Here is a 72,089-nt window from a genome sequence, read left to right as displayed (position 1 = left end):
TGAGTTTATTAATTCAGAAAAGACATGAGGAATAAGTAAAGAGATTTTACATGAGCATGTCCTATGGGGCCCAAGTGGTAGTTCCGTCTGTAAAGTAGTTTAGCCTGTTGAATTGCACAGGGGGAATCAGATTCTATCCCAGGTTCCCCATAAGGTCCCATAAGCCTCACTAGGATAGAGCAGCCCTCGGGTGGCCAGAGATGAAATCTCTAATACGAGTTATCAAGTTTCTCTTTCTTTCTTTGTTAGTTTTGCTAATGTTCTATCAATCTTGATTATTTTTTCAAAGAACCAACTTCTGCTTTCGTTTATCTTTCAGATTTTTTTGGGTTTCCACTTCGTTAATTTCTGCTCTAAGCTTTGTTATTTTCTTCTGTCTCCCTATTTTTGGTTCTTTTTGTTGAGCACTTTCTAATTCTATGAGCTGCGTCATTAAGCTATTCAGGTATGCCCCTTCTTCCTTCCTGATATGTGCTTGAAAAGCTATAAATTTTCCTCTCAGTACTGCTTTTGCTGTGTCCCACAGTTTCTGATAGTTTGTGTCTTTATTATTATTTGTTTCCAGGAAAGTTTTGATTTCCTCTTTGATTTCATCTCGGACTCACTGGTTATTTAGTATGAGGCTGTTTAACTTCCCGGTGTTAAAGTTTTTCTTCTGTGTCCCTTTGGAGTTCACATATAATTTCAGAGCCTGTAGTCAGTGAAGGTAGCCTGCAAAATTTCTATCCTCTTGATATTATGGAGGTATATTTTATGTGCCAGCATGTAGTCTATCCTGGAGAATGTCCCATGTACATTGGAGAAGAATGTGTATCCAGGTTTCTGGGGATGGAGTGTCCTATATATATATCTACTAGGCCTCTTCCATTTCTCTTTTCAGGTCCAGTATATCCTTGTTGGGTTTCAGTCTTGTTGACCTACCAAATGTTGACAAGGCCGTGTTGAGATCTCCCAAAATGCTGTGTTGTTATTGATATACTTTTTCAGATTTGTCAATAATTGTATTAAATATTTTGCTGGCCCCTCATTGGGTAATATATGTTTAGGAGAGTGATTTCTTCTTGTATATATCCCTTGATTAATACAAAATGTCCATCTTTGTCCCTTACAATTTTCCTGAGTATAAAGTTTGCATCATCTGATATTAGTATGGCCACTACAACTTTTTTTTTTCTTTTTTTGGTTTTTGGGCCACACCCTGTGACGCTCAGGGGTTACTCCTGGCTATGCGCTCAGAAGTTGCTCCTGGCTTCTTGGGGGACCATATGGGACGCTGGGGGATTGAACCGCGGTCCGTCCTAGGCTAGCGCAGGTAAGGCAGGCACCTTACCTCCAGCGCCACCGCCCAGCCCAGGCCACTACAACTTTTTTATGAGTGTTGTTTGCTTGGATGATTTTCCTCCAGCTTTTTATTTTGAGTCTATGTTTGTTCTGACTATTCAGGTGCATTTCTTGTAGGCAGCAGAAAGCTGGATTGAGTTTTTTGATCCATTTAGCCACTCTGTATTTCTTTTTTTATAGTTATCTTTATTTAAACAACGTGATTACAAATATGATTATAGTTGTATGATTACAGTCATGTAAAGAACACCCCCCCTTCACCAGTGCAACATTCCCACCACCAAATTCCAAGATCTCATTCCTCCCCACCCCCCACACCTGTACTCAAGACAGGCTCTCTACATCCCTCATTCATTCACATTGTTATGATAGTTTTTAGTGTAGTCATCTCTCCAACTGCACTCATCACTCTATATGATGAGCTTCATGTCATGAGCTGCACCTACCAGCCCTCATCTCTCTTGTCTCTGAGATACTGTTAAAAATTTTTTTCAGGGGCCTTGAGAGATGGTGCTAAAGGTAAGGTGTCTGCCTTGCAAGTGCTAGAAAAGAAGGACCGCGGTTCGATTTCCTGATGTCCCATATGATCCCCCCAAGCCAGGGGCCAGGAGTAACCTCTGAGCATCAAATGGGTGTGGCCCAAAAATACCAAAAAACAAAATCTTTCATTTTTCTTTTTCTTTTTTTTTTCTTTTTGGTTTTTGGGCCACACCCGGCGGTGCTCAGGGGTTACTCCTGGCTGTTTGCTCAGAAATAGCTCCTGGCAGGCACGGGGGACCATATGGGACACCGGGATTCGAACCAACCACCTTTGGTCCTGGATCGGCTGCTTGCAAGGCAAACGCCGCTGTGCTATCTCTCTGGGCCCTTTTTTTTTTAAATCTTTCATTTTTCTTAAAACCCATAGATGAGGGGCCGGAGAGATAGCATGGAGGTAATGCGTTTGCCTTTCATGCAGAAGGTCATCGGTTCGAATCCCGGCGTCCCATATGGTCCCCCGTGCCTGCCGGGAGCAATTTCTGAGCATGGAGCCAGGAGTGGCCCCTGAGCACTGCCGGGTGTGACCCAAAAACCACAAAAAAAAAAAAAAAAAAAAACCCATAGATGAGTGAAACCATTCTGCGTCTTTCTCTCTCCCTCTGACTTCACTCAGCATAATAGATTCCATGTACATCCATGTATAAGAAAATTTCATGTCTTCATCTCTCCTGATGGCTGCATAGTATTTCATTGTGTATATGTACCACAGTTTATTTAGCCACTCATCTGTTTAAGGGCATCTTGGTTGTTTCTAGAGTCTGGCTATTGTAAATAGTGCTGCAATGAATATAGGTGTAAGGAAGGGATTTTTGTATTGTATTTTTGTGTTCCTCAGGTATATTCCTAGGAGTGGTATAGCTGGATCGTATGGAAGCTCAATTTCCAGTTTGTAAAGGAATCTCCATATCACTTTCCATAAAGGTTGTACTAGACAGCATTCCCACCAGCAGTGAAAAAGAGGTCCTTTCTCTCCACATCCCCGCCAGCACTGCTTGTTTTCCTTTTTTGTGATGTGTGCCAATCTCAGTGGCATGAGGTGGTACCTCATGGTAGTTTTGATTTGCATCTCCCTGACAATAAGTGATGTTGAGCATCTTTTCATGTGCCTTTTGGCCATTTGCCTTTCTTCTTTTTCAAAGTGTCTGTTCATTTCTTCTCCCCATTTTGTTGATGGGGTTAGATGTTTTTTTCTTGTATAGTTCTGATGAGTATTGGGTGAATAATTTCTCCCACTCAGTGAGTGGCCTTTGTATTCTGGGCACTATCTCCTTTGAGATGCAGAAGCTTCTCAGTTTAATATAGTCCCATCTGTTTATCTCTGCTTCCACTTGTTTAGAGAGTGCTGTCTCCTCCTTAAAGATGCCTTTAGTTTCAATGTCCTGGAGTGTTTCACCTACATGTTGTTCTATATACCTTATAGTTTCAGATCTGATATCAAGGTCTACAATCCATTTGGATTTTACCTTTGTACATGGTGTTAGCTGAGGGTCTGAGTTCACTTTTTTGCAAGTGGCTAACCAGTTGTGTCAACACCACTTGTTGAAGAGGCTTTTCTTGCTCCATTTAGGATTTCTTTCTACTTTATCAAAAACTAGGTAGTTATATGTCTGAGGAACCTTCTCTGAGTACTCAAGCCTATTTCACTGATCTGAGGGTCTGTCTTTATTCCAATAACATGCTGCTTTGATAACTATTGCTTTGTAATACAGCTTAAAATTGGGGAAAGTAATGCCTCCCATATTTCTTTTCCCAAGGAGTGCTTTAGCTATTCGAGGTTGTTTATTGTTCCAAATGAATTTCAGAAGTGTTTAATTCACTTCTTTGAAGAATGTCATGGGTATCTTTAGAGGGATCACGTTAAATCTGTACAATGCTTTTGGAAGTATTGCCATTTTAATGATGTTGATCCTGCCAATCCATGAGGTATGTGTTTCCATTTCCTGGTGTCCTCTCTTATTTCTTGGAGCAGTGTTTTATAGTTTTCTTTGTATAGATCCTTCACATCTTTAGTCAGGTTGACTCCAAGATATTTGAGTTTGTGTGGCACTAATGCGAATGGGATTGTTCTCTTAATGTCCATTTATTCCCTATCATTATTAGTGTATAAAAAGGCCATTGATTTTTGTGTGTTAATTTTGTAGCCTGCCACTTTGCTATATAAATCTATTATTTCTAGAAGCTTTTCGGTTGTTTCTTTAAGGTTTTCTAAGTAGAGTATCATGTCATCTGCAAAAAGTGAGAGCTTGACTTCTTCCTTTCCTATCTGGATTCCCTTGATATCTTTTTCTTGCCTAATCACTATAGCAAGTACTTCCAGTACTATGTTGAATAGGAGTGGTGAGAGAGGACAGCCTTGTCTTGTGCCAGAATTTAGAGGAAAGACTTTTAGTTTTTCTCCATTGAGGATAATATTTGCCACTGCTTGTGGTGGATGGCCTTAACTATATTGAGAAAGGTTCCTTTTATTCCTATCTTGCTTAGAGTTTTCATCAAGAGTGGGTGTTGAACCTTATCAAATGCTTTTTCTGTGTCTATTGACATGGCCATGTGATTTTTACTTTTCTTGTTGTTTATGTTGTGTATTATGTTGATAGATTTCTGGATGTTAAACCAGCCTTGCATTCCTGGGATGAAACCTACTTGATCGAAGTGAATGATCTTCTTGATGAGGCACTGGATCCTGTTCGCCAGGATTTTGTTGAGGATCTTTGCATCTGTGTTCATCAGGGATATTAGTCTGTAATTTTCTTTTTTGGCAGCATCTCTATCTGGTTTTGGTATTAAAGTGATGTTGGCTTCAATAAAAGCAATTTGGAAGTGTTCCTGGTTGTTTTTTTTCTTTTTATTTCATAAAAGAGCCTGGCCAGGATTGGTAGTAGTTCCTCTTGAAAGGTTTGAAGAAATTCATTCGTGAATCCATCAGGGCCTGGACTTTTGATTTTGGGCAAATTTTTGATTATGGTTTTAATTTCCTCAATAGTGATGGGGGTGTTTAGATATGCTACATCTTCTTTATTCAACTGTGGAAGGTTATATGAGTTCAGAAATTAATCCATTTCATTCAGGTTCTCATATTTAATGGCATAAAGTTTCTCAAAGTATTCTCTGAATACCCTTTGAATTTCTGCAGTATCTGTAGTGATCTCCCCCTTTTCATTTCTTTCTCTTTTTTTTGTTTTGTTTTTTTTTCTTTGGGCCACACCTGGCGGTGCTCAGGGGTTACTCCTGGCTGTCTGCTCAGAAATAGTTCCTGGCAGGCACGGGGGACCATATGGAACACCAGGATTCGAACCAACCACCTTTGGTCCTGGATTGGCTGCTTGCAAGGCAAACGCCATTGTGCTATCTCTCCGGGGTCCCCCTTTCATTTTTAGTACGCATTATCAAGTTTCTCTCTCTCTCTTTTCCTTTGTGAGTTTTGCCAATGGTCTATCAATCTTGTTTATTTTTTCAAAGAACCAACTTCTGCTTTCATTGATCTTTCGGATTGTTTTTTGGGTTTCCATTTCATTGATTTCTGCTCTCAGCTTTGTTATTTCCTTCTGTCTCCCTATTTTTAGTTTCTTTTGTTGTTCATTTTCTAATTCTATAAGCTGCGTCATTAAGCTATTCATGTATGCTCCTTCTTCCTTCCTGATGCGTGCTTGCAAAGCTATAAATTTTCCTCTCAGTACCGTTTTTTCTGTATCCCATAGGTTCTGATAGTTTGTGTTTTCATTGTCATTTGTTTCCAGGAAATTTTTGATTTCTTCTTTGATTTCATCTCGGACCCACTGGTTTTCAGTAGTAGATTGTGTAATTTCTAGTCGTTAAATTTTTTCTTCTGTGTCCCTTTGTAGTTCACATCTAACTTCAGAGCCTTGTGGTCAGCAAAAGTAGCCTGCAAAATTTCTATCTTCTTGATTTTATGGAGGTATGTTTTATGTGCCAGCATGTGGTCTATCCTGGAGAATGACCCGTGTGTGTTGGAAAAGAATATGTATGCAGGTTTCTGAGGATGGAGTATCCTATATATATCTACTAGGCCTCTTTCTTCCATTTCTCTTTTCAGGTCTAGTATATTTTTTGTTGGGTTTCAATTTCATTGACCTATCAAGTGTTGACAAGCCTGTGTTGAGGTCTCACACAATTATTGTATTATTATTATTATAATTATTATTGATATCCTTTTTAGATTTGTCAACAATTGTATTAAATACTTTGCTGGTCCCTCATTGGGTGTGTATATGTTTAGGAGAGTGATTTCTTCCTGTTGTACATATCCCTTGATTAGTACATAATATCCATCTATGTCCCTTACAACTTCTCTGAGTATAAAATTTGTGTCATCTGATATTAGTATGGCCACCCTTGCTTTTTTAAGGGTGTTGTTTGCTTGAATGATTTTCCTCCAGCCTTTGATTTTGAGTCTATGTTTATTCTGTCTATTCAGGTGTATTTCTTGTAGGCAGCAGAAGGTTGGCTTTAGTGTTTTGATCCATTTCGCCACTCTGTGCCTCTTAATGGGTGCATTTAGTCCATTGACATTGAGAGAAATAATTGTCATGGGATTTAGTGCCATCTTTGTGTCAAAGTTTGGTGTGTCTGTTGGTCAGTCTTGTCTTAAAGTTGGTCTTTCAGTATTTATCTATTTGTTTATTTGGATTTTGGGTCACACCCGGAAGTACTCAGGGTTACTCCTGGCTGTCTGCTCAGAAATATCTCCTGGCAGGCACGGGGGACCATATGGGACACCAGGATTTGAACCAACCACCTTTGGTCCTGGATCAGCTGCTTGCAAGGGAAACGCCGCTGTGCTATCTCTCCGGGCCATTTCAGTTTTTATTTAAAGGTTGGTTTTGAGTCTGTAAAGTATCTGAGTTGTTGTTTATCTGTGAAGCCATGTATTCTTCCTTCAAACCTGAAAGTGAGTTTTTCTGGGTGCAGTCTTCTAGGCAGAGCATTTATTTCATTGATTTTTGTCACTATGTCCCATCACTGCCTTCTGGCCTTCAGTGTTTCTTGTGACAGGTCTGCTGTAAACTTCAAGGATGCTCCCTTGAATGTAATTTCCCTTTTTATCTTGTTGCTTTCAGAATTCTGTCTCTATCTGTGGGATTCGTCATTGTGACTAGGATGTGTCTTGGGGTGTTTTTCTGGGGTCTCTTTTAGTTGGTACTCTTTGGGCATGCAGGATTTGATCCTATGTATTCTTTAGCTCTGGTAATTTCTCATTAATGATGTTCTTGACCATTGATTCTTCCTGGAGATTTTTTTCCTGGGTCTCTGGGACTCCAATGATTCTTAAGTTGTTTTTCTTGAGCTTATCATAGACTTCTATTTTCATCTGTTCACATTCTTTGACTAATTTTTCCACTGTCTGATCATTTGCTTTAAGGCTTTTTTCCAATCTTTTCTGCTCTATGGAGTTGTTATGTATCTCATCTTCCATAGCACTAATTCTATCCTCAGCTTCTGTTACCCTGATGGAGAGCTTATCCATTCTGTCTGTCAATTTGTCTACTAAGTTTTTCAGACCTGTTATTTGGTCTGCTATTTCAGTTTGGAGTTTTCTGATTTCTGTCTTCATATTTTCTTGGTTCTTATTAGTGTTCTGTTCAACTCGATCTATGGTTTCTTTGAGTTCTGTGAGCATCCTCCATATTTCTTCTCAAAACTCCATGTCTGAGAGGCTGACTAGTTGGTTGGCTGTTTTCCAGTCATCTGAGTTGCCATCTTCATTCTCTATGTCTGGTGCTGGCCTGCGTTGTTTTGCCATTGTTTCACTTGTATTGTGGGTTTTTGTATGTGCTGTGGTGATATTCATTGGCTAAATGATGTACACGGTCACGCTTCTCTGACTACACCCGTTCTGGGTGGGTCGACCTGCCTCTAAGAAAGGGGAGCCCACCATGGATGAATCCACACAGAGGATCAAATCTTAGGCCCGAGCACGCAGCAAAGAGAACATTCCAGAGAGTTATGCTGGGTTTCAGAGATCCATTACAGTTCCTAGAGTGAGTTTTTTTCTGCGTGTTGCAATGGGGTTCATTCATTAGAAAGAGTGCTTGGCTGCAAAGGGAAGCTTGAGCCTCTAGGAGAGCAGTTTTGCTGGGCCCTTTTTGGTCCACTCCTGAGAGGTTCAGGACACAGGTCAGGAGAAAAACATGCACAGGCAAAACTTAGTCTCTCGCAGTTGGGAACCAGTCACCAGAGATGAAATCTTCCCTTCAGATTCCCTTGCATGCAGCTGATCTAGGACAAATGGTGGTTTGAATTCTTGCATCCCATATGATCCCTGATTCTGCCAGGAGTGATTTCTGAGTGCAGAGCAAGGAGTAACCCCTTCGCTCTGCCGAGTATGACCCAATAACAGAACATAAACAAATCAAACAAATGAAAAATATTTTTTAGCATCAAGTCAAGAGGTGAGAAAATTTGAGCCAGTTGCTGTTGTAGCTAAATTCTAGCAATTGCTGCTAGTGAGGATAAAGTTGGTTGTAAAAGCAAATTAGACTACAATGTACATATGTCTTTTTCTAAACTCATATGTTGGGAGTGACAGCCAGAGTGACAGCACAATGGTAGGGCATTTGCCTTGCACACTGCTGAACAGCAACAGACCCGGTTCAATCCCGGGATCCCATATGTTTCTGAAGCCCACCAGGAGTGATTGCTTTTCTTTTCTTTTCTTTTCTTCTTTTCTTTTCTTCCTTCCTTCCTTCCTTCCTTCCTTCCTTCCTTCCTTCCTTCCTTTCGTTCTTTTTTCTTTCTCTTTCTTTCTTCTTCCTTCTTTTTCTTTGTTCTTCCTTCCTTTCTTTTCTTCTTCCTTCTTTCTTTTTCTTTCTTTCTCCCTTTCTTCCTTCCTTCCTCTTTCCTTCCTTCCTTTCCTTCCTTCCTTTCCTTCCTTCCTTCCTTCCTTCTTTCTTCCTTCCTTCCTTCGCGTCCTTCTTTCTTTCTTTCTTTCTTTCTTTCTTTCTTTCTTTCTTTCTTTCTTTCTTTCTTTCTTTCTTTCTTTCTTTCTTTCTTTCTTTCTTTCTTTCTTTCTTTCTTTCTTTCTTTCTTTCTTTCTTTCTTTTACCCACACCAAGTGATGCTCAAGAGTTACTCATGGTTGGGCCCGGAGAGATAGCACAGCGGCATTTGCCTTGCAAGCAGCCGATCCAGGACCAAAGGTGGTTGGTTCGAATCCCGGTGTCCCATATGGTCCCCCGTGCCTGCCAGGAGCTATTTCTGAGCAGACAGCCAGGAGTAATCCCTGAGCAATGCCGGGTGTGACCCAAAAACAAAAACAAAAAAACAAACAAAAAAAAAACAAAAACAAAAAGAGTTACTCATGGCTATGAGCTCAGAAATTAATCCTGGCATGGGGAACCATATGGGACGCCAGGGGTCCTAGGCACTTTCCTAGGGAAGTGCCAGCAAGGCAGATGTGTTACCCTTTGGGGCACTGGAAAGCCATAGCCAGGAGCGATTTCTGAGAGCAGAGCCAGGAGTAGTGCCTGAGTACCACTTGGTGTGGCCCAGACACAAAAACAAAAAACAATCAGCATTTTCTATATCCTTATCATATACATATCACATTTCATTTTTTCGATCCTGCCCCAACAATCAAATAGAGGGAGTGTGTGTTCATCATTTTAAATGATGCTGATGAAGTCAGATCCAAAGAAATAGAAGTCACTGGTGAGGTCACTGGTAAGTAGAGTACTCACAAAAAAGCATACACAAGTCACTTCTAGAGAGTTACTAAGTTTATTGTAGGTGGGAAATGGATATTGATATTTGGAGAGAGTAGGCTGTGGACTCTGTCAGTCAATCAGGTAGAATGGGAGAGTGGTTTAAGGCACAGTATGTGCTTCTGTGACTAGGAATAACATGGTAAGGAGCTTAAGAAACTAGGGTGTGTTCTCTGGTGTTAAAAATAGTGAATGCTTAAGGTTATTAACTACATCTCTCACTTTTTTGTTTGTAAAACAAGAATTGAGTAGATTTGTTAAGCACAAAGAATAGAGACTGGATAGATAAGCTATGCTAGATCATCTTCCACTAGAGGCAGGAACCTCAGATCAGAGTTTATAGCAAAGTGTTAAGAGTTATTGTGCAGGGCCGGAGAGATAGCATGGAGGCGAGGCATTTGCCTTGCATGCAGAAGGTCGGTGGTTCGAAACTCAGCATCCCATATGGTCCCCCGAGCCTGCCAGGAGCGATTTTTGAGTGTAGAGCCTGAGCTCTGCCAGGTGTGACCCAAAACCAAGAAAAAAAAGAAAAAGAAAGAAAGAAAGAAAGAAAGAAAGAAAGAAAGAAAGAAAGAAAGAAAGAAAGAAAGAAAGAAAGAAAGAAAGAAAGAAAGAAAGAAAGAAAGAAAGAAAGAAAGAAAGAAAGAGAGAGAAAGAGAGAGAGAGAGAAAGAAAGAAAGAAAGAAAGAAAGAAAGAAAGAAAGAAAGAAAGAAAGAAAGAAAGAAAGAAAGAAAGAAAGAAAGAAAGAAAGAAAGAAAGAAAGAAAGAAAGAAAGAAAGAAAGAAAGAAAGAAAGAAAGAAAGGAAGAAAGAAAAGAAAGAAAGAAGAAAGAAAAGAAATTTCTTTCCATTACCCCACTTGAAAGCATGGGACTTTTTTCAGAAGGACTAATTTTGTAATTTCTTCAATTATCCAGTCCTCACCTGCTGCCCCGTTGTTTTAGATTGGTAGCTCATCAGCAGGACAGGACGGTATCTCTGGTTCTTCATTTAATACAACAGTGTACAGTTACAAGTCTGCTCAACAGGTGAAACTTGCCACCCTGATTTATTTGCTGCTCTCCTATATACAAGGACCATGTAACATTGTAAGTTGTTTGAGGCCAATTATGTTCTTGTTTGCTGTACTTGGCTTAAGGGCCACCAATGTGTTGAGAACTGGCTTCTGAATCAGTATTCTTGAGTCACCCCTGTAGCTCTCTGGTGTTTTGGAGTCCATAAAATATAGACAGGCAAGATTTTGCTAAGGAAATCCATGATTTCAGGATTTCTGTCCTAAAGAATCATTCCTTTCTCATCAGGGGGCAGCTCTATTACTGATTTGGAGTTCGTCACCACAGCCTATACGGAATTCTCATTCTCTTGGCTCTGCAAGGAGGTGTTCCTCCTATTCTGTGTAATGGATCCTATGGGGAGTCTGAGGTTCTCTCTGGACTAGCCAAGGACAAGGCAAGTGTCCTCCTGGCTGTTCTGTAGGTTCAGCACAAAGTTCTTCATTCATGTTTTGTTGCAGTCCTCAGATACCAGGCCAACACCAGGCACTTGTATTCTCACTATCTTCACTCAGGACGCTCAAGGGGGTTCTGACACACTTCCTGGGTTGCTAACTATTTAAACTCTGGGTGAAGAATTTTCTGCCTTATGGGAAAGAATTTTGCTGGGTTCTTTCCAGAATGTGGACTTTTCTGTGGAATTTTATTTTGATTTCTTTGGGCTCTGGAGCCTCAGATTTTTTGTTTTGTATATATTTCCCATGATGGAGGTACCTAGGGTTTATTCTTGTCTCTGTGCCAACTATCTACTCCTGGCAACATTGGCGACACAATAGGACCCTGGCTGGCCTATTCTGCAACCTGTTGGCTCTGTTTCTCTGACCCCTGTTGTTCATTCCATGCAGTTCAGATCTTTTTTCTTCACTTTGCAGAGTCTCACCCCGACTGTGCTCTCACATTTTTTTTTTTTTTGGTTTTTGGGCCACACCCTGTGACGCTCAGGGGTTACTCCTGGCTATGCGCTCAGAAGTTGCTCCTGGCTTCTTGGGGGACCATATGGGACGCCAGGGGATCGAACCGCGGTCTGTCCTAGGCTAGCGCAGGCAAGGCAGGCACCTTATCTCTAGCACCACCGCCCGGCCCCAGCTCCCACATTTTTTTACATAAGCAAATTGCACTTTCAAAGTTTATATGTTACAGTCCCATGGCTTGTGGATCTAAGAGGGAAATATGAGCAAAGTTTCATTTGAGAAATCATAGGGATTGGAGAATAGTCATTTTTATCTGCTCAAGGTGTGTGCTGTTTTGGAAAAACACAGTTAGACTCAATGATGTGATCCTTGAATTTTCCTTCTTTCTATCCCTCTATCAAGAGAAGTGATGATCTTTAGAGGCAAATATGGGCTGTTGTGTATGTAGCATTGTGGGAAACACCAGAGTGCTTTTTAGCTTCTTCTGCATCTATGTTGGGAGTTACTCCTGGCAATAGTCAGGGGACCTAGTGATACTGGGCATTAACCCAGGTATGTTGGTGTGCATGCCACTATTTCCAAGAACCTACTTGAAGAATGTTCACATATCATACTGACTGGTCCACAGGGATTTCTGGAGCCTGTCACCAGAGATGCCCATTGACATCTTGACTTTGAGACTGGGTTTTCCTGAGTGGAGACAGCACAGAAATTGCATCCAGGTGGCCTCTTCTTTATATTTAGATTCTTTTTATTCAGATATGGTGATGTGTTCTTGATGTGGCTGTGAGTTTCTCCCCAGATGAATGACCATTCCAAAGCCTGGGGTGATTTCTGAGTGCATAGCCAGGAGTAACCCGTGAGCGTCAAACGAGTGTGGCCCAAAAACCAAAAAAAAAAAATCAGCTCAGATGAATGACCATGTCTAGACACCTCTCAAAGGAAGCTCTATAGACATGTAATACTGGAGACCTACCAGCAACAGTGGGCCATAAGTAAGAGCAATCACTGCAATACACAGAGGGAGTTTTGAAAAGAACAGAAATTTGGAAATTACCACCTGTGTTTTTAATGCATCTGAAATACTTTGCTTTTTTTTAATTGTTATTTTGGCCACACCTGGTGATGCTCAGAGGTTACTCCTGGCTATGCACTCAGAAATCTCTCCTGGCTTGGGGGACCATATAGAACACCAAGGTATCAAGCCAAGGTTTGTCCTAGGTTTGTAAGTGTAAGGCAAGTGCTCTAACATTTGTGCAACTGCTCAGGCACACCACCTGTGTTTTTAGGACATTTGAAATTCTTTTCCTATGTTGGCAAATGGATGAAAAACTACAGACCTGTGTGAACTTTCCTCCTGAAGACTTCAATTTGTCACAGTTCAACACTAATTTACAAAACAAGTCTGAGAAGTACAATTATTATTACAATTTTTTTTTTGGTTTTGGGGCCAAACCCAGTGATGCTCAGGGTTTATTTACTCCATTTCTGGCTAGTTGCCTAAAGAACCAAACAGCAGCTAGTAACGCAATTCCAGGCCAGAAAAGGAAATTCCCATACTTCTGGACTTGGACCGGCTGTTCCCCATTGTAATATCCACCCCCCCCCACCATGTGGCATGGATACAACCCTGGGTGAACAAATTCAAATCAGGGTAGCACATGAAATAATCCAAACCAGGCTGAGGATGAAACACATATTGTTTGGCACACTTCTTCCTTGTATGGAGAGACAGTTGCCTGGCAAAACTGCTTTCATTAAGTACAGATCTCTCTCTCTCTCTCTCTCTCTCTCTCTCTCACACACACACACACACACACACACACACACACAAACACACACACACATAGTGGAAGTAAGGACAAAGTAAAGGTGGTTGTAGCAGGACAGCCCCTGAAGAGGTTGACTGATGGAGAGATGGAGAATGAGGCCCTTTTCTTCCAGCTCGGAGCACGCGTCTGCCACCCTGTCTAGCCCACGGTTCTGAGGTGAAACGGCGGGTAAACAGCTCGCAGACAATCAGGCTCGTGGAAATATTTGCTTTATTCGGATGGACAAAACTGAAGTCCAAAGACTCAGATTCAGTTCCAGCCAGCAAAAAGCCCCCCGCTTTCCACAGACCCTTGCTCTTATACTCCAGAGTCAGGTCCCACCCAATGGTGGGATCAGATACCAACCAATGGTGAAAGCAGAATCAGGTCCTACCCTAGGGTGGGGGCAGAATGCCAGGTCACACCCTAGGGTAGGGCACAATCACCTAATCAGTTTAGGGTGAGCAACATAGTAATCCCCCAAAATATTTACATACACAACAGGTGGTCAATTCTGTTCCATCCAAGTTTACAGATAAGACTTTCTCTGTTTGGGGTAAAACCAAGTAGTCAACAAACAAATACAATGGAACCGACTACAATTTTCGTTTTGGATTAAATCAAGTTGTAAACAAAAGATACAAAGAAACCGGGATGATTTTTGGTTTAGGTAAAACAAACTATCATCTAATAACTGCTCTTTTTTTTTTTTTTTTTCAAAAAAATTGAGACGGGGCCAAAGCAATGGTGCAGTGGTAGGGTGGTTGCCTTGCATGCGGCTGACCCAGGACAGACTGAGGTTCCATCCTCCGGCCAGGAGCAATTCCTGAGAATAGAGCCAGAAGTAATCCCTGCACATCACCTGCTGTGGCCCAAAAACCAAAAAAATAAATAAATAAACAAGATTTCAGAAGGTTACCTAAATTGTGTTCTATTGTTCTCTGAAAGAGGTGGGAACCCCCAGATCAGAATTGATAAAAAATGGTCATCAAATTGCATAGGCCAGGTAAAAAGCTGGGGAAATAAAGAGAGAAAAACAAAAGTTTTGGGGGCCTGAGATAGCGCAGCAGGGCTATGGCATTTGCCTTGCAAGAGCCAGACCCAGAACAGACCTCACTCAGTTCGACCCCCCTGCGTCCCATCGGGCCCCCCAAGCCAGGACCGATTTCAGAGCACAGACCAGCAGGAACCCCTGAGCGTCACTGGTGTAGCCCAATTCCCCCCACCCCCCCCCCAAAATGCTGAGTGAAAGAGTAAAACAGGAGTGCCTGATGCCCAGCCGAGGACGTCCCTTCAAGACGTCTGGGAGCAAGTGAGGCCACCGACTCCCGGCTCCTGCGCTTCCGCTTCCTTTTCCTGGTCGGTCCCTGCGGCCGCTTCGCTGCGCTGCGACTGGAGCTGGTCCCGGGGTCCCCGCGGGCGCAGGGGGTCTGGAGCAACGATTTCCCGGCCGCTCTGAGGTCACCTCGCCAGGTGAGCGGCGGGGGACCCGGGGAGGGCCGGGGTGGCCGGGGACGCGGCCCTGGAGGCGGACGGGCCGAGCGCGCCAGTTTGGTCTCGCTCCTTTGTTCCTGCGACGGTTCAGGGTCGCCGACAGACAGGAGAGACCGAGAAAGGGCGAGTCGGGCCTAGGATCCCAGGGTGCTTGTCTTTGCAAGTGGGTTGTCGGGGTTCAGCACCGACTCCCCACAGTGATCGAGATGAGGGAGGCGACGGGGAAGCGGGCGGTCCAGGGAGAACATGGGCTTGAACAACATGGGCGGGAATTTTCAGACTCGACCAAGAAAAGAACAGACCAAGACATGCCAGGGAGGCCCCTGGTGGCTCCTAGGACTTGGGGGGGAGAGGCTGCAGCTCTAGGGGGAATCTGCCCCCTTCACTCTCTCCAGATCTGCCTCCCGGGGAGTGATTGGGGGGTCCAGGACTTGAGCTTTGCAGGCAAGCCTGGCCTGAGAGAGTTCTGATTGCAGAGCCCCCATCAGCCCAGACCATGGCAGACTGAGGCTCCACATCCGAGAAAGAGCTCCCCCTGATACACATTCCACAGTGAAGACTTGAAAGCCCAGGTCTGAGGGAGATGCCGCCACCATGGCCCCAGGCACTGGATCCTATTTTCCAAGTAGAAAAGAACACTTTTCTACGTGTTCCCCAACCTGCCCTCCTGGGGCTTTCCCATTTGGTTAAGAGTCCTGTTGCTAGGGTGGTTGCCAGGGTCCTGGTGGGGGACAGTTGAAAGTCTTTGACATTCTGCCCTTGGCCTCCATTCCTGCTCTGAGAGGGGGAGGGTGCAGCCTTCTTTTGGCCTGCAGTGGCCTCTGGTCCCTGTGTTCCCAAACCCTTTGTTTTTAGTGATTTTATTGTCCCGGGGTGCCTCCCTGCCTGTTTGCTTCTAAGCCTTGATCAGGTACATAAGGACTGTGTGAAGTCATTAATTTCCTCTTCCATTCATTTCATTACTATGACACCTTGGGGGGAAGGGTTGGGTCACACCCATCACTGCTAAGGGGTCACTCCCGGCTCTATGCTCAGAAATCACTCCTGGCAGACTCAGGGGGCCATGTGGGATGCTGGGATTCGAACCACTGTCCTTTTGCAGGCAAAGCAAAAGCCCTGCCTCCATGCTATCTCTCCTGCCCCTACTATGACACTTATTTTTCTGGATGGGTTGCTCTGAAGTACAACTGGATCCTTGCACACCACTGACCCATCATTGGTCCCCGACAGTGTATAGGGTTCCCCATGCCCTGCAGGAGTGATTTCTGAATACTGAGCCAGGAATAACCCTCTGAGCACCTCAGGATATGTCCAACATATAAATTGAAGAAAAAATTTTAGAGAGAATTCTTTCATGTGTGTGACATGGAAAGGCCTACATTGTCTTCTTACACCTTATTCATAAGAATGTTCATATTGAATAAAAATGATATAATGTATGGTTTTTGAGGAAGGTTGAGCCTAACCTCTGACACCATACTATTCCTAGAAGAAATCGTGTTGGAGAGGGGTCTTATGAAAGATTGTGAGAATTAATTGAATTTCTTACTTCCTTTAATTCCTCAAAGCCAGTTATTAGTCCTACATTGTATAAATATCTGTGCTAGCAGTGTGTGTGGGGAAACCCTATGGCAGGTGGGCAGAAGCCCTGAATACCCCTGGCAGAGGCACTTCCAGGCTCAGTGCAAGTGACCATTTTACTGCCAGTTTGCAGGGGGCAGTGATGAGCTGGACTTCTGCCTCAAAGTCAGCCCCTGCCCTAGACTACCAGGGACTCAGGAGTGAAGTTTCTCCCCGTAGAGCAAGACCAGTGTTTCTATCCTATTCACATCCTGATCCCAAACCCATTCTGTTTTCTAGGAGAGAAAGAAGTTTCTGTCTGAGTATGTTACATGGGACTGAGCTGGTGCCCAGAGGTGCGGCCCAACTGGCATTATTGGCCTTGCAGGCTCTTCCTTTCAGTGCAGGAGTTTTCTTCCTCTGCAGTGCTCACCACCGTGTCTTTCCTACAGGGATTCATGCAAACTGCCTTTCTGCTGCTCTTCCAGAATAATACATACTAGGGAAGATGGATCTGCACCATCGGAAGTCCAGTTCCCAGGTAGGTGCAGAGTGTGAGCATAAGGAAGGACAGGGTGGGGGGACAGGAGTGTTCAGCCCCCACATTGTCAAGCTGTGGCCCCTGGCTGGGGTGCTGGACTTTGTTATTTGAGGCTACTTTTGTCCTTGTTTGCTGTGTTTGGTTTAATGGCCCCCATTGTGTTCAGACTTGGCTCTTGAAACAGTGTTCTTGGGTCACCACTGGCAGGTCTCAGACCCTATGGGGATTCTGGTGTCCATAAAATATGTATTGGTAATATGTTGCTAAGGAAATCCTTGATCTCAAGATTTCTGCCCTAAACCATTATGCCTACCTTATCAGGGATCAGTTATATTACTGATTTTTAGTACTGGCTCCAGAGCTGATGGGGGTTTTCCTGGCTCTGTCCCTCCTAATCTGCAGGATGGATCATATGGGGAGTGTGAGGTTCTCTCTGGACCAGGCAAGTACAAGGCAAGTGCCCTGCTGGCTGTTCTGTAGGTTTAGCACAAAGTTCTCTGTTTTGGTTTTGCATATCTGGAGATGCTCAGGGGTTACTCCTGGCTATGTGCTCATAAATTGCTCCTGGCTTGGGGAACCATATGGGATGCCTGGTGTACGAACAGTGATCCGTCCTAGGCCAGCCGCTATTTGTGTTTTCCTGCAGTTCCTAGATGCAGGCCAATACAGGCGCACTTCTCTTCTTTCTGTTTTCACTCAGGACCCTCAGTGGGGGTCTAACATCCTCTCCAGGTTGCCTAATTTTCTAAAATCTGGGTGAAGAATTTTTGCCTTACTGAAAACTATGTGGCTGGGTCTTTTCCTGCATGTGCACTTCCCTTTGGGTTTTAGTTTTGATTTCTTTGTGCTGTGCTTTTGTTTTCTTTTCGTTTTTGTTTTGTTTTGGGGTCACACCTGGCAGTGCTCAGGGCTTACTCCTGGCTGTCTGCTCAGAAATAGCTCCTGGCAGGCACAGGGGACCATATGGGACACTGGGATTCGAACCAACCACCTTTGGTCCTGGATCGGCTGCTAGCAAGGCAAATGCCACTGTGCTATCTCTCCGGGCTCTGTGCTTTTGTTTTGTATAGATTTTTTTTTTATTCCATGTTGGCTATACTCAAGATCCCGCATGTTGAGATTCCCTTCTCAATGGCAATTGGATGCCTCTCTGTTCTGTTTCCACATAGTTCTTTGCCTTAGATTATTTTCAGCGATTCCCAAGTATTTTTTCTCTCTCATTTCTTGACATTGCCTTGCTGGGTGTTCTTGGTCACTCCTAGTCCTGTGCTTCTCAACCAATTCTGGTGCCCTCAGAGAACAGTATGTGGTAGCTGTGATTGAACCTGGGTACACTCCTTCAATGTAAATGCCACTTCTTAGGAATACTAAGAAAAACATTTTTTCTTTTGGAAGTGACACAGTGATTGTTGTGGATTACTCTTATCTTTATTCTCAGGTATTACTCCTGGCAGTGCTTTGGGTAGTATGTGTGATGCCAGAAATTGAATTCGGTTCAGCCACTTGTAAGGTCAATCCCTCCCAAGCTGTCATAAATCTCAGTCCTACTAGAAATTTTTGTTTGTTTCTTGGGTCACTCTCAGGATCCTCAGGGGTTACTTGCATTCAGAAATCACTCATGGCAGGCTTGGGGAACTATATTCAATTCTAGCAATGGAACTGGGTGCTTCTTTTATTGTCAGCATGCAAGGCAAATGCCCCACCACTGTGCTGTCACTTTGTACATAGAAATATATTTTTGATTTGTATGTTTAAATTGCAGAAGAGTTAGCTCAGCAAAACCCTAATGTGGATATTTTTATATTCCTCATTTTGATTCTCTTAATCTCTTTTCCCTATTCTTTTTATTTTGTTTGTTTTTAGACTACATCCAATGACACTCAGGGGTTACTCCTGGCTTTGTGCTTAGAAATTGCTCCAGGAGGCCGGAGAGTTAGCATGAAGGTAAGGCATTTGCCTTGCTTGCAGAAGGACAGTGCTTCGAATCCCAGCATCCCATATGTTCCCCAGAGCTGCCTGGAGCGATTTCTGAGCTTAGAGCCAGGAGTAACCACTGAAAGCAGCCACGTGTAACTGAGAAACCAAAAAAAAAAAAAAGGAAATAAATTGCTCCTTGCTGGGGAGTGACGCTGGGTAATTGAACAGAGGTCCATTTTAGTTTAGCACTTACAAGGCAGATGCCTTATTGCTAGCATCACTGCTCCAGCCCCATGATTTCCCTATTCTTTAGGCTGAGTTAGAATCTGAAAACAACAACCAATATATAGTCACTTCGTGGCCTATTCAACCAGGTTTCAATCAACTAATTTTTTGTTTGTTTGGTTTCTAGCCACAACTGCAGTCTCAGGTGCTACTCCTGGCTCTGTGCTCAGAAATTATTTCTCGCCGGCTATGGGAGTCACAGAATGACAGGTCATTGATGTCAGGTCAGCACATTCAAAATACCTTCCCTGTTGTTTCTTTTCTTGACCCACTCAAATTTTTTTTAGTACTTTAAAAAAATGGTGATGAGTGAGCCCATACCATCATTATAAAAGTGTCTTTTGAACAGTTTCTATACTATTCAGTTCTTTTTTTTTTTGCTTTTGATGCTCAGGGGTTACTCTTGGCTCTGTGCTTGAAAATCACTTCTGGACTTCTGGCAGTCTCACGGGACCATATGGGAATCTGGAAAGTAAAGCCAGGCCAATCCCAGGTCGGCAAGGCAAAGGCCCTACTGCTGTGCTATCTCTTCACCTTGCACTCAGTTAAATTTATTGTGGTTTTTTGATCAATCCTGGCAGTGCTCGGGTTACTCCTTGCTCTGTGCTCAGAAATTTTCCTGTCTAGGGAAGGGGACTTAAGGGATATCAGAGACTCAACCTGGACCAGCTGCATGCAAAGCAAAGCCCTCCCCATTTTGCATTTTCCTAGCCTATCAACAAATTCTTACATTGCATGTTTGGGCTTGTTTTAGTATACAGACCAGCAGTTCGGAATTCTCACCTTCCTACAAATTTCTTTTGGAAAGAGATCTTCAAAGAGGAGTGACTTGATAAGATTTGCAAATTCCAAATCAATATTTTTATTCAGTTGCAGGACTACTCAATGGTAGAAACACATTGGACTTCTACAATGGGGCCCTTTAAGCCAGCTCTTTTACCACATCGATGTTCTCTGCACTGGCGGGAGTATCCAGAGCCTATCACGAGAAGTCGCCAGTTAGTTTCACGAGTTCAAAAGTCAGTTCAATGATTTGTGTACTTGAAAGGTCTTAATATTATTTTTCATAGCCAAGAAATTCTCTGATTAGTGTGGGAAATGATTTAGGGAGGGAAGAGATACAATGATTTTGATTGATATAATATTAGGCCAAGTGTTTCAGCTGGCTCATTGTGAATTGGATGTGTATTCCAGTGGGAAGGTCTCTTCTTACCGCTTGTGGAGATGGAAACATGGTTCTCATTCAGCACCGTACATGGACCCCAAGTCACACTAATTATGATCAGGGAGCACAAAGGCAGAGTAAACCAGAGCACTGGCTGGTGGGAGCCACTAGTATAGAAAAACTGAAAAAGGCCCGGAGAGATAGCACAGCGGCGTTTGCCTTGCAAGCAGCCGATCCAGGACCAAAGGTGGTTGGTTCGAATCCCGGTGTCCCATATGGTCCCCCATGCCTGCCAGGAGCTATTTCTGAGCAGACAGCCAGGAGTAACACCTGAGCACCGCCAGGTGTGACCCCCCCCCAAAAAAAAAGAAAAACTGAAAAAAATAAAGTCAGCTTATTGATATTTGGGAAGAACATGCCTAGAGTGAGACTTGTTTTTGTTTTGGAGTGATACCTGCCACACTCAAGGGTTCCTCTGGTGTTGGGCCCATTTTGGATCTGGGATTAATTCCTAACTGGACCCTCCATGCTTTCCTACAGCTCTGACTTTACTGATGTATTAAAATTCACATATGGTCGTTTCCTTTCTGTTTGTGGATCCCACCTGGCCTTAAGTTATATACTCATAGGTCCTAAATTGAACTATAATCAAACCTCAAACGAGGATGTGTATTTTGTTTGTTTCCAAATGGTGCTTTTTGTTCAGCTGAGAGATAGGGTTACACTTCTGAACTTATTCACTGAATTAGTGGAACAGAAACGTTCACCACTGTGGTCTCTCTCCAGCCTTACTGTCATTTCTTTTTCTTGGGGGGGAGGATGTTTATAGGTCAGACCTAGCAGCGCTCAGGGGTTACTCCTAGCTCTATGCTCAGAAATCACTCCTTGCAGTCTCAGGGGACCATGTGGGATGTCAAGATTTGAACCACTGTCCTTCTGCATGCAAGGCAAGTGCTCTACTTCCATGCTGCTCTCTGGCCCCTCTCACTGTCCTATTTAAAATTACTTGCATTCAATTGTTCAAGCCCGCATTCTACCTGAATCACGTGCTTCAGCATCGAGTTCATCTTGGGGTGTATTTAATACACCTTGACCACAATGTAAGCACCTCCCTCAGGCTTGACTCACCTCTTTCTCAGTCTCTTCTGTCCATCAAGAAGATTCTGAGGAATCCACAGGAATTAAAGAACAATATCAAACAGTTCATGGGTGAACTAAGACACTGGTGAGGACTTTCTTCTATCTCTGCACTAAAGGAAACAGCGCCTCAAATTCAATGCTTAGTCCTACTCTGCACAAAGCTTGGTCCTAGAACTGGTGGGGGTACCATATAGTAGGTGAGCCGCAGAGGGTTTGTACCCTGAGTGTTGTAGCAGAGCACTACCAGACTGGGTGCAAGTGACTTTTCTTGTGCTGGCCTTCAAGGGGACTGAATTACTGTACCTCTGCCCTGGAGTCTGCCCCTGTCCTGGGCTCCCAGGGGCTCTGGACTGCATTCCTCGCTGTAGAGGAAGAATAGCACTCCTGTCCTATTCACACCCTGATCCCAACCCCATTCTGTTTCCTTGGACAGAAAGGAGTTGTTTCGTTTTGTTTTGTTTTGGGGTCATACCCTGCTGCACACAGGAGTTAGCCCTGGCTCTGCTCTCAGAAATCATTCCTGGCAGCCCTCAGGGAACCCTGTCGGATGTCAGGGATCGAACCTGGGTCCTTCCTGGGTTGACCGCATGCAGGTCAAATGCCCTACCCCTGTGGCATCGCTCCGATGCCAAGAAAGGAGTTTTTATCTTTGTGTGTTCATGTGGGTCTTGCCAGTGCTAAGAGTTGCGGCCCATCAGGTGTAGGCACTTCCAGTCAGGGCTTCTCTCTGGTGCTCTGTCTTCGTACAGAGATTTGTGACAACGGCCTTGCTGCTGCTCTTTATGAACAATATAGACAAGTGAAGATGGAACTGCACCGTTTGAAATCCTGTTCCCAGGTAGGGGCAGATTATGAGCTTAGAGAAGGACGGGGTGGGAGGACAGGAGTGTGCAGCACCCCAGTGTCAGGGTTTGACTTCCACTCAAGGTGCTGCACACTGTATTTGAGGCCTCTTTTGTCTTAGATTGCTTAGTTTGGTTTGAGGGCCACACCCAATGGTGCACAGGCCTGGCCCCTAAATCAGTGCTCTTGGGTCACCCTTGGCAGGTCTCAGACTCTATGGGGTCCTGGGGTCCAGCTTTGATCTCCTGGTAATGTGGACTCCTACCATGTTGCTAATGAAATCCTTGATCCCAGGATTTCTGCTTTAAAGCATCATTTCGGCCTCATCTGGGTTTAGTTCAATTACTAATTTTTATTTCTGGTACCATAGCCAGTAGGGGATTTTCCTGCCTCTCCTCTCAGGTGTCCTTTCTACTCTGTGTGATGGATCATAAGAGGAGTCTGGGGTTCTCTCTGGGCCAGCCAAGTGCAAGGCAAGTTCCCTCCTGGCTGTTTCCTAGGTTCAGCACATTTGCATTTTACTTAAGCTCCCAGATGATCAGCTGATGCCTGGGCACTTGTCTTCTCACTGTCTTCATTTAGGTCCATACACAGAGGTCTGGCACACATCCCGGGTTCCTAAGTCGAAACTCTGGGTGAAGAATTTTCTGACAGACTATAAACTATTTTGCTGGGTCCTTTCCTGTGAGTGCAGTTCCCTGTGGGCATTAGTTATGATTTCTTTGTGCTGTTCTATCTCAGACTGTTTTGTTTTGATTAGAATTTTATCCCATTTTGCGATACTCGGCTTATCCTTGACTCTGCACTGAGGAGGAGTTATTCCTGACAACATTAGATGACCCAAGTCTAAACTAGAGATTGACCTTGGATCGACCCTGTCTGGAAACCTCTGGCTCTGTTTGGAATGCATGTTGTCTGAACTATAGGGATTTCTATAGCCTGTCACCCAGACTATTTAGAGTTGCCTATTTATGTATTGACTTTGAAACTGCTTCCTTCTGAGAGTAGAGATATGTTGGAGACTGTGACCTGTCAAAGGTCATTTTTGCTGTCTTCTGCCTTAGCCCAGCTTTTCACCTAAAAGCTGCCTACGTGCAGTTTTGCTGTGAGCTCATGAGTTAACAGGAAAGGAATTTGCAGCTGCAGGAGATAATTAACTCTGTAGCCCGGAGAAAGAGCAAATATAGCCCGGCGCCATTCCCAGAAATAAGGTTTTTATCCCTTAACTACATTCCTATATTAACAAGGCATTTATCATTAGAAATATGTTACATTGTCTGTCTAAGATTATTTCTGTAGAACATTAACCCCCACCTCCTAATTGCTAAGAGTTAGGAATGCAGTTAAGAAGGTCACAAAATGTTTTCCTGGAAATGACTTGTAGGTTGTCCTGCCCCCTAGCCCGCCGCCCACCTGTCCTATTTGGAAAATGATTTACTGCCTTTGTTTCATGGCTTTCGCGCCAAAATGTATGATTGACACCGCCTTTTACCTGCCCCCTTCTCCTTCTCTATATAAGAGATGCAGGACCCTAATAAAGTCACCTTTGAACGGTCTAATCACCAAAGGTCATTATTACTAACCTCTCTCAGATTTTTTACAGGTGTGGTTGTGCTTCTAGCCCTGCTAAATAAAGGTGCGGTCGTCCGTGAGCCTCTCAACTGATTCCTGCTGGCCGGTCCCCTCTGGGGGGCTTGCAGGACCCCGCATTTTGGCGCCCAACGTGGGGCCCGAAGACCACCACCACACTCGAACGACTACAGGGCGGCGTGTCCGGAGCCGTTTCGTAAAACTCAGGTATACCTCATCAGGGTAGCGTAGAAACGAGTTAGCCTTAACAAGTATAAACTGCAGTTTTTCAAGTCGTTCCCCCGCTGCTCCTGATTGGCTTTTGGGGCTTCACCCATAGGATCCGCTACCATGGGTGCCAGATTGAGTATTCACCCATTGGATTCGCTACCATGGGTGCTATGTTGAGTACTGAGCTTCAATTCATTTAAGATATACAGTCTGAATTGAAACACAGACATAGAGGTTACCAAAAAAGACATTTGTAATTTCTTAATGTTTTGTTCATAATGTTTGCCAGAAATCTAGTGTTCCTGGGCTCCCTATCGCTCTAAACCTCTCAGTTTCCTTCCTCCTTTAACCCTTCATCTTCACTTCCACCGTTGCAACCTCTGTGCTAATCCTAAAGCCGGCCGCTTTTTTTCCTGCGCTGTAAAACTCTTTCCGGGGGGGGCGGGCGAGAATTCTGATCTCTAAGCTCTTAAAGGCGCAGCACACATTTTTCCAGGTCCCAGCTTGTCAACAGCTCCTTGCCTAACGTCGCTCTCCAACGTCCGTGTTACAGCTCCTCCACACGCGGCAACTAACTTCTACTAACCCCCGCCGCCACTCCCTTCTCCTACGCCTGCACCCCCACAGCCCCCCGCTGGGCAGAGTGCGGTGCCAGCGAAAATCACACGTAGCTGCAGGCTATGGACGCTGCGGCCGGTTCTACCTCCGCCGCCGCCACAATTCCACTTCCAGATTCCAGCTCTGATTCAGAAAGGGAGGATGCTCTACCCAGCGGCGCTGAATCGACCAGGGGTAAGGTGCTGCAGGAATTGCTCCTGCGTAACAAACCCATAAATAAAAAAGATCTCACTGAACTGCTTCAAGCAAACAAAACCTATGGCACGCGGACACTCTATACCATCTCTCGTGTCAGGTGCAAAATCAGGCCTCACCTTGTCATTACGGTGGGAGGCAAGTCCTTTACAGGCCTTCTTGACTCTGGTACAGACATTACCTGCTTCTCCTCTACTAACTGGCCCCCGAATTGGCCTACAACAATCTCCCATGACACTATCTTTGGGGTCGCAGGCACCGCCAAACAAGCCCTTGTCAGCGCCAATAAATTGGTGTGGCAGAACGAGGACGGAAACACTGGCTTTATTCGCCCATATATTATCCCTGATCTGCCCATTAACTTGTGGGGCAGAGACATCATGAAGCAAATGGGTGTCTTTTTCATTAAGTGCAAAAATTCTGCGGTTTTGGAACAAATAATGCATTAGGGCTACACGCCCTCTAGAGGCCTAGGTAAAAATTTAGAAGGCAATTCCAAACCCATTTTGCCCGCCCCCATTCCTGAACGCCTGAAATCAGGCTATTCACACGCTTTTCCGGCTGTTTAACCTACCCCCAAGCAAAAAAAAAAAAATTACCTGGCGTTCAAATACACCTGTCTGGATTGGCCAGTGGCCGTTGCCTCCAAAGAAACTTCAGGCCGCTTCAGCGATTTCAGCCAGCAAAACGGTTCCCCCCCCTTCCATCCCTTAGGATAAAAATGCAGCCCTACCTTCCCTTAGGTTTTTATGGCTGTCTCTCTATTGTTACAAGCGTTCCTTTCTCCTAAGTCAAAATGCCTAAGGTAAAATGTTTTTCTAAAGATAAAGGCCACAGTTGGTAAAATTAAAGTCTTTAATGTGTTAGAAAATGTCATAATAAGTCCTTTAACCTATACAAAGGTGGCGTATATGTGGCATACCTTGTACCTGTTTTTAAAACTGTAAGTTTCTGTGTAGCTAAGGTGCAAAACATAAAAAAAAATCACTTCTTTCTTAAAGTTGGTAAAAATTTGGTTTAAACTCAAAATAGTGCTAACCTGTGTATATCTTTATGGTTACAAGTTTAATTGCTCTGCTAAATATGGCAGAAGGTGGCAGGGGTAGAAGTAAAATGATTCAAAAATTGTTCATGTGCAATTTATAGTTACAACCGCTTTCAAAATTTTGTTGTGTCTCATAAAATGCCTCAAATAATTGTGAAGTTTATAAATTAAATTCTGCGGCATACATGTGCCTTTTCAAAAAGCATTTGTGTCATAAAGTATTGTGCATTGGGTGTTGTGCAGTAATTATTGAAACGTTAAAAATTAGGAAACTTTCTAAATTCAGGTCTATACAGGTTAAAATCAGGTCTGTAAGGGTTAAAAAATAGCATTGCCATTTAAAAAACTTGAACCAAATAGTCTAAACCTTATAGGCAGTTAAGCAGTTCAAACAGTGGCATAAAAGCCATTTTAAAAACAAAAACAGTATAATAACTAATTAAATTAATTTGTTCATAAATTAATGTTCATAAATTTAAACCTTAAGTAGCTTTGTCCTTTTTTAATTTCAAGCCTAATTTAAAACTCAAAGGTAAGTAAAAATAATTTTGCATTTTCCAAGTTTAATCTTAAATTGTCTCTGTTCATGTTGTGGCTAGCCCCTTTTTAAAAATAATATTGTTAATTAGTATTATAAAAATAATTAAATTTTATAAGCAAATTAACAAGTGTTAAATATAATTTTGGTCTTCAGCTCTAGGTGTGGAAATGCATCAAATGCCTTTAACTATATTTTATAATGTCTAAACATCTTGTTAATTTGGTATCTAATATTTTTTACAAATTATTCACTTAAAGTCTTCATAGAAAAAACAGTTGTTTGTTTTTTAAAAGTCAGTTTTTTATACCTTTAATAATCATAGTTCATGCTCTTGTGTTCAATCATAAAAATTTTAACACTGTATTACAGCTGTCTTGCTATTCTAATGTAAAACCAATTTATCACAAACCTGTTCATTTACAGCAAATAATATCATGCTTCAAAGTGAAAACTCCTTCTGCAGTGCTCACTAACCATTTTACTTAACAAAATTTTAACTGCTAACATTTTACTTCATGTTTTCAATTTCATGTTAGAATTGTTTTAAAAATGTTTTGTGTTAAAAACTAAACCTTAAAATTTATTTTCAGCAAAGTTCCACCCCAGCTACATTAAAATAATTTTTTTTCTCACTCACAAACATGCCGGCTAAATACTTTGAAAGCGCTTGTCAATTTTTCTAATGCAAGTTTTCATTCAATCCTTTTGTTTGTTCATGTATGCGTGTTATGAGTGAAAGTGGCCACAATGTTGTGTTTCATGTTGTTTTTGTTCTGTCTGTTTATTTGTTATTTTTGCATTTCATGATAAATACAATTTTTAGAGTCTTATCCATTTTTAAAATTTTCAATTAATTTTTTTAACCTGGCTTATTCTGGTCATCTAACAAACTGTGAAATCCTGCTAAAAATCCTGTGCTAAGCTAGCTTTGTCTTATCAGCATGGCAGAAAAAGTAGGGGATGGTAAACCCCAAATTTCTCAAATGGCCATCAGGGATAATTTTTCCCTGGAGAATTTCTGGACTTTACAATCACCCAACTTTCTGCTATGTGTAAGTTAAGGCCAAAAGTATAATGCCAAATGTGGCTAGAAAAAGAAGCATCTAGCTTTTAAATAATACCTAAAAAGTTTAAGAAAAATCATTTAGGGGGAGTCTAGCAGGCGGAGGTTTGGCAGGCCCACGCCATGCCGGAGGCCTGCTTGGCCAGGCCTGGGGGGGGTGCGGGACTTGGGTAACCCCAGCACCCATCTGCCGCCTTGCTCCAGATCTCCAGGGCTTCCCCGGGCCACACGCCTGGGCAAGCCGGTGAGTTGGGTCCCTTGGTGGAGCTTGAAGGTACCCTAGGCCTTCCCCCACTATCCATGCGGCTCCTTAGGGAGGGTCTGGGTGGGGCTCTGAACTTCTGGTCTCCCAGCTTCTTGAAGGATCTCTCCTTCCTGGGATCCGGGAGTCTAGCAGGAGGAGGTTTGGCTGGCACTGGTAATCTCTGTCCAGTCTACATTTTCAAAATCGCGCGGGGGCGATAGCACAAGAAACATTAATAGTACTCTCACAAGAAACATTAATCATACTCTCACAAGAAACTTTAATAGTACTCTCACAAGAAACATTAATAGTAGTCACTATCATTGAATTATGTTTTTATGTATGCAGAATGTCCATTTTATACTCTGCCCTTTTGCATACCCCTTTATAAGTTCATATTTCTCTTTAACTTCTTTAACTCCTATCATCATTACTCCTTTTTTACCCTTTCTAACTTAAGTACTGTTGAGTCCTAAGTCACAGACCAAAGTGGTGCCCTAGAGTTAACACCCACCCAACTATTTTAAAAGGCATAAAAAGGACACATATCTTTTCAACATTTTATGGGTGTTTTCTTTGACAGCTATAACTTTTGCTAAATACTTTCTTATACAGTGATGATCCCCCCCCCATGTTTTTTATCTTCTCTTTGTGAACTGCTCAATATGGAATTTGGTGTGAAAGAACCCCTCAGTTTAATACTTATGTTTGAACCAAGTCATGGGTCTTGTTGGAAATGTTCTTATGCCCCCATATATCTGATAGCACCACGTGACTTTATATCTTGTTTGCGTAGGCACACTAACATGGGAAAATACTATACATACCAATAAGTTCTTATCTAATAGAAATGGGAACACACAAATCTTGTAGTGCAATGAGACCTTACACCCTGAACATTGACATAAAGACCTGGCACAGGCCTCAAAAGAATGGGCATTCTCCATTTACCCCTTGATCTACAGAAGACATTTACAAAATATCCAAGGTTATATATAACATCACCCGGAGGCATTCCTGTACCAGGGATGACCCTACAGCTGCTCTGACATCGATCTACTCAAAAGAGACATCCCTTAACACTGAGAAGACAACAAGAACAATGACCTGCTTACTGGACAGGGCTTGCTGTATTGCCCCTTTATGGTGAGGTTTGTCTATAACATCACCTGGAAGCAATCCTCTACCACGAAAGACCCCACCACTGCTCAAAAGAGACTTCCGTTAACACTGAGAAGACTTAACAACAACAACCTGCTTACAGGACAGGGCTTCCTGCATTCCCCTTTCATGGTGAGGTGAAACGAGAAGGCACTCCACATCATGACTTCAATGTAGGACATGCAGATTCCAGTATCTTTAATACAGAAACATTAGACTAACAACAGAGACTGTGTGATAAGTGTGTTGGCGCTATGGACAATGTCTTGGAGCGAACGATAACTTTCCTGAGGCCTAGAGCTGGTCTTATGCCAGGAAACTTCAGGGGTCGGGTCTCTTTCTATTTAGGCCAAGGTTATTCCTTTCCATGTCCCTCATATTTTGGTGAGCCTATGCAAACAACAATTGCCACTCTAACACCATTTTACTGTGCTCCTTTGACTCTAATCCTTAAAAGGAACCGACTTAAAATTTGAGGTTAACTTAAGCTAATATGCATGTACATGCAAATGTAGAAAAATACTATGCCTGTAATGTTTAAGGAGTTACGTAAGTTTGATGGCTTTAGATTGCCTTGTGTGCTGTTAAGAAATATTATAATGTGCTACAATCTGGGGACTTGAGGGACAAAGTAATTGCACATGGATTCTGTTTTATTTATCTTAACTTTCTTTGGTGAAAGTTCAAAGTTAAGATATCAGCAAGGGGACTTCTTCTGATAATTATGTTATGGGTGATTGTCCTTCCACTGTAACTTTACCTTATCCTCTTTCTTTGCATCTTTTGTTCTCATAATTCATAATAAAAAATTAAAAAAAAAGGGCCGGGTAGGTGGCGCTGGAGGTAAGGTGTCTGCCTTGCAAGCGCTAGCCAAGGATCAGGACCGCGGTTCGATCCCCCAGCGTCCCATATGGTCCCCCCAAGCCAGGGGCGATTTCTGAGCACATAGCCAGGAGTAACCCCTGAGCGTCAAACGGGTGTGGCCCAAAAACCAAAAAAAAAAAAAAAAAGAAAAATCATTTAGGTTCAGTTTAAAAGTTTTTGAAACATTGGCGATTGTTACTTATAAACAAAAAAATTTTTTTTAGTGCTAAAGTCTAACAGTTGTCAGGAGGCATTCCCGTGGCATTCAAAAATAACCATTTTGCCTCCTGCCAAGCAGTTTCCTTAGCCTCTTGCAGTCCTCTCTTCATCCACTTCAATACAACCTGTCACCCCTCCTGCTAGCCCACCATTCCTGCTGAACCTCCTGCTGACTCTGCCTAACAACAATGCTGAAACTGACTCTGCCTGGCTGCTCTGAATGCCCACCACTGCCACTTCAAACCTCCGTCGCAATTTGTCTGCTCCACCTGACTCTACCTTGCAAGACGATGACAACACCTCTGGTTCCTTCCCTTCTCCCTTTGCTGCTCATGGTCGTCATAATCAAAACCTCCTCCAGTATCTGCTACTCACCCATCCCACCGTTCAAACTGCCTCATTTCACCAACGATACCAACCTTCTGCTATGCAGTATGAAGCCTCAACAACCATGGCATAACTTTAAAACTAGTGGTGGAACTTGAACTTTGCCTTTTGGTGCCCAAAATAATTTCCCCTATTGCAAATTGTAATCAAAGTTTTGTCCTAAATTTCTCCTTTCAGTTCATAATTGCCCCCAATTTAACGTCTTTTGCCTGTGTTGTGTATGTAAATATTTTGGACCCAAGGGACCATATGGTATGCCGGGATTTGAATCACTGACCTTCTGCATGCAAGGCAAACAATTTCCCTTCATGCTATCTCTCCCACCTTGAGAATAAAGTCTTGAAATACTCTTCAAAGAAGGGATTGAGGAAAACTTGACCTGGGCCTACTGTAGGCCCATAGATAGCTGGACCCCCCCAAGGCTCCAGCAGGACCAGAGGCCAACTATCCCCACCCTGCCCCTGGCAACGACCCTGGCAGCAGCACTCTTAATCAAATTGGAAAGCCTAGGGGTGGGGTGGGGTGGGGAGAACACCTAGAAAAGCCTACTTGGAACAAAGAAGCCATTGGCTGGGGCCAGGGTGGCAGCATCTCCCCTCAAAACTGGGGGCTTTCAAGCTTTCATTGTGGAAAGTGTATCAGGGGAGCTCTTTCTCTGATGTGGAGCCACAGTCAGCCAAGGTCAGGGCTGATGGGGGCTCTGCAGTCAGAGCTGTCTCAGGCCTGACTCCTGCAAAGCTCAAGTCCTGGATCCCCCAGTGTCTTTCCGGGATAAGAGCCCTAGAGAGTGAGGGGGCAGATTCCCTCTAGGGCCGCCGCCTCTTCCCCCAACTCCTAGGAGCCACCAGGGGCCTCCCCAGCATCACTTGGTGTGTTCTTTCCTTGGTCCTGTCTGGAAATTCCCACCTGGGCTTGTTCAAGCCCATGATCTCCCTCGACCGCCCGCTTCCCCACAGATGATAGATCTATTTCCCATAGATCTAGATCATTGTGGGGTGTCGATACTGAATCCCGCTCACCCACTTGCAAAGATAAGCGCTCTGGGCGGCAGATCCCTGCCCGACTCGCCTCTTTCTTGGCCTCTTCCGTCTATCTAGGCGACCCTTGATCCTCACAGGAACAAACAAAAGGAAACCAAATGGCCCATCCTTCTCCAAGGCCGCATCCCTGGACATCCCTGGACATTCCGGGGTCCCCCGACACTCACCTGGCCAAGACCCGGGGCCTCCACACAAGGGCGCTAGGAGCAGCTGCTCAATGGCCGGAGAGGAAGATCGTTCCTCCAGATGCCCCCTGCGCCCTCGGGGACCCCATGACTGGCTCTTGGGTTTCTGGGAAGCAGCTAAAGGGACCAAAGTGGGGAAAGGGACTCTCAAAAGATGCTGAGAGTTCGATCATGTCACAATCACTTCCAGCCAACCTCTTAAAGGGACACCTTCGGTTTGGCATCAGGCACTCCTTTTCTAAAAATTTTTATTCAGCTCTCAATACAATTATGCATTTTACTTTCAAAAGAATTTCATTGTATGCGCCAGAGAGATAACACAATGGCAGAACGTTTGCCTTGAACACGGTTGATACAAGGCAGACCCGGGTTCGTTCCCTGGCACCCAGTATGGTCCCCAATAATGCCAGCAGCAATTTCTAAGAGTAAACCTTGAGTAAGCCGAATGTGACCTCAAAACAAACACAAGCAAAACAACAACAACAAATTTTAATTACAAAAGAATCAGGGAAATTGCAGTACTAGGGTTCCATGACATAAAAAACATAACACCTGCCTTGATTGCACACTTTCTTTCTCTGCCCACAAAACTGTTTCTCCTGTCTTGCTTTTCATCAAGTGCACTGTTGTGTATGTAAATATTTTGGGGGATTACTATGTTGCTCACCCTAATCTGTGCCCTACCCTAGGGTGTGACCTGGCATTCTGCCCCCACCCTAGGGTAGGACCTGATTCTGCTTCCACCATTGGTTGGTATCTGATCCCACCATTGGGTGGGACCTGACTCTGGAGTATAAGAGCAAGGGTCTGTGGAAGGCGAGAAGCTTTTTGGTTGGCTGGGACTGAATCTGAGTCTTTGGACTTCAGTTTTGTCCTTCCGAATAAAGCAAATATTTCCACGAGCCTGACTGTCTGCGAGCTGTTTACCCGCCGTTTCACCTCAGAACCGTGGGCTAGACAGGGTGGCAGACGCGTGCTTCGAGCTGGAAGAAAAGGGCCTCATTCTCCATCCCTCCATCAGTCAACCTCTTCAGGGGCTGACCTGCTACATAATGGCGCCCGAACAGGGACCTGAACCCTGGACCCTCAGAACTGTAAGTGAAATACTTCATTGGAAATTTCCTATGCTGACCATCAAATGGTTTCTGTGGTTAGTCATGTGGATTTTACCACCCTTAGTCTTACGCATTGGTGCTCTAGTATATAAGTGGATCATTCCATTTTGTTTAAAACTAATTGGTTTTGATCTAAGGACAATCACTGCAGTTGGATGGTTGTGGTCTATATTTCAAATGAAAAGCGTAGTGTCTCTAGCCATCATAGTTTGTGGAATTTCTGTGTTGACTAACGTTATTATTATGAGCATAGTTATTTGCTGTTATTTCTATTTAGGAAATAGAAAGTGTAGAAATGGTGAGGCTAAAACCAGTATAGATAATAAGGAAATCTATCTGACGAAAACTCAGACCAAGGTGCGGGCTGACGAATCCAGCCCCACCATCAACAATATAGAAATTTTTGCTGGAAGAAAAACTCAGAATGTTAAGCCTGATTCTAGTGAATTGCTTGACAGTAGTGACTCAGATAATGATCTACCTCCAGTGCTAACTCCACGAAGTATGCCTCCTCCTAGTCACAAAATTGAATCGCAGAGCAGAGCAGATTCAAACGATGAACCACATGCTCGGTCTCAGAGCTCTATTCAGAGCAATTTTGCTAATCAGGCCTTATCCCCTATAGACGGGGTAAATGTTTCTAACTATGTACCCTATCAGATGGAAGAATTAGATCGGTTTAAAAAATCATGTAAAGAAAATGGGCCAAAATCGCCATACAGTGTGGAGTTATTAAGACTTTGGAGTCATAACTCATCTTGGACTTTGTATGATTTTAAAAGAATCGCTGAAATATGCCTGTCGTCTAAACAGCAAACTGAATGGGAAATGTACTATTCAGAAGGCGTAAAAGCTAAATTATATAGTCCGGATGGTATGAAAAAGCAAGTGGCAGGTGTTACTCTATCGTATGAATTATTGATGGCAGAAAATCAATTTGCAAATATTCAGACACAAGCAGCTTTACCTAAGGAAATCTTAAATTTAATCAGGGAGATTGCATTGTCAGCATGGGAAAAAATTGATTCTAACAGCATTGGTAGAGGAAACTTTTTAAAAATTACCCAAGGCCCTTATGAGTCATTTGCAGAGTTTGTAGGTAAGATTAAAGATGCTCTGAAGTTACAAGTCGAAGATGAGGAGATAAGAAACTTCCTAGTAAAATCTGTGGCCTATCATAATGCAAATTCAGCCTGTAGATTAGTATTGAATACATTAAATGAAAAGTCAGATCTGAATGATTACCTTTATGCCTGCCGGAATGTCTATGTGGAGCCCCAACCCCCACCCCACTCAGACTCAGTACAAACCTTCCCAGTTACCAAGGGAACAATGTCTTACTCCCCTCGGGGACAGAACACTTTCCGGAAACCAGGTCTTTGACCAAAATGCAAAAGGGGTCGCCACTGGGCGAAAGATTGCAGATCCAGAAACCTCATTAATAATAACCTAAGTAGAGGTTTCAACACAGTCCCCAGGAGGCAAATCGCCTGCTACCATTGTGGAAAACAGGGACATATCAAAAGAAATTGTCCTCTCCTTATAAATTCAGCTCCCCAAGAACACACATACAAGATGCAGGGAAACGCCTACAGGGCCTCCCCCCAGGCCCTTCCAAATCAGGGGCAAAGTTCACAGACAATAATCCTTCCAAGCCCAGCCCAAGAAAATTCATCACGATAAGGGAATTAATCCACTCTACTTCAGGGAGTGCCGGATTAGACATATTATGCCCAGAGGACATTACAATTTACCCAGGAGCATGCCCTTACATGTTAGAAACTGGCATTGTAGGCCCGCCACCCCCAGATACCATGGGTTTGATTCTTGGCAGAAGTTTCCTCAACATAAAGGGTATATCAGTAATCACTGGTGTCATTGACTCAGATTCTATGGGAGAAATCATTGTAGTTATTACTGTACCAGTTACATGGACCTTTAAAAAAGGAGAAGCGATTGCCCAGATAGTAATAGTGCCTTATGTCAAATTTGGGACTTCAGATAAGACTAGAATTGGAGGTTTTGGAAGCACAGATCCGGATGCTGCTCAAAACCCAATTGTGGCTCTAGTTACTAAATGTAAAGATGAACACCCAATGATCAAACTTCACTTGGAAGGCAAACCCTTTGATGGAATGATAGATACGGGTGCTCAGGTTACCGTAATTTCTGATAAAGAATGGCCAGAAAATTGGCCTCTTCAGGAAATCCCGTATTCCCTAGAAGGAATAGGAGGCCTGAGTTCCTGTCTGTTGAGTACAAGGACTATACTATTTTACGGCCCAGAAAATCAAAAAGCAATAATCAGACCTCACGTGGGCCCATTTTCACCATCCCTGTGGGGCCGTGACCTACATAAACAGTGGAAAGCAGAATTCCACATCCCATTAGCTCCAGAAGAGCCCGAACCTTCTTTTGATTTAAAAACAAAAAAATTTTAGTGGGGGCCACTACCGTAAAAACACCAGCACCAATAAAAATAAAATGGAAATCTGATGAACCAATTTGGACAGGTCAGTGGCCCCTTAAAACTGATAAATTAAAGGTGCTGACAGAATTAGTGGAGGAACAGCTAAGTTTAGGACATATTGAACCATCTTTTTCTCAATGGAATTCACCTATATTCACTATAAAAAAGAAATCCGGTAAATGGAGACTTTTGATGGATCTTAGAGCTATAAATTTATCCATGATACCTATGGGCAAACTGCAGACTGGTTTACCATCACCTGTAGTTATTCCAAAGGAATGGCCGCTAATTATAATTGATCTGAAAGACTGCTTCTACCATATTCCTATCCACCCAGATGATAAAAAACGTTTTGCATTCTCAGTTCCTTCTCTCAATAATACCCATCCCTGTAGACGTTTCCAATGGACTGTTCTCCCCCAAGGCATGCTGAATTCCCCAACCATGTGTCAGTTTTTTGTAGATAAGGTTTTGAGCCCTGCTTGTGAAAAATTTCCTCAAGCCATGATATTTCATTATACAGATGATATCTTGCTCACAATGAACAATGAAACAGATTTACAGGAATTATACTCTTATGTTACTGACTGTTTACAAACATCAGGACTGAAAATAGCTTTAGAAAAAATACAGATAATGCCACCGTATCAATATTTGGGTTTTATTTTGGACCGGACGTCTATACGTCCACAAAAATTTTCTATCAAAAAAGAAAACCTCAGAACGCTTAATGATTTTCAGAGACTTTTAGGTGACGTAAATTGGCTCCGCCCTGCACTAGGAATCCCAAATGTAGAGTTATCTAATCTGTTTAAAACGTTGGAGGGTGATCCTGCTTTAGATAGCCCAAGAAATTTAACAACAGCTGCCAAAAATGAATTGGACATCTTCTTGAGCAGATTACAAAAATCGTTTCTCTCAAGATTCATCCCAGGAGAAAAGGTATTACTGTTAATCTTCCCTACTATAGAAACCCCCACAGGGGCCTTGATGCAACAGTCAGGACCTTTGGAATGGGTGTATTTACATAACAAACAACCTCGCTCAGTTGTCCCCTACTTGCAACTGATTTCACAGATTATTATCAAGGCAAGACTCAGATCCATATCTTTACTAGGTTTTGACCCAGATATAATAGTTTTGCCAGTACCAAAAAAGGAAATTGAGTCAATATTGCCAATTAATGAATCTCTACAAAGGGCCCTCTCAGATTTCACAGGAGAAATATCCTCCCATTATCCAGCAGGAAAAATTTGGGACTTTTTAAAGAAAACTCAGTTTGTTATTTCTTCAATTGTTCGGGATTCCCCTATTCCCAATGCCAAGGTTTTTTACATTGATGGATCCCAAAATGGAAAAGGAGGAATAACTGGAGATAACATTAATATGACCATAGATACCAAATATAAATCTGCACAGAAAGTTGAATTAGCAACGTTAATTTACCTATTAGAAAATGTATCTGAAGCCATGAATATAGTTTCTGATTCTTTGTATGTGGTAAATTTATGTCATGTGATAGCCACTGCATCCCTTAATGCTAATAACCCGATCATACAGGACTTACTTAAACAATTAGAGCAGCTTCTTCAAAAACGAACTGAGCCCATCTTCATCACACATATTAGAGCCCACTCAGGTCTTCCAGGACCTATGGCTCAAGGAAATAAAACTGCTGACTTGCTAGCAATGCCTATATTTAAATCACCTGTAGAGGAACATTCAGCCCTACACACAAATGCTCGCCGTTTACATGTGAATTACCAAATTCCATGGAGGCAAGCTAGAGAAATTGTAGAAAACTGCAACGTATGTGCACTGTTAACAAAAAAAGACTCACATAGCAGGAGCAAACCCAAGAGGCTTACAATCTAACGAACTTTGGCAAATGGATATAACTCAAACAGATTTATTTCCAAGGAAACCTTATCTTCATGTTGTGGTGGACACTTATTCTCGGTTTATGTGGGCAATTCCCATGTCTTCTCAAAAATCTAAGGCTGCTTGTAGTTTTCTTTTACAATGTTTCTCTGTGATGGGTATTCCATATTCTATAAAAACTGATAATGGGCCAGCCTATGTTAGCAAAACTTTTGAATTTTTTTGTAAGGAATGGCAGATAAGACATCTCAGAGGAATTCCTTACAATTGTAGGGGACAGGCCATTGTAGAAAGGACTCACAGAACCTTAAAAACTCAATTGCAAAAAAATAGAAAAAGAGGTTTACCACCAACGGATTTGCTATCTTTGACTCTTATCACACTAAATTACTTTAACTTACCCCAAGGGGAAAGTTACACTGCAGCGGAAAGACATTTTAAAGAAGATATTCAGAGACAAGAAACAACCCATAAACCTATTTGGATCAAGGAGGATGAAAAATGGATAGCTGGCTATCTTCTCCTAAGAGGAAGGGGTTATGCCTATGTTTCTATAAATGATGACCCTCCCAAGAAATTTTGGGTTCCATTACGTCTTGTTAGAAATCGGGCTAGCACAAATGATCAGGTTCAGACTACAAACTCCCCTTCAGAGAAAAAACAGAATACTTCAGACACTAACAGCAGTAATATTACTAAGGTCTCTGGGGCAGGGAACGATTTAGCTGTCACACACCATACAATGAGTGAGACTGATGGTAGTGATAAACCCTTACACTCCGAGATGCAAAAGGAAAGACAGGAACCTGTCTTAACTGGGCTCCAAAATATAGGAAACTCTTGCTACATGAACTCAATATTGCAATGATTGTATAATATTTCAGACTTAACTCAGTATTTTTATAAAGATCATTATAGAAAGGATATTAACAAGATGGGGCATGAAGGTAAATTAGCCGAAGAATTTGGTCGGCTCATCAAAACCATGGGAAATGGATTTCATAGATATATTAACCCTGAAAGCTTCAAAGTAACAATTGGTTTACTTAATGACCAGTTTGCTGGACACAATCAGCAGGATCCTCACGAACTACTGATGTTCCTAATAGAGGGATTACATCAGGACTTGCTTACTGTAAATCTAATGACAGACAAAACTACACATCTCATGGGAAATGAAAATTATGAACAATTTAGTCCAGAACACCAAAAGGCTCATAAATCTATTATTTATGATCTCTTTCAAGGACAATTCAAATCTATACTCAAGTGTCTCACTTGCCACCAAAAGTCTGAAGTTTATGAGACATTTGTTCATTTGTCTTTGGCTGTTACATCTACAGATAAATGTACATTACAGGAATGCCTCTCTGAATTTTTTAAAGAAGAAGAATTAAGAAATGACAACAAAGTTCTGTGCAACAGTTGCAAAAATAAAAGGGATTTTTCAAAGAAAACGTATTTATGGAAACTGCCACCAGTACTTATAATACACTTGAAACGTTTTGCTTTTGATGGCAAACAAATAAAAAAATTGCATACTTATGTAGATTTTCCTTTAGAAGACCTCAATTTAGAGGAATTCACTTCAGAGAATAAAAGCAAGATTAAGAAATACAACTTATCATCGGTGTCAAACCATTATGGTAAAGTTCACTATGGACACTGTACTTCATACTGTAAAATTGCTGCAAAACAACACTGGATCAATTTTGATGACAAGAAGATCAAAAAAGTCCCTAATACATTGGTGAAATCCACAGCAGCATACATCCTGTTTTATACTTCTTAGAGATCTACAATGAACACCAGATAATCATTTTACTTCCTTATCAGTTGCTATTAATGCTCTAGGATTCTTTCCACAGGCATGATCAATGAATATAGATTGAAAATCATGAATCCCCAATGAGTTTCCTTGTAGGATGGATACATGTTTCTGGTTTTAGACACCCTGTGCTTAGGTTAGAAGTTTTTCTTTACATTTTCCTGTGATGCGCTTATGCAAACAGCCGCTCTTTTATTATTGACTAATTTTTCTTTTAATAATTATAGACAATATTGTTTGTTTACTAAAAACAAAAGGGGGAATTGTTGTGTATGTAAATATTTTGGGGGATTACTATGTTGCTCACCCTAATCTGTGCCCTACCCTAGGGTGTGACCTGGCATTCTGCCCCCACCCTAGGGTAGGACCTGATTCTGCTTCCACCATTGGTTGGTATCTGATCCCACCATTGGGATGGTGGGTATGATTGACACCACCTTTTACCTGCCCCCTTCTCCTTCTCTATATAAGAGATGCAGGACCCTAATAAAGTCACCTTTGAACGGTCTAATCGCCAAAGGTCATTATTACTAACCTCTCTCAGATTTTTTACAGGTGTGGTTGTGCTTCTAGCCCTGCTAAATAAAGGTGTGGTCATCTGTGAGCCTCTCAACTGATTCCTGCTGGCCGGGCCCCTCCGGGGGGCTTGCAGGACCCCGCAGAGATAGAGGACTTGAGTCTCTTTAGGGAACCAGGAGGTTCCTTCTATACTCCTAGAACTTGGGTGAGCTTGGCCCTGACCCCTCTTGTGTGTGCTGCGTCAGGACATGGTGACCTTCCCCGATGTGGCTGTGATCTTCTCCCCAGCGGAGTGGCTGTGCCTGGATGCCTCTCATCGGAAACTCTGCAGAGATGTGATGCTGGAGATCTACCAGCACCTGCAGGTCATAGGTAAGAGTTTCCTTGGTGCACCTGTTAAACAGTCCCTTGGAGAGAATCAAATATCAGTCAGGTATCTGCATTCAATAGGGGACCTGACTTTGCAGTTCCCCAAAGTCAAGCCCCTCCACATTGACTTAACTTCCCAGTTCTGACTTTTTATATTAGAGTAGTCCAATTCACTAACTGTAAATGTTATTCTACAGTGCTAAGATATAGTGTATTGTGTATGGTTTTTGCCTTGACCTCTGTGCACCAGATTTGATCTAGGCTGCACATTGATCTTATAAGCCTCCAGGAATTATTCTTGAACCTAGGGCTAGATTTCTGCCTGAACCACTATGGGTACATCCTACAATTCTCCCAAATTCAAGGCATTTAATTTTTATAAGTTTGGAGAAGATCGTGACCATCCATGGGAGTACTCAGAACTTAGAAACTACTCCTGCATGGGGCCGGGCGGTGGCGCTGGAGGTAAGGTGCCTGCCTTACCTGCGCTAGCCTTGGACGGACCGCGGTTCGATCCCCCGGCGTCCCATATGGTCCCCCAAGCCAGGAGTGACTTCTGAGCACATAGCCAGGAGTAACCTCTGAGCATCACCGGGTGTGGCCCAAAAACCAAAAAAAAAAAAAAAAAAAAAAAGAAACTACTGCCGTTATTTGTGATCTCTTGGAGTGCTAGTGATTGAACGTCTCTACCAGTGTCTCAATTCCCAATGAGTCCTGCTTAATGACAAGCAAGTTTGACTTATATTTTTCTCATGAGTTATTTAGGGTATCAAGACATCAGCACCTCCCTGTCATCCTTGGCTGGTGTAATGCAGGCAATCAACCTGAGGCTCCTATATACAAAGTATGTTTCCTAATTATACTGTGTCCCAGGCCCTACTTTCTTTTGTTGTTTCCTTTTGGGGTATACCCAACAGAACTCAGGCTTTCATCTAGCTCTGCACTCTGGAATCAATCCTGGCATGACTTGGTTGTTTTGGGGATCAAGCCCTGAATGACCCAGAAGAACCTACATGCCTCTATCACATATTATCAGCAGAGTGTCACGATCTGCTTGGTTCAGAAACTAAGGTAATCCCAGAAGAATGTGAGCTCAATGGATTTGGTGGTGAGAAAGGGGCCACATTCAGAAATGATTGTGAATCTGAATCCAACTTTATTGAATGTTACAGAGATGTTTTAAACGTGACTTTCATGTTTGAGACCAACTACATCTGTTTTCTCCGTGTTCCAAAGATTGTACCTTCTTGTTAACGAAACCTTATCACTTCATAATGTGTGATCTATAAATATTACAAGAAAATATTCCTAGGGGTAGGAGAGATAGAGTGGAAGTAGGGCGTTTGGCTTGAATGCAGAAGGATGGTGGTTCAAATCCCGGCATCTCATATGGCTGCCTAGCCTGCCAGGATCAATTGCTGAGCGCAGAGCCAGGAGTAACTCCTGAGCGCTGCTGGGTGTGACCCTAAAGCCTATGTATATATATATATATATATATATATATTCATAGGTCTTCATTGTGGGTTACAAACCTTCTGAAAGATATGCTCCAATTAAAGAGGACAGAGAAGAGTCTCTGATCCAAATGATTATCGGGGATCAAAACAGTAAAAATTTTTTTTGGTTTTGGGACATACCTAGTGGTGCTCAAGGGATACTCCTGACTCTGTGCTCAGATGTTCCTCCTGGCAGGCTTAATGGCTGGGATTCGAGCCACTGTCCAACCTGTGTTGGCTGTAAGGCAAATACCATACCGCTGCACTATCAATCCGAACTACAAAAGGTTAAATCTAAACATTTCAAAGTTTTTACTCCTACCTTAGATCCCGATTGTCAATTCTGATATAAATTAAAAGACTAACTAGTTGTCAGGTGTTTCTATCAGTGTTCCTTTCATTTAAATCATTTAAAGGAGAAAGGTGTTTTCAGATAAAAGACATCCTTTTTTTTCGGAGAGGGGTCACACTTGGCAGCACTCAGGGATTATTCCTGGCTCTACACTCAGAAATCACCCCGGACAGTCTCCGGGGACCTTATTGGATGCCTGGATTCGAATCAGTGTCCTTCTGCATGCAAGTCAAAGGCCAAACCTCCATTCCATCTCTCTAGCCCCTCAAGATATCCTTTTAACAACTAACTTCAGTTTGAGTATCACAAAGCTATTTTTATTTTTTATTGATTTATTTATCTATTTGTTTATGTATTTTGGTTTTTGTTCCATACCTGGTGGGACTCAGGGGTTACTACTGGCTCTGTGGTAAGAAATTACTCATGGAAGGCTCAGGAGACCATATGGGATGTCGGTAATTAAAACCGGGTTCGGCCGGATTGTTTGCATGAAAGGAAAATGTTCTACCTTGGAGCCAGAAAGGTGGCGCTAGACATAAGGTGTCTGCCTTGCAATTGCTAGTATAGGACGGACCGCAGTTCGATCCCCTGTGTCCCAAATGGTCTCCCCAAGCCTGGGGCGATTTCTGAGTATATAGCAAGGAGTAACCCCTGAGTGTCAAACAAGTGTGACCCAAAAACCAAAAAAAAAAAAAAAAGGTTCTACCTTTGTGCTAATTCTCCAGCCCTTACAAAGTTATTTTATTTATTTATTTATCTATTTATTTATTTATTTATTGTCCTGGGGTCACATCCAGCAGTGCTCAGGGATTACTTCTGGCTCTGAGCTCAGAAATCGCTCCTGAATGGCTTGGGGGATCATATGGGATGCCATAGATCTAACCCTGTTCATCACATCACAAGGCAAAAGCCCTACCCGCTGTATTATTTCACAGCCCCAGTCCTTAATTTCAAAACATTATTGAGTTTTGTCATCCTGGCAGTGTTTGAAGTTACCTCCGGCATAGCAGTCAGTGCTCACTTTAGGAACAGCTCAGGGAACTACAGAGCTTGCCATGATGGCTCCACATTGGCCCATTGTGAGCCCAGAGTTGTATTATTGCTTCCCTGCAGTATTATCCTGCACCCTAAGTTGGACACTTTTATTGAACCTGGTCTCATCTGTTTTATAACCAACATTCAGAAGGAATGCTTGATTTGACTACTTTCATTAGGGACCCAGAATCATACACAAGAGGAGGAAGGTTGCTGTCCCCTTCCCTGTCTCTAACCATGAATCATTCCTCTGGGCAGGACAGTGCAGGGTGAAGCCTGCGCTGATCTCCTGGTTGAAGAAGGAGCCCTTGGCAAGCTGCAGAGAGGTGTGTTTGAAGGTGAGTGTGAGACGAGCCCAAGACTCAGACCCTGTGAAGGAGTGTGGTAGTGTCCTGGGCACATGTGAAATGTGGGTACTGAGCAGAGTGCATTGGACTGCTGGATCAGGGGTACATGACCTCCTGCTTCAGTTCACAGCTCTTGATGCTGCGGCCCACAATGTTCTGGAGCTGGGCTTTCTTGACTTCGCTCTTTCTGGTTCCCTCTTTCTTTTAGTATTTGGGGTTCTGGGTCCTCAACCACTTTCTATGTTCTCATGCTAATTATACAACCCCATGTTGGGGTTCTCTTCTCAGGGGCTGCTAGATGCCCTTGTGTTCTATGTGTCCACAATCTTGTTTTTGCCTTTGGATAATTTTCAGTGATTCCCCCCAATTTCTTTTCTGTATATTTTTGTTTGTTTCTTTGTTTTTGGTCAGACATGGCAGGTTCAGGGTCTTTCCTGGTTCTCTGCTCAGAAATCACTCTTGGCAGGTATGGGAGACCATATGTGATGCCAGGATTTGCACCACCAATTGTCCTAGGTTGGACATTTGCCAGGCAAATGCCATACCACTCTGTTGTCTCTCCAGCCCCTTTTCCCCCTCATTTTTGATATGCCTTAGTGGTTGTACTCAATGCTCTTTCCTGGCCTTGTGCTTCTCAGCCAATTCTGGTGCACTCGGAAAACCAGATGTGATGGATGTGGAAAATACCAACTCTTAGAAATACTGAGAATTTTTTTGTTTCTCTTTTGGGAGCATTGCACTGATTTTCAGGAATTATTCTTAGCTCTATTCTCATATATTACCCCTGAAGTACTTTCTGGATAGATGTGATGCCAGAAATTGAACTAGGTTCATCCATTTGCAAGGTGAATCCCACCCAGTCTATCCCATGTCGCTTTCACAATAGATTATATATTTTTTTCTATTTTGGGTGTTGTCTAGATCACATTCAGTGGCACTCAGTGGGTACTCCTGGGTCTGTACTCAGAAATCACTCCTGGTCGGCTTGGGGAAACATATGGGATGATCTGTCTGATGTGGTACACATGGAAGGCAGACACCCTACCGCTTGATATTTCTCTGGCTAGTGTGGGTGTGAATATATATATACTGTCCAGATCGATACATGCAAGGCAAATACACTACGACTGTGCTATTTTCAGCTCCCCTAGAAATATATCGTTGATTTATATATTTTGACCACAGTTGAGCCCAGGACAACCCTAATGTGGACGTCTTTAAGTTCCTCATTTTGACCCTATAAATCTATCTTCCCTAATCTTTTTTTAAAATATGGAACGCTTCACTAATTTGCATGTCATCCTTGCTCAGAATCCATGCTAATCTTCTCTGTATCATTCCAATTTTGGTATATGTGCTTCCGAAACTAGCACTATCTTCCCTATTCTATAAGCTGATTTATTATCTGAAAACAATATACTGTTACTCTGTTGCTTATTCAGCCAGGTTTCATTCAACACATTTTTTGATGTGTGGTTTTGGTCCACACACGTAGACTCGGGTGTTACTATGACTCTGTGATCAGATATTATTCCTAGCAGGCTCCGACAATCATAGAGAATGTCAGGATTTAAGGTCAGTCAGCCACATGCAAGGAAACACCATCTTTCCTGTGTCTTCATCTGGCCCACTCAGAAATTAATATATTGGTTTTTGGGTCACACCTGGTGACTCTCAGGGGTTACTCCTGTCTATGTGCTCAGAAATCCCTCCTGCCTTGGGGGATGGTATGAAACACTGCGGGATTGAACCGCAGTCTGTCCTGGGCTAACACAGGCAAGGCAGAAGTCATACCCCTTGTATCACCGCTCCGGCCCCTAATTTGTTTTTTTTGGGGGGGGATATATATTTCATCTGTATCTTTAAACCATTAACGAGTGATCCCGTAATATTGTGATAATATTACCATTTTAAACTATTTTCATCACTTAAATATTTGTGTGGTTTTTGGGTCAGCTTTGACAGTGCTCAGGCATTACTACAGGCCTTGTGCTCAGAAATTATTTCAGGGGCCAGATGTAGGGGTCTCAAACTCACAGACCGCGAGTTGTTGCGGCCTCTGTACAACATTTTGTGGCCCGTGGCCAGCCTTCAAATATCGTGGTATTCATGATCATTAGCGTACTGAATAAAAATCGCATATTTGAAGGCTGGTTGTATGCCGCAAAATGTTGTACAGAGGCCACAACAACTCACTGGTCGTGAGTTTGAGACCCCTGGAGGTAGGGTATTTGCCTTGCATGCAGAAGGATGGTGGTTCAACTACTGGCATCCGATATGGTCCCCCGTGCCTGCCAGGAGCGATTTCTGAGCGTAGAGCCAGGAGTAACCCCAGAGTGCTGCTGATGGGTATGACCCAAAAACCCAAAAAAAAGCCCCACAAAAAATCACCAGAAATTATTCCAGTTTGGAGGGAGGGGAGACATAAGAGATCTCAGTGATCCAACCTGAATCACTTGCATGCAAGCAAATGAGCTCCCCATTTTGTATTGTTCGGGTCGCTGAACAGAGTCTTACATTTCATACCTGGTTTATTTTTAGTATGCAGAGCACCAGTTGAGAATTACTCCATTCTACAATTTCCTTTTAGAATGAGATCTTCAAACAGGAGTGAGTTGGTAAGATTTGCAAATTCCAAATCATATACTTATTGTGGTGGTGGAATATCTCGGTGCACAAACACATAGGACTTATTCAGTGGGGCCCATTGATCCAGCCCTTTTACCTCATCTTTGGTCTCTGCAATGGTGGGAGCATCCAGAGCTTGGTGTGTAGAGAAGTATTCCATTAATCTCATAAGTGCCAAACTCATTTGAATGATTTGTCTAATTAAAAGGTCTCATTGTTTTTCAGAGCAAAGGAATTCTGTGATTTGTGTGGGAAATGGTTTCAGGAGGGGAGAGATACAGTGATTTTGTTTGATATCATATTAGGTCAAGTGTTTCAACTGGATTATGAGTAGGGATGGAAACCTGGATCTCATTCACCTCTGTACGTGGTCCCCGAGCCTCACCATATATGATCAGGGTGCACACAGCCACAGTAAACAAGAGCACTGCCTGGTGGGAGCCCCATAGTAGAGAGAACATTTCAAAAAAGGATATTGAGTTCATTGATTGGGCGGAATATGACTATTGTGAGACTTTTCTTCTCTTTTGGATCAACACCTGTTATATTTGGGGGTTTTATTTGGAATGGGCCCATTTTTGATATCAGGGCTTAATTCCGAACTGTACTCTCCTTGCTATACTACTGCTCTGGCCCTACTAAAGTATTTAACATTCTGATTTGGCCGTTTCCTTTCTGTTGTGCAGAAAATCCCACCTGGCCTCAAGTTATATGCTCTTAGATCCTACCACGCCCCAAGAGACGATGTGTTTTACATTTGTTTATATAGGGTTCAGAAATCATGATTTCTATACCTCTGCTCAGGCTATGTTTTACCTCCCTACGCTTATGTCTTGGCTGAATGTCTACCTCTCTCCACAGACATCCACACATGTAGCGAATTGTTTTTCTGTGATGGGGATCACATATGAAGGGTGGTTTTGAACATGGAGACTCAAAGCTTACTGGAGTAACCCTGTGCTGTTCCATAGGAAAGAGGCATGCTATGCTGGGTTGTGAATGATCCAGTGTTGTTGAACCCAGTCTCAAGGAAAATGCCCTGCCAAAATCGTGATGGGAATGAGGACTCAGGTGTCATCTATTCAATGGGGAATCAGGATGAAGAGAGCTTCCGTACTAGGGGGATCCAGGCTTTTGGGCACAGTGCTCCCGATTCTGTTATGCCCAGTAACTGGACACAGACCTCCATAGTTGGATCACTTTGGGCCAAGAAGCCACCCGTGTTTGCTCTAACTCAGTCATATCAAGATACTCACAAGCATATATTCCATGGAGTGTATACAGCATATATAAGCAGTGTGAGGGGGATTTCTCGTGTGCTCAGCAATATGATGTGCCCTTTTATACCCCTATTCTACAGGATTCCTCTGATGGTAAGCGAGGTGGATTCAGTCTGAGACAACTGTCACACCGGAATGATCCAAAGGAAGTCTGGACAGGAAGCAAATGTCATCTATGTCTCGAGAATGGCAAGTCCTTCACGTTCTCTTCGTCCCACACTGAACACATGAAAATTCATGCTGGAGAGAAGTCTTATATGTGTCAGGAGTGTGGAAGGTACTTCACTCAATGTTCAAAGCTTATTAGACACATGAAAATTCATACAGGAGAGAAGCCTTATTCATGTCAGGAGTGTGGAAAGATATTTGCTCGATATTCAGACCTTAAAAAACACATAAAAGTTCATACAGGAGAGAAGCCTTATTCATGTCAGGAGTGTGGAAAGGCATTTGGTGAATGCTCAAGCCTTAACAGGCACATGAAAATTCATAAAGGAGAGAAGCCTTATTCATGTCAGGAGTGTGGAAAGGCATTTGCTCAATCCTCAAATATTAATACACACAAGAAAATTTATACAGGAGAGAAGCTTTATTCATGTCAGGAGTGTGGAAAGGCATTTGCTCAATCCTCATCCCTTAACAAACACATGAAAATTCATACAGGAGAGAAGCCTTATTCATGTCAGGAGTGTGGAAAGGCATTTGCTCAATCCTCAAATCTTAATACACACAAGAAAATTTATACAGGAGAGAAGCTTTATTCATGTCAGGAGTGTGGAAAGGCATTCGCTCAATCCTCATCCCTTAACAAACACATGAAAATTCATACAGGAGAGAAGCTTTATTCATGTCAGGAGTGTGGAAAGGCATTTGCTCAATCCTCATCCCTTAACAAACACATGAAAATTCATATAGGAGAGAAGCCTTATTCATGTCAGGAGTGTGGAAAGGCATTTGCTCATTCCTCAAATCTTAACACACACATGAAAATTCATACAGGAGAGAAGCCTTATTCATGTCAGGAGTGTGGAAAGGCATTTGCAACATCCTCAAATCTTAACATACACATTAAAAGTCATACAGGAGAGAAACCTCATTCATGTCAGAAGTGTGGAAAGGCATTTGCAACATCCTCAGACCTTAACAAACACATGAAAGTTAATACAGGAGAAAAGCCATATTCATGTTCGGACTGTGGAAAGGCTTTGCTTGATCCTCATACCTTAACACACACGAAAATTCACACAAGGGGCCGGAGAGATAGCATGGAGGTCAGGTGTTTGCCTTGCATGCAGAAGGTTGGTGGTTTGAATCCCGGCATTACATATGGTCCCCTGAGCCTGCCAGGAGCTATTTCTGAGCATAGAGCAAGGAGTTACCCCTGAGCGCTGCCGGGTGTGACGCAAAAACCAAAAAAAAAAATTCACAAAGGATAGAAGCCTTATTTGGATTGTAGCAAAGCCTTCAATAAATCTCAAGGCGCATTAAAATTTATAAAGGAGCTAAGCCATATTCATATCAGGAATGTGGGGAAGCATTTGGCCATAGCTTGTTAGACACGTGGAAACTGGAGAGAAACCTTACTCATGTTAGGTGATTGTGAAAAAGACTCACTCAAACCTCAACTGTTTCTGGGCAATACGTTACTGATTCGTACTAATAAAAAGACTTACTCATGTCCGAAGTATGGGATGTCCTTCATTAAATCCTCAAAACCTAATTTGCCCGATTACATTCAAACAGGAGTTAAGTTTAATACATGTCAGGAGTGTGGAAAGGCCTTTTCTTAGTCCTCAAATCTTACTATACACATGAATGTTCATACTAGAGAAGAGTGCTATCCATTTCTTCCAGGTTCTCATTTTTAGTGGCGTAGAGTTTCTCAAAGTAGTTTCTGATTACCCTTTGAATCTGTCATAACAGTAGTGATCTCTCTTTTTTTATTCCTAATACGAGTTATCAAGTTTCTATCAATCTTGTTTATTTTTTCAGAGAACCAACTTCTGCTTTCGTTGATCTTTCAGATTGTTTTTTGGGTTTCCACTTCATTGATTTCTGCTCTCAGCTTTGTTATTTCCTTTTGTCTTCCTATTTTGGGGTCCTTTTGTTGAGCACTTTCTAGTTCTATTAGCTGTGTCATTAAGCTACTCAGGTAAGCCCCTTCTTCCTTCCTGATGTGTGCTTGCAAAGCTATAAATTTTCCTCTCAGTACTGCTTTTGCTGTGTCCCATAAGTTCTGATAGTTTGTGTCTTTATTGTCATTTGTTTCCAGGAACCTTTTGATTTCCTCCTTGATTTCAACTCGGACCCACTGGTTATTGAGTATGAGGCTATTTAACTTCCAGGTGTTTAAGTTTTTCTTCTGAGTCCCTTTGGAATTTACAAATAATTTCAGAGCCTTGTGGTCAGTGAAGGTAGTCAGCAAAATTTCTATTCTCTTGATATTATGGAGGTATGTTTTATGTGCCAGCATGTAGTCTATCCTGGAGAATGTCCCATGTACATTGGAGAAGAATGTGTATCCAGGTTTCTGGGGATGGAGTGTCCTATATATATCCAGTAGGCCTCTTTCTTCCATTTCTCTCCTCAGGTCTAGTATATTCTTGTTGAGTTTCAGTCTGCTTGACCTGTCAAGTGTTGACAATGCCGTGTTGAGGTCTCTCACAATTATTGTGTTGTTATTGATATTATTTTTCAGATTTGTCAACATATTAGACTTTTACCCCAGTTTATTACTTTTCTCTTCTTCAAAGAAAACCATATATCTTGACCTATCTAGTCCTGCCTCCCAGTTAGAGGGGGAAATGGGGAGGCACCAAGACCAAACAGGTGCAAGACTACAAAGTAGTAAACTAGGTACAGAGGGGACCACATATTCTAGCAGCCTAGAGGTGAGGGAGGAAGATATGGGAGGTAGGACGAAAACGGAGGTGTAGGGAGGACAAATCGCTGGTGGGAATCCCCCTGATTTTATGTAAATATGTACCTAAAATATTATTGTCAACAATATGTAAGCCACTATGATCAAAATAAAAATTATAGGGCCGGGCGGTGGCGCTCGAGGTAAGGTGCCTGCCTTACCTGCGCTAGCCTAGGAGACGGACCGCGGTTCGATCCCCCGGCGTCCCATATGGTCCCCCAAGCCAGGAGCGACTTCTGAGCGCATAGCCAGGAGTAACCCCTGAGCGTCACCGGGTGTGGCCCAAAAACCAAAATAAATAAATAAATAAATAAAAATTATATTAAAAAATGCTCCTGGACTGGGGACCTTTTGGGACAACAGGGATTGAACCCAGATCCATCCTGGGTCAGCCACATGCAAGGCAAACACCCAAGTGCTGTGCTATCGCTCTGCCCCAGCCCAATCAACTAATTCTAACATTTTATATTTGGGTTGATTTTAGATGGTGGACCACAAGTTCCAATAGTGACATTTCAGAAATTTGCTTTTGGAATGGAATATCCAATAAAGTATGAGATGGTAAGTGTTGCAAGTTCCAATTCAATGTTATGATTGTGCTGGGTGGATACTCAATGCTGCAAGTACATAGTATTTATAAATTGGACCCTTTGGTACAACCATTTGACGTCCATAATAATCTTTGTACTACAGAGTATGCTGAGCACTCATTTGATGTCTGGCTTTTCATATGGTCCCCTAAGCCTGTGAGGATAAATTTCTGAGAGCAGAGTCAAGAATAAACTCTTGAACGCCACTGTGTGTGGCCCAAAAGCAAAAAAGAAAAAAACAAACAAACAAACAAACAAAAATGAACGTGGAGAAATTCAAGGGAGAGACAAGTAACTGAGAAACAGAGAAACACAGAGAAACAGCCAGACCCAGTTGGATGGAGCTGATCCTGTGCCACAGGCCGCACTCTGGGGGAAATCATCCTGCCCATACCTCAGTGGGAGTGAAAAATCAGGGGCATCTGTTGTGAAGTGAACCAGAATGAAGAGAGATTTCTTATGCCGGAGCCAGTGACCACTGTGCAAAACTCCCCTGAATCTGCTCTGCCCAGTCCCTGGACTCAGACCCCCACAGTGGGACCATCCTGGGAAAGGCAAACAACAGTGTTTGCTCTGACCCCTCACAGTCTCAGGCTAATCAGCACATTACCCATAGAGTAGAGCCATGTGAGTGTAAGCAGTGTGGGGGGGACTTTGTGTGTGCCCTGCAACTTGAAGTTTTCTCAGATACCCTCAGTACAAAGGATACCCCTGAGGGTCTGTGGGGTGCATATGCCCTGAGTCAACCTTCATGGCAGAGAGACACTAAGGAAGTCCATAAACGAAAGAAGCAAAATACATGTCAGGAGTGCGGAAAGGTGATTTCTCAATCCTCACATCTTAATAGGCACAAGAGAATTCATACAGGAGAGAAACCTTTTACATGTCAGGAGTGTGGGAAGACTTTCACGTTATCTTCATACCTTAATAGTCACAAGAGAATTCATACCAGACAGAAACCTTATACATGTCATGAGTGTGGGAAGGCCTTCACTCGTTCCACCTACCTTAATATTCACAAGAAAATTCATACCGGAGAGAAACTTTATACATGTCAGGAGTGTGGAAAGGCCTTCTCTCATTCCTCAGGACTCTATATTCAAAAGAAAATTCATACTGGACAGAAACATTGTACATGTCAGGAGTGTGGGAAGGCCTTCACTCAATCCTCAGTTCTTTATCAACATAAGAAAATACATACTGAAGAAAAACCATATACATCTCAGGATTGTGAGAAGGCCTTCACTCAATCATCAGGTCTTTATCAACACAAGAAAATACATACTGGAGAGAAACGATATACATGTCAGGAGTGTGGGAAGGCCTTCATTCAATCCTCAGTTCTTTATATGCACAAGAAAATTCATACTGGAGAGAAACCTTATACCTGTCAAGAGTGTGGAAGGCCTTTACTTGTTCTGATCACCTTAATAGTCACAAAAAAATTCATACTGGAGAGAAACCTTATACATGTCAGGAGTGTGGGAAGTCCTTCACTTGATCCGCAAACCTTATTAATCACAAGAAAATTCATACCAGAGAGAAACCTTATACATGTCATGAGTGTGGGAAGGTATTCATTCAATCCTCAGGACTCTATATTCACAAGAAAATTCATACTGGAGAGAAACTTTATACTTGTCAGTAGTGTTGGAAGGCCTTCATTCAATTCTCATGTCTTTATATTCACAAGAGAATTATATTGGAGAGAAGTCTCATGCATGTCAAGAGTGTGGGAAGTCCTTTACTCTGTCCTCACAACCGCATGTTGAATTTTTTTTTTTGGTTTTTGAGCCACACCCGGCGGTGCTCAGGGGTTACTCCTGGCTGTCTGCTCAGAAATAGCTCCTGGCAGGCATGGGGGACCATATGGGACACCAGGATTCGAACCAACCACCTTTGGTCCTGGATCGGCTGATTGCAAGGCAAACACCGCTGTGCTATCTCTCCGGGCCCTACAACTGCATGTTGAGATTCCCTTCTCGGTGGCAATTGGATGCCTCTCTGTTCTGTTTCCACATAGTTGTCTTTGCCTTAGATTATTTTCAGCGATTCCCCAAGTATTTTTTCCCCTCTCATGTCTTGAGATGGCCTTGATGGGTGTTCTTGGTCGCTCCTGGTCCTATGCTTCTCAACCAATTCTGGTGCACTCAGAGAACAGTATGTGGTAGCTGTGATTGAACCTGGGTACACTCCTTCAATGTAAATGCCACTTCTTAGGAATACTAAGAAAAATATTTTTTTCTTTTGGGAGTAACCCAGTGATTGTTATGGATTACTCTTAATAAATGTGTTGCCAGAAATTGAATTCGGTTCAGCCACTTGCAAGGAAAATCCCTTACAAGCTATCATAAATCTCAGTCCTACTAGAAACTTTTGTTTGTTTCTTGGGTCACTCTCAGGATCCTAAGGGGTTACTTGCATTCAGAAATCACTCATGACAGGCTTGGAGAACTATATTCAATTCTAGCAAGGGAACTGGGTCCTTCTTGTATTATCAGCATGCAAGGCAAATGCCCCACCACTGTGCTGTCACTTCGCACATATAAATATATTTTTATTTGTATGTTTAAATTGCAGAAGAGTTAGCTCAGCAGAACCCTGATGTGGATATTTTTATATTCCTTATTTTGATTCTCTTAATCTGTTTTCCTTATTCGTTTTTTGTTTGTTTGTTTTTAGACTACACCCAAAGACACTCAGGGGTTACTCCTGGCTTTGTGCTTAGAAATTTCTCCTGGAGGTCGGAGAGTCAGCATGAAGGTAAGGCGTTTGCCTTGCGTGCAGAAGGACAGTGCTTCGAATCCCGGCATACCATATGTTCCCCGGAGCTGCCTGGAGCAATTTCTGAGCTTAGAGCCAGGAGTAATCTCTGAGAGCAGCCATATGTAACTGAGACGGTCCGTTTTAGGTTAGCACTTATAAGGCAGACAGCTTATTGCTAGCACCACTGCTCCAGCCCCATGATTTCCCTATTCTTTTGGCTGAGTTAGAATCTGAAAACAACAACCAATATATAGTCACTTCTTGGCCTATTCAACCAGGTTTCATTCAACTCATTTTTTGTGTGTTTGGTTTTTGGCCACAACTGCAGTATCAGGTACTACTTCTGACTCTGTGCTCAGAAATTATTCCTTGCTGGCTATGGGAGTCACAGAGTGACAGGTCATTGATGTCAGGTCAGGACATTAAAAATACCTTCCCTGTTGTTTTTTTCTTGACCCACTCAAATTTTTTAGTACTTTTAAAAATTGGTGATGAGTGAGCCCATACTATCATTATAAAAGTGTCTCTTTGAACAGTTTCTATTCAGTTTTTTTTATTAAAACACCTTGATTACATACATGATTGTGTTTAGGTTTCAGTCATGTAAAGAGCACCACCCATCACCAGTGCAACATTCCCATCACCAATGTTCCAAATCTCCCTCCTCCCCACCCGACCCCCACCTGTCCTCTAGACAGTCTTTCCATTTCCCTTATACATTCTCAGTATTAGGACAGTTCAAAATGTAGTTATTTCTCTAACTAAACTCATCACTCTTTGTGGTGAGCTTCCTGAGGTGAGCTGGAACTTCCAGCTCTTTTCTCTTTTGTGTCTAAAAATTATTATTGCAAGAATGTCTTTCATTTTTCTTAAAACCCATAGGTGAGTGAGACCATTCTGTGATTTTCTCTTTCTCTCTGACTCATTTTACTCAGCATAATAGATTCCGTGTACATCCATGTATAGGAAAATTTCATGTCTTCATCTCTCCTGACAGCTGCATAATATTCTATTATGTATATGTACTACAGTTTTTTTAGCCATTCGTCTGTTGAAGGGCATCTTGGTTGTTTCGAGTCTTCCTATGGTAAATAGTGCTGCAATGAATATAGGTGTAAGGAAGGGGTTGTTGTATTGTATTTTTGTGTTCCTAGGGTATATTCCTAGCAGAGGTATAGCTGGATCATATGGGAGCTCAATTTCCAGTTTTTGGAGGAATCTCCATATCGCTTTCCATAAAGGTTGAACTAGACGGCATTCCCACCAGCAGTGGATAAGAGTTCCTTTCTCTCCACATCCCCGCCAACACTGTTTATTCTCATTCTTTGTGATGTGTGCCATTCTCTGTGGTGTGAGGTGGTATCTCATCGTTGTTTTGATTTGCATCTCCCTGATGATTAGTGATGTGGAGCATTTTTTCATGTGTCTTTTGGCCCTTTGTATTTCTTCTTTGTCAAAGTGTCTGTTCATTTTTTCTCCCCATTTTTTGATGGGATTAGATATTTTTTTCTTGTAAAGTTCTGTCACTGCCTTGTATATTTTGGAGATTAGCCTCTTATCTGATGGTATTGGGTGAATAGTTTCTCCCACTCAGTGGGTGGCTCTTGTATCCTGGGCACTATTTCCTTTGAGGTGCAGAAGCTTCTCAGCTTAATATATTCCCATCTGTTAATCTCTGCTTTCACTTGCTTGGAGAGTGCAGTTTCCTCCTTGAATATGCCTGTAGTCTCAATGTCCTGGAGTGTTTTGCCTATGTGTTGTTCTATATATCTTATGGTTTTGGGTCTGATATCGAGGTCTTTAATCCATTTGGATTTTACCTTCATACATGATGTTAGCTGGGGGTCTAAGTTCAATTTTTTGCAAGTGCCAACACCACTTGGATTTTACCTTCGTACATAATGTTAGCTGGGGGTCTAATTTCAATTTTTTGAAAGTGGCTAGCCAGTTGTTCCAACACCACTTGTTGAAGAGGCTTTCCCTGCTCCATTTAGGATTCCCTGCTCCTTTATCAAAAATTAGGTGATTGTATGTCTGGGGAACATTTTCTGATATTCAAGCCTATTCCACTGATCTGAGGTCCTGTCCTTATTCCAATTCCATGCTGTTTTGATAACTATTTTTGTGTAGTAAAGTTTAAAGTTGGGGAAAGTAATTCCTCCCATATTCTTTTTCCCAATGATTGCTTTAGCTTTTCTAGGGTGTTTATTGTTCCAAACGAATTTCAAAAGTGCCTGATGCTTTTGATGCTCAGGGGTTACTTTGGCTCTGTGCTTGGAAATCACTTCTGGCAGTCTCACGGGACCATATGGGAATCTGGAAAGGAAAGCCAGGCCAACCCCAGGTCGGCAAGGCAAATGCCCTACTGCTGTGCTATCTCTCCGGCCTTGCACTCAGTTAAATTTATTGTGGTTTTTCTATCAATCCTTGCAGTACTCAGGGGTTACTCCTTGCTCTGTGCTCAGAAAATTTTCCTGTTTTGGAAAGGGGGCTTAAGGGATATCAGAGACCAAATCTGGACCAGCTGCATGCAAAGCAAAGCCCTCCCCATTTTGCATTTTTCTAGCCTATCAACAAATTCTTACATTGCATGTTTCGGTTGGTTTAGTATGCAGACCAGCAGTTCAGAATTCTCACCTTCCTAAAAATTTCTTTTTTTTTTTTTGGTTTTTGGGCCACACCCGTTTGACGTTCAGGGGTTACTCCTGGCTATGTGCTCAGAAATCGCCCCTGGCTTGGGGGGACCATATGGGACGCCGGGGGATCGAACCGTGGTCCTTCCTTGGCTAGCGCTTGCAAGGCAGACACCTTACCTCCAGCGCCACCTACCCGGCCCCATCTAAAAATTTCTTTTGGAAAGAGATCTCCAAAGAGGAGTGACTTGATAAGATTTGCAAATTCCAAATCAATATTTTAATTCAGATGCAGGATTACTCAGTGGTGGAAACACATTGGACTTCTACAATGGGGCCCCTTAAGCCAGCTCTTTTACCACATCGATGTTCTCTGCACTGGCGGGAGTATCCAGAGCCTATCACGAGAAGTCGCCCATTAGTCTCACGAGTTCAAAAGTCAGTTCAATGATTTGTGTACTTGAAAGGTCTTAATATTATTTTTCAGAGCCAAGAAATTCTGTAATTACTGTGGGAAATGGTTTAGGGAGGGAAGAGATACAGTGATTTGGATTGATAGAATATTAGGCCAAGTGTTTCAGCCGTCTCATTGTGAATTGGATGTGTATTCCAGTGGGAAGGTCTCTTCTCACCGAGTGTGGAGATGGAAACATGGTTCTCATTCAGCACCGTACATGGACCCCAAGTCACACCAATTATGATCAGGGAGCACAAAGGCAGAGTAAACCAGAGCACTGCTTGGTGGGAGCCCCTAGTATAGAAAAACTGAAAAAAATAAAGCCAGCTCATTGATATTTGGGAAGAACATGCCTAGAGTGAGACTTGTTTTTGTTTTGGAGTGATACCTGCCACACTCAAGGGTTCCTTTGGTGTTGGGCCCATTTTGAATCTTGGATTAATTTCTAACTGGACTCTCCTTGCAGTCCTACAGCTCTGACTTCACTGAGGTATTAAAATTCACATATGGTCATTTTCTTTCTGTTTTGTGGATCCCACCTGGCCTTAAGTTATATACTCATAGGTCCCAAATTGCACCATAATCAAACCTCAAACGAGGATGTGCTCTCAGAAATCATTCCTGGCAGCCCTCAGGGAACTCTGTGGGATGTCAGGGATCGGACCTGGGTCCTTCCTGGGTTGACCAAAAGCAAGTAAATGCCCTCCCCCTGTGCTATCGCTCTGATCCCAAGAAATGAGTTTCTATCTGTGTGTTCATGTGGGTCTGGCCAGTGACCAGAGTTGCGGTCCATCAGGCATTTCCAGCCCCAGTGCATTCACTTCCAGTCAGGGCTTCTCTCTGGTGCTAACAGCAATGTCTTCTTAAAGAGATTTGTGACAATGGCCTTGCTGCAGCTCTCTATGAATAATATAGACAAGTGAAGATGGAACTGCACCATTTGAAATCTTGTTCCCAGGTAGTGGGAGAGTGTGAGCTTAGAGAAAAACAGGGTGGGAGGACAGGAGTGCTCAGCACCCCAGTGTCAGGGTATGATTTCTTGTCAAGGTGCTACACACTGTTATTTGAGGACACTTTTGTCCTAGTTTGCTTTGTTTGGTTTGAGGGCCACACCCAATAGTGCACAGGCCTGGCCCCTGAATCTGTGTTCTTCAGTTACCCTTGGCACGTCTCAGGCTCTATGGGGTCCTGGGGTCCAGCATTGATCTCGTGGTAATATTGACTCCTACAATGTTGCGATAGAAATCCTTGATACCCGGATTTCTGCTTTAAAGCATCATTTCTGCCTCATCAAGGTTCATCTCAATTACTAATTTTTAGTTCTGGTACCACAGCCTTTAGGGGATTCTCCTGACTCTGCTCTCAGGTGTCCTTTCTACTCTGTGTGATGGATCATAAGAGGAGTCTGGGGTTCTCTCTGGGCCAGCCAAGTGCAAGGCAATTTCTCTCCTGGCTGTTTACTAGGTTCAGCAGAAAGTTCTTCATTTGCATTTTATTTAAGCTCCCATATGCTCCGCTGATGCCTGGGCATTTGTCTTCTCACTGACTTCATTTAGGACCATAGAGGGAAGTCTGGCACACATCCTGGATTCCTAAGTCAAACCTCTGGGTGAAGAAATTTCTGTCTTACTAGAAAGTATGTTGCTGGGTCCTTTCCTGTGAATGCTGTTCCCTGTGGTTGTTAGGTATGATTTCTTTGTGCTGTTCTATCTCAGATTGTTTTGTTTTGATTAGAATTTTATCCCATTTTTCGATACTCAGCTTATTCTTGACTCTGCACCAAGGAGGAGTTATTCCTGACAACATTAGGTGACCCAAGTCTAAACCAGAGATTGACCTTGGATCGACCCTGTCTGGAAACCCCTGGCTGTTTTGAATGTATGTTGGCTGAACTATAGGGATTTCTGGAGCCTGTCACCCAGGCTATTGAGAGGTGCCTATTTACATATTGACTTTGAGGCTGATTCCTTCTGAAAGTAGAGATAGAGGACTTGAGTCTCTTTAGGAAACCAGGAGGTTCCTTTTCTACTTCTTGAACTTGGGACAGCTTGGGCCTTGACCCCTCCTGTGTGTGCTGCCTCAGGACATGGTGACCTTCCCCGATGTGGCTGTGATCTTCTCCCCAGAGGAGTGGCTGTGCCTGGACGCCTCTCAATGGAAACTCTACAGAGATGTGATGTTGGAGACCTACGAGCACCTGCGGGACATAGGTAAGAGCTGCCTGGTGTACCTGTTAAACAGTCTCTTGGAGAGAATGAAATATCCATCAGGTATCTGCATTCAATAGGGGACCTGACTTTGCAGTTCCCCAAAGTCAAGCCGCTCCACATTGTTTTAACCTCTCAGGTCTGAATTTCTATCTTAAAAGAGTCCAGTTATATAATTGTAAATGTCATTCCACAGTGCTAAGAAATAGTGCATTGTGTATGGTGTTTGCCTTGACCTCTGTGCACCGGATTTGATCCAGGCTGCACATTGATCTTATAAGCCTCCAGGGATTATTCTTGAAACTATGGCTAGATTACTGCGTGAACCACTGTGAGTGCATCCTACAATTCTCCCAAATGCAAGCCATTTAATTTTTGTAAGTTTGGGGAATCATGACCATACATGGAAGTACTCAGAACTTAGAAACTACTCCTGCCATTATTCGTGATCACTTGGAATACTACTGATCAAATGACTCTACCAGTGTCCCAAACCCCCATGAGTCCTACTTGGTTGCGAGCACGTTTTACTTGGCTCATGAGTTATTTAGGTTATCAAGACATCAGCGCCTCCCTGTCATCTTTGTCTGGTATAATGCAGGCAATCAAACCTGAGGATTCTGTACTCAAAGTATGTTTCCTAATTATACTGTTTTCCAGGCCCTACATTTCTTTTGTTGTTTCTTTTTGGGGTTGATTCTTTTGGGGTATACCCAACAGATCTCAGGCTTTCATCTGGCTCTGCACTCTGGAGTCAATCCTGGCATGGCTTGGTTGTGTTGGGGATCAAGCCCTGAGTGTCCCTGAAGAACCTACATGCCTCTATCTTAAATTATCAGTATAGTGTCACGATCTGCTTGGTCCAGACACTAAGGGAATGCCAGAAGAATGTGAGTTCAATGGATTTGGCGGTGAGAAAGGGGCCATGTTCAGAAATGATTGTGCATCTGAATCCAACTTTATTGAATGCTTTAGAGATATTTTAAACAAGACTTTCATGTTTGTCTCTAACTATGAATCATTCCTCTGGGCAGGACAATGCAGGGTAAAGCCTGCGCTGATCTCCTGGTTGGAAGAAGGAGCCCTTGGTAAGCTGCAGAGAGGTGTGTTTGAAGGTGAGTGTGAGACAAGACTCAGACCTTGTGGAAGACTGTGGTAGCGTCCTGGGCACATATGAAATGTGGGTGCTGAGCAGTGTGTGTTGGTCTCCTGGATCAGGGGTGCATGACTTCTCCTGATCCAGTTTACAGCTCTTGATGCTAAGGCCCATAATGTTCTGCAGCTTGGCTTTCTTGACTTTCCTCTTTCTGGTTCCTTGGCTGTCAATATTTGTGGTTCTGGGTCCTCAACCACTGTCTATGTTCTCATGCTAATTATACAACCACAAATTGGGGTTCTCTTCTCTGGGGCAGCTGGACGCCGTTGTGTTCTATGTGTCCACAATCTTCTTTTTGCGTTTGGACCATTTTCAGTGATTCCTCTCAATTTTTTTCTCTTTCTTTTTGTTTAATTTTGGGTCACACATGGCAGGGATAAGGGGTCACTCCTAGATCTCAGCTCAGAAATCACTCCTGTAGGCACGGGAGACCATCTGCGATGCCAGAATTTGGAACACCTTTTGTCCTGGGCTGGACACTTGCAAGGCAAATGTCCTACTGCTGTGCTGTCTCTCCAGCCCCTTTTTTCTCCCATTTTTTACTGCCTTAATGGTTGTAATTGCTGGTCTCTCCTGGCCCTGTGCTTCTCAGCCAATTCTGGTGCACTCAGAAAACCAACTGTGATGGCTGTGATCAAATCTGGGTGCACTGCTGCAGGGAAAATACCAATTCTTAGGAACACTGAGAATTTTTTTATTTTTCTTTTGGAAGCATTCCAGTGATTTTCAAGAATTATTCTTAGCTCTATTCTCATATATTACCCCTGCAGTACTTTGTGGATAGATGTGATGCCAGAAATTGAACTAGGTTCATCCACTTGCAAGGTGAATCCCACCCAGGATGTTCCATGTCGCTTTCGCACTAGAATATATATTTTTTCCTATTTTATATATATACTGTCTATATCGATACATGCAAGGCAAATACCCTACCACTGTGTCATCTCTAGCTCCCCTAGAAATATATCTTTGGAGGCCAGGAAGGTAGCACTAGAGGTAAGGTGTCTGCCTTGCAAGCAGACAGACCGCAGTTCGATCTGCCAGCATCTCTTATGGTCCCCCAAGCCAGGAGCAACTTCTGAGCGTATAGCCAGGAGTAACCACTGAGCATTACTGGGTGTGGCCCCTCCCCAAAAAAAGTAATATGTCTTTGATTTATATATTTTAACCACAGTTGAGCCCAGTGAAACTCTAATGTGGACGTCTTTAAGTTCCTCATTTTGACCCTCTTAATAAGCTGATTTATTGTCTGAAAACAATATACAGTTACTCTGTTGCTTATTCAACCAGGTTTTTTTTTTATTCAGCCAGGTTTTATTCAACACATTTTTGGTGTGGTTTTGGTCCACCCCCGTAGACTTGGGTATTACTATGGCTCTGTGATCAGAATTTATTGCTAAACTTACCTGGCAGGGGAGATACCGATATATATTTGTTTTTGGGTCACACCAGGTGACTCTCAGAGGTTGCTCCTGGCTATGCACTTAGAAATCTCTCCTGGCTTGGGAGACAGTAAGGGATGCCAGGGGATTGAATTGCATTCTGTCTTAGGCTAGCACAGGCAAGACAGAAGTCTTATCCTTTTTTTTTTCTGGTTTTTGGGTCACACCCGGCAGTGCTCAGGGGTTATTCCTGGCTCCAGGCTCAGAAATTGCTCCTGGCAGGCACGGGGGACAATATGGGACGCTGGGATTTGAACCGATGACCTCCTGCATGAAAGGCAAACGTCCTACCTTCATGCTATATCTCCAGCCCCGTCTTATCCTTTTTAACCTCACTCTTGCCCCTAATTTGTTTTTTGGGGGTGGGGTATATTTTTATCTGTATGTTTGAACCATTGATGAGTGATCTCGTAAAATTGGGATAATATTGCCTGATTTCATTCAGTTAAATATTTGTGTGGTTTTTGGGTCAGCCCTGATAGTGTTCATGTGCTACTACTGGTCTTGTGTTCAGAAATTATTTCAGGGGCCAGAGAGATAGCATGGAGATAGGGCATTTGCCTTGCATGCAGAAGGACGATAGTTCAAATCCTGGCATCCCATATGGTCCCCCGAGCCTGCCAGGAGCAATTTTTGAGTGTAGAGCCAGGAGTAACCCCAGAATGCTGCTGGATGTGATCCAAAAATGAAAAATCAACAAAACCACCAGAAATTATTTCAGTTTGGAGAGGGGGACATAAGGGATGTCAGTGATTCAACCTGAATCAGTTGCATGCAAGGCAAATGACCCCCCCATTTTGTATTGTTCTGGTTCCTGAACAGAGTCTTACATTTCATACATGGTTTGTTTTTAGTATGCAGAGCATCTGTTCAGAATGCCTCCATTCTACAATTTTCTTTCAGAACGAGATCTCCAAACAGGAATGTGTTGGTAAGATTTGCAAATTCCAAATCTTATTCTTATTGTAGAGGTGGGATAACTCAGTGCACAAACACATAGGACTTCTACAGTGGTGCCCATTGGTCCAGCCCTTTTACCTCATCTGTGGTCTCTGCAATGGTGGGAGCATCCAGAGCCCAGTGTGAAGAGATGTGTTCTATTAATCTCATGAGTGCCAACCTCAATTGAATGAATTGTCTACCCAAAAGGTCTTATTGTTTTCAGCACAAAGAAATTCTGTGATTTGTGTGGGAAATGATTTCGGAAGGGAAGAGAGACAGTGATTTGATTTGATATAATATTAGGTCAAGTGTTTCAACTGGATTGTGAGTAGAGATGGAAAGCTGGATCTCATTCACCTCTGTACATGGTCCCCGAGCCTCAACATATTTGCTCAGGGAGCACACAGCCAGAGTAAACAAGAGCACTGCCTTGGGGATATCCATAGTAGAGAGAACATTTCAAAAAAGGATATTGAGTTTATGGATTGGGAGGAAGATGACTATTGTAAGACTTTTCTTCTGTTTTGGATCAACACCTGTGATATTTGGGGGTTTTCTTTGGAATGGGCCCATTTTTGATATCAGGGCTTAATTCCGAACTGGACTCTCCTTGCTATACTACAGCTCTGGCCCTATGGAGGTATTTAGCAATCTGATTTGGCCGTTTCCTTTCTGTTGTGCAGAAGAGCCCACCTGGTCTTAAGTTATATGCTCTTAGATCCTAGCAAGCCCCAAGTGAGGATGTGTTTTAATTTGTTTATATAGGGTTCAGAAATCATGGTTTCTGGTCCTCTGCTCAGACAATGTTTTACCTCCCTAATTTCATGTCTTGCCTGGATGTCTATCTCTCTCCAGAGACATCCACACATGTAGTGAATACTTTTTCTGTGATGGGGATCACATATGAATGTTGGTTTTGAACATGGGGACTCAAAGGTTACTGGACTAACCCTGTGCTGTTCCATAGGGAAGAGGCACGCCATTCTGGGTTGTGAATGATCTTGTGCTGTTGGACCCAGTCTCAAGGGAACTGCCCTGCCTGTATCATGATGGGAATGAGGAACCACAGATCATCTGTTCAATGGAGGATCGGATTGAAGAGAGGGTCCGTAATATGGGGATGCACTCTTTTGGGCACAGTGCTCCTGATCCTGTTATGCCCAGTCACAGGACACAGACCTCCACAGTTGGATCCCCTTGGGTCAAAAATCCACTAGTGTTTGTTCTAACTCCCTCATATCAAGATACTCTCAAGCATATTTTCCATGGAGCATACCCCACTATGTATAAACAATGTGATGGGGACTTCTCATGTGCTCAGCACTGTGATGTTCCCTTATATACCCCTACTATACAGGATTCCTGTGATGGTAAGCGAGGTGGATTCAGTCTGAGAGAACTGTTACACCGGAATGATCCAAAGGAAGTCTGGAAAGGAAGCAAATGTCATCTATGTCTCAAGAATGGCAAGTCCTTCACTTACTCTTCGTCGCACACTGAACACATGAAAATTCGTATAGTAGAGAAGTCTTATATGTGTCAGGAGTGTGGAAAGTACTTCACTCAATCTTCAAAGCTTATTAAACACATAAATATTCATAAGGGAGTGAAGCTTTACACATGCAGGGTCTGTGGAAAGGCCTTCAATGAATCCTCATTGCTTATGCACATGAATATTCATACTGGAGAGAAAACGTTAGGTCAGGAGTGTGGGAAAGCCTCAAACCTCAAACCTTCCTGGTCACATAAAAATTCATACAGGAGAAAAGACTTATTCATGCAGGAAAGCCGTTACTAATTCCTCAGTGCTTTCAGTGCATAGGAAAATTAATGCCAGTGATAAGCCTTATTCATGTCAGGAGTGTGGAAAGGCATTTACTCAATCCTCAACCCTTTCTGGTCACATGAAAATTCATAGAGGAAAAAAGCCTTATTTATTTCAGGAGTGTGGAAAGGCATTTGCGCGATCCTCAGAACTTAACAAACACATGAAAGTTCATACAGGAGAGAAGCCTTATTCATGTCAGGAGTGTGGAAAGGCATTTGCTGAATCCTCAAAGCTTATGAAAGTTCATACAGGAGAGAAGCCTTATTCATGTCAGGTGTGTGGAAAGGCATTTGCTCGATCCTCAAACCTTTCTGATCACCTGAAAATTCATACAGGAGAGAAGCCTTATTCATGTCAGGAGTGTGGAAAGGCATTTGCTTGATCCTCAAAGCTTAACAGACACATGACAATTCATACCGGAGAGAAGCCTCATTCATGTCAGGAGTGTGGAAAGGCATTTGCTCGATCCTCAACCCTTAACAGACACATGAAAATTCATACAGGAGAGAAGCCTTGTTCATGTCAGGAGTGTGGAAAGGCATTTGCTGAATCCTCAAAGCTTAAGAGACACATGAAAATTCATACAGGAGAGAAGCCTTATTCATGTCAGTAGTGTGGAAAGGCATTTGCTCAATCCTCAGCCCTTAACATACACATGAAAATTCATATAGGAGAGAAGCCTTATTCATGTCAGAAGTGTGAAAAGGCATTTGCTCGATCCTCATACTTTAATATACACATGAAAATTCACAAAAGGGGCCAGAGAGGTAGCTTGGAGGTAAGGCGTTTTCCTTGCATGATAAAATTAATGGTTCAAACCCTGGCATCCCATATGGTCCCCGGAGCCTGCCAGGAGCGATTTCTTAGCATAGAGCTAGGAGTAACCCCTGAGCGCTGCCGGGTGTTACCCAAAAACCAAAAAAAATTTACATAGGATAAAAGCCTTATGTCAGGAGTGTGGAAAGGTGTTTGCTCAATCCTCAAAGCTTCTTAGACAAATGAATATTCATGCAGAGAAACCTTTAGCCTTACTTGAACTGTAGCAAAGCCTTCAATAACTCTCAAAACACATTATTCATATCAGGAATGCAGGGAGGCACTTGCTCATTGCTCACAGCTTGTTAGACACATGAATATTTATACCCCAAAGAAACCTTTCTAATGTTAGGTGAATGTGAAAAAGACTTCACTCAAACCTCAACTATTTCTGGGCAGTACATTACCGATTCGTACTGGTAAGAAGACTTACTCATGCCAGAAGTATGGAATGTCGTTTATTAAATCATAAAAACTTACTTTGCACAATTATATTCAAAGAGGAGTTATGTCTTATACATGTGAATAGTGTGGTAAGGCCTTTGCTTCGTCCTCAAACCTTACTATACACATGAGTGTTCATAAAAGAGAAGAGTGCTGTTCATGTCTGAAGGGTGGGAAGGTTTACACTTTCTGCTCAAACCTTCAAAAGCATAAGAAAACACATTCTGGAGGGAAACATGTGGTCCATAAGAAGTTTGGATATTTTTTTCACTGATATTGAAACTTTTATAGATGTGAAAATGATATCTAATGATCTGAGCATCTCATATCAAATGGTTGATATTGGCTATTGTGTATGTGAACATTTCAATGGGATTATTATATTCCTGACCCCACCCTAAATGGTGATTGTGGCCTACCTAGGGCCACATTCTGCTCCCACCATTGAGTGGTACCTGATCCCACCATTGGGTGGTACCTGATTCTGGGGGATAAAAGCCAGGTTCTATGGAAGGCAAGGGGCTTTTCTCCTGGGGCTGATTCTGGGGCCTTTTGGCTTCAGCCTCTTCCACGGAATAAAAGCTGTTTTCTTCAGAAGCCTGACTGCCTGTTGGCTTACTTCCGTCGCATTCACCTGAGAACTGCTGGCTGAATAGGGTAACAGACGTATGGTCCGAGGTGGACTAGAACGGCCTCATCCTCCATTCCTCCATCAGTCAACCCCATCAAGGGCAGTATAGCAACATTGGCATTGCAAAACACTGGCTGGGGTTCAGTGCTACAGATTCTGTAGGGTTTCTCAAGCCCAAAGCTATGGATAACAGAGTCAGGCGTTACCTTTGAACATCATAGGGTGTCGCCCCATGAAAATAACTAAAATAAATTTTAAACAAAATATTAACTTGAGGGAATATGGGAAGGCCTGTTTACTTCTGAATCATTAACTGCATAAAAATTTTATAGTTGGGACTAGAATGTAGCTTTGTGGATAAGGTATTTGCCTTGGTAGCAGCCAACCAGGGTTTGAAACTCAACATTTCCTATGGTCCCCCAAGTTTGCCAGGAGTAAATTTTATACTTCAGTGGGTCCTATAGCAACGAATACAACTGCATATCCTCGTTACTTGACAGCTTTATATTTATGAAGTGCTTTGACTCTTACTACTCTAGATGGGTCGGTTTTATAGCTGTAACATACTGATCAGTTATTTCTGCGTATGTCTCCTGATCACATTTATGTTAGGCTATATCGCATTGTACATAGCTGTCCATTTCTGTGTTATAGATAGATATGCTACATTTCCCCTGTTCTGCCTGTCATTCAGCAAAACCTTTTCTTTTTTCTTTTTGTTTATATTTTTTTGGGCCACACCTGGTGACTCTCAGGGTTATTCCTGCCTATGCACTTAGAAATTGCTTCTAGTGTCCTATATGGGACACTGGGAAATTGAACTTTGGTCCATCCTGGGTCAGCTGTGTGCAAGGCAAATGCCCTACCGCTGTGTCATCACTCTGGCCCAGCAAGACCTTTTCTCTAAATTTCCCTATTACCACTTATCCAGAACTTGCTTTCCCTACTAAATCCCTAGGGCCCTATAGCTCCACACCATTTTGCCATGGAGCAACACCCCACCCAAACACATTTAAACCCCAGTGCACCATTTCAGCCTCTCACTCCCCTGGATTGCTATTCCTGACCAAAATTGTCTTTTCAAATAAGACCTGGCTGAAGGACTAACTACGGTCTGTGACTTAAGCCAGCAGCTACAGGGAATCATTGACACTTCCATTTCCATCCTGATTATTCTCTCCCAACAGATTACATCTTAGCTGAAGTAGTCTTCTTTCATCATGCTAACTTGGGCATGCTCCCAATAGAGATGGTTGAATGTGTATTTTTCTTCTCTTTCTTTTTTTAAATTTTCTTATTTTTTTTGGTTTTTGGGCCTCACCTGGTGATGTTCAGGGGTTATTCCTGGATAGGCGTTTAGAAATCGGTCCCGAGTTGGGGGACCATATAAGACGCCGGGGGATCCTAGGTCCTGTCCCGTTCTGAGCCCATACCCTCTCCCTCCTGGGAATGGGACTTCAGATGGCGAGGCTCCTTGTTCTCCTGTCTCTATTAGGATTCAAATCCCTTTGCAAGAAGTCCTGGAGGAAAGATAGAGCCAGGAGCACTAGCCAGGAGTACAATCCCCTGCCTGGCCAGAAGAGCCTGCAAGGAGCTTAAAAGGCCCTGAGGACCTGCTTAACTGGGCACCAGCTCAGACCACGTGGGTAGATGCAGACTCTTTCCTCTACTGAGGACACAGAAGCAGGTTGGGATCAGGCTGTGAACAGGACAGGACCACTGGTCTCACTCTAGTCTACAGGGAGAAAACTGCAGTTCTGAGCCCCTGGGAGTCCAGCACAGGGGTGACTCTGTGAGGAAGTCCAGCGCACTAACGCCTCCTTCAGGCCGGCAGCAGAACAGCCCTTGCATCAGCCTGGAAGAGCATCTCCACAGGAACAGGTGGGGAGGGGACAAAATCTCTTCTAATCTGCCATATGGTGTCTCTCTGTGTTGAGTAATTGTTGTAATATTGTTTTTGCCTGTCATCCCACCTGGATCTTCCAGGTGGGGGTGATTAAGGAATGAAATAAAAAGCTTGTTGGGGAGGCATAGGGTGCTCTTTTGCCAGACCTGACTGCTGGTTCAGTTTGCTTTTTGGAGCTGGCTGCAACTGACAAAAGACTTTCCTTGCTGAACCTTTGGTCCCCTATTCTTTTGCATTCGTTGATTATTTACTCCGGACATTATTATCAAAGTATCCCCCAAAAGGGGGGACAGAAGAATGGGATTCAATTTATCTTTTTGGGAATCATTCTTTGACTTGGAGACCATCAATAAGAGGTTTGACCTCCCCCCACATTCCCTACAAATATGGGGCATCTCTCCTGTATGTGTCCTCAGGTGTGTGATGAGACTTGACTTCTGACTAAAACCTCGCCCAAAAGAATAGGGGACCAAAGGTTCAGCAAGGAAAGTCTTTTGTCAGTTGCAGCCAGCTCCAAAAAGCAAACTGAACCAGCAGTCAGGTCTGGCAAAAGAGCTCCCTATGCCTCCCCAACAAGCTTTTTATTTCATTCCTTAATCACCCCCACCTGGAAGATCCAGGTGGGATGACAGGCAAAAACAATATTACAACAATTACTCAACAATTCCCCCTTTTTTGTAAGCAAACAATAATAGTATACAATACAATACAATAATAATATACAATACAATACAACACTACATAATTACAATTACAAAACTTTAATGAAATATTAAATACTATAAAATTAAAAACATTAATTTCAATTAATTAAAAACATTTAATTACACTAATCATAAATTAAATATACTTTAAAAGATTTTAGTCATAAAAAAATACAAATATATAAGTTAAAAAATTTTTTTTTTTTACTAGGTTCAAAATTACTCTCAAAAAATAAGGAGTATAGAACTCCTAAAAGTCCAATCAAAGACATTTGATGAATCAGGAAAGACGAGTTGTAACTTGATATAGAACACAGCACTGGAACAGTTAATGATGTATTCCTTAGTTCGATATCAGGAGGCTTGCAATTGTGATGAGATTCCTACAAATAAAACGTTAAGAACTAGGAAGAAAAGATGAATTGTAAGAAATAATAAATTAAGGCATAAAGTGTCAGAAAAAAAAAACCATAAACAAAAATTATAAAACTGATAAACATAAAAATACATACTATACAAAATTATGGAAATAACACTCATTTATAATTGCCAAAAATATCTATTAGACAGGAATCAAAATAAAGCCAAAAAAATTTGAATTAAATCAAAAAGAAAAAAGAAAAAACACTTTGAAAATATAATAATAAAAAAACTGTTTAAATGAATATTTCAAAATAACAAAAAATTATAATAACAAAAAAACTTTTTAAATCAAAGTCGAGTAAATCTAGATGATCAAAAATTTCATATACACCATAACCATAACATTCTATAATGCAAATATGAAACAATAAATGTATTATAATCAGTCATCAATAATGAGCACTGTGAACAGAGTCTACCCAAAATTATGGTTATATCAAAACTATGATTATACCTTCATCTCAAAATCTATGTTGAAAGCAATAAAACACTGATGTTACAATGAAAAGTCAAAAGTTGCCAAATGAACATATATTGATACACTATCATAAAGCAACATTAACATGATTAAGAATCTTTCTTTCATATAGGTCTTAAGTAACATCAATATATTGCAAAATCTTCTAATTAATAGTGACCTAAAACAATACTGAAATTAAGGCATTAATACATCATACAAACAACCACAATGGGGATTCATCGTATTCATTCCTATTAAGCAATCATACCTAAACAACGACCAGTAAAACATCAATGATAATTGACAAATAAAGGAAATGATCATTAAGTCTTCATAGTATATCTCTGAGAAATATAAAACAAGATATATGCCGCTGTAGATTTTACTGATGCAATAGGGATTTTCTTGATCTTCTTATCATCAAAATTGATCCAATACTGTTCTGTGGCAATTTTACAATATGAAGTACAATGTCCATAATGAACTTGACCAAAATGATTTGATACTGATGATAAATTATATTTTTCAATCTTGTTATTATCTTCTTGAGTGAACTCTGCTAAATTGAGGTCTTCCAAAGGAAAATCCACATAAGTGTATAATTTTTTAATCTGTTTTCCATGAAAAGCAAAACGTTTCAAATGAATTATCAATACAGGAGGTATTTTCCATAAATATGTTTTCTTTGAAAAATCTCTTTTAGTGTTGCAATTATTGCAGTGAATTCTATTGTTATCTCTCAAATCTTCTTCTTTAAAAAATTCAACAAGGCATTCCTGTAAAGTACATTTATCTGCAGACTTGACAGCCAGGGACAACTGAACAAATGTTTCATAAACCTCAGACTTTTGGTAACATGTAAGACACTGTAGTATAGATTTAAACTGTCCTTGAAAGGTATCATAGATAATAGATTTGCAAACTCTAAATTGTTCATATTTATCATTGTCTATGAAGTGTACAGTTTCATCTGTTATTGAATTTTTAAGCAAATCTTGATGTAGTCCTTCTATAAGAAACATTAGTAATTCGTGAGGATCCTGTTGGTTGTGGCCAGCAAATTGGTCATTGAGTAAACTTACTGTTGCTTTGAAACTTTCAGGATTGAAATACTTATGGCATCCATTTCCCATGATTTTAATAAGATGACCAAATTCATCTGCTAATTTACCTTTATGTCCCTTTGGATTTTCTCTGTTAATATCTTTTTTATAATAATCTTGATAAAAATACTGAGTCAAGTCTGTAATATTATACAAGCATTGCAATATTGAATTCATGTAACATGAGTTACCCAAATTTTGTAATCCAGTGAAAACAGGTTTCTGTTTTTCTATATGTAGTCCGGACTGTAAGGATTTTTCACTTTTGTCAGATTCACTGAGAATATGAGGTATGAAAGTTAATCCCTCACTTACTTTCCCAGTCACCTCAGCAGCACCACAACTGTCAATATCTTGAGCAGTCTGTACTTGATGTGGGGAGGAGACTATGGTCCCAGCAACCTGACCTTGATCATCAGTGCCAGTCCGATTTCTAACGAGACGCAAGGGGACCCAAAATTTCTTAGGATGGTTGTCATTTGTAGAAACATAAGCATAACCCCTCCCTCTCAAGAGGAGATAACCAGCAATCCATTTTTTATCCTCTTTTATCCAAATTGGAATATTTGTTGTTTCTTGTCTCTGATTATCTTCTTTAAAATGTTTTTCCCCTGCTGTATAGCTCTCTCCCTGAGGTAAATTTAGATAATTTAGTGTAATGAGAGTCAAAGATAACAGCTCCATTGGCATCAAACCTCTTTTTCTATTCTTTTGCAATTGAGTTTTCAGAGTTCTATGGGCTCTTTCCACAATTGCCTGTCCTTGACAATTGTGGGGAATTCCTTTAAGATGTTTTATCTGCCATTCATTACAAAAAAATTCAAAAGTTTTACTTATATAAGATGGTCCATTATCAGTCTTAATAGAATACGGAATACCCATAACAGAAAAACATTGTAAAAGAAAACTGCAAACTGCCTTAGATTTTTGGGAAGACATAGGAATTGCCCAAATAAATCGAGAATATGTATCCACTACCACATGAAGGTATGGTTTTTTGGGAAATAAGTCTGTTTGAGTTACATCCATTTGCCACAATTCGTTAGACTGCAAGCCTCTTGGATTTGCTCCTGCTATATGAGTCTTTTGTGCTAGTGGGGCACATATGTTACATCTTTTTATAATTTCTCTCGCTTGCCTCCATGGAATTTGATAATTTACATGTAAACGACGAGCATTTGTGTGTAAGGCTGAATGTTCCTCTACAGGTGATTTAAATATAGGCATTGCCAACAAATCAGCAGTTTTATTTCCTTGAGCCATTGGCCCTGGAAGGCCTGAATGAGCTCTAATATGTGTGATGAAGATAGGTTCAGTTCTTTTTTGAATAATGTGTTGTAACTTTTTTAATAAATTTTGTATAATAGGACTATGAGAATTGAGGGAGGCAGTGGCTACCACCGGGCATAAATTTACAACATATAAAGAATCAGAAACGACATTCATGGCTTCAGATACATTTTCTAATAGATAAATTAACGTTGCTAATTCAACTTTCTGTGCAGACTTATATTTGGTTTCTATTGTTATGTTCATATTTTCTCCGGTTATTCCGCCTCGTCCCCCACTTGATCCATCTACATAAAAAACTTTTGCATTGGGAATAGGAGAATCCCTCACAATTGAAGAGATAACAAACTGAGTCTTTTTCAAAAAGTCCC

The 72,089-nt window shown here is 42.3% G+C and overlaps 1 protein-coding gene and 1 non-coding gene across 2 annotated transcripts; one reads left to right on the top strand and one right to left on the bottom strand.

Moving 5' to 3' along the window:
- Window positions 1-44,358: 44,358 nt before the first annotated feature.
- LOC126000500 (U6 spliceosomal RNA) lies at window positions 44,359-44,465 on the bottom strand. The gene has a single exon (XR_007492774.1). It is a non-coding gene; the product is annotated as a U6 spliceosomal RNA (small nuclear RNA).
- Window positions 44,466-58,452: 13,987 nt separating this feature from the next.
- On the top strand, window positions 58,453-63,911 carry LOC126000499 (zinc finger protein 383-like). Its single transcript, XM_049767754.1, has 3 exons — window positions 58,453-58,576; window positions 59,125-59,204; window positions 63,081-63,911. The coding sequence occupies exons 1-3, from the start codon at window positions 58,453-58,455 to the stop codon at window positions 63,909-63,911; spliced, it is 1,035 nt and encodes a 344-aa protein (XP_049623711.1).
- Window positions 63,912-72,089: the final 8,178 nt, after the last annotated feature.

This window comes from Suncus etruscus (assembly GCF_024139225.1).
Source record: "Suncus etruscus isolate mSunEtr1 chromosome 15 unlocalized genomic scaffold, mSunEtr1.pri.cur SUPER_15_unloc_7, whole genome shotgun sequence".
Lineage (NCBI taxonomy): Eukaryota > Metazoa > Chordata > Mammalia > Eulipotyphla > Soricidae > Suncus > Suncus etruscus.
Note: the sequence above shows the minus strand (reverse complement) of the source record. Positions and strands in the feature narration are given on the sequence as shown.

Bases quoted from the DNA above. Each gene is read 5' to 3' on its own strand.
- LOC126000499 (XM_049767754.1), top strand. From the start codon at position 58,453: ATGGTGACCTTCCCCGATGTGGCTGTGATCTTCTCCCCAGAGGAGTGG. The intron at 58,577-59,124 runs GTAAGAGCTGCC...TGAGTTATTTAG, and splicing joins CGAGCACCTGCGGGACATAG to GTTATCAAGACATCAGCGCC. The intron at 59,205-63,080 runs GTATGTTTCCTA...GCTGTTCCATAG, and splicing joins CTGAGGATTCTGTACTCAAA to GGAAGAGGCACGCCATTCTG.